The 59,213-nt window shown below is 47.3% G+C and overlaps 4 protein-coding genes across 20 annotated transcripts; 2 read left to right on the top strand and 2 right to left on the bottom strand.

The window, feature by feature from the left end:
- Nucleotides 1-1,105: 1,105 nt before the first annotated feature.
- RUFY1 (RUN and FYVE domain containing 1) lies at nt 1,106-17,349 on the top strand. Of its 2 annotated transcripts, none has more exons than XM_064458421.1 (18): nt 1,106-1,396; nt 4,518-4,691; nt 5,020-5,137; nt 5,741-5,842; nt 6,172-6,295; nt 7,434-7,492; nt 8,217-8,282; nt 8,920-8,989; nt 9,858-9,959; nt 10,380-10,496; nt 11,172-11,339; nt 12,894-12,991; nt 13,358-13,477; nt 14,239-14,368; nt 15,221-15,315; nt 15,785-15,833; nt 15,950-16,027; nt 16,660-17,349. In XM_064458421.1, exons 1-18 carry the CDS (start codon nt 1,129-1,131, stop codon nt 16,801-16,803), a joined length of 2,082 nt encoding a protein of 693 aa, XP_064314491.1. In that variant the 5' UTR covers nt 1,106-1,128; the 3' UTR covers nt 16,804-17,349. The 2 variants fall into 2 exon arrangements, with proteins under 2 accessions (XP_064314491.1, XP_064314493.1); XM_064458423.1 differs by having other exon boundaries at nt 1,212-1,347.
- Nucleotides 17,350-18,569: 1,220 nt separating this feature from the next.
- Nucleotides 18,570-36,879, bottom strand: HNRNPH1 (heterogeneous nuclear ribonucleoprotein H1). Of its 15 annotated transcripts, none has more exons than XM_064458439.1 (15): nt 36,717-36,879; nt 35,568-35,680; nt 27,665-27,724; nt 26,537-26,674; nt 25,480-25,635; nt 25,138-25,281; nt 23,514-23,652; nt 22,336-22,514; nt 22,058-22,129; nt 21,845-21,978; nt 21,541-21,676; nt 21,298-21,381; nt 21,112-21,162; nt 19,960-20,052; nt 18,570-19,359 (listed from the first exon to the last, which is right to left on the bottom strand). In XM_064458439.1, the coding sequence occupies exons 2-15, from the start codon at nt 35,614-35,616 to the stop codon at nt 19,235-19,237; spliced, it is 1,560 nt and encodes a 519-aa protein (XP_064314509.1). In that variant the 5' UTR covers nt 35,617-35,680; nt 36,717-36,879; the 3' UTR covers nt 18,570-19,234. The 15 variants fall into 15 exon arrangements, with proteins under 15 accessions (XP_064314509.1, XP_064314508.1, XP_064314498.1 ...); XM_064458438.1 differs by lacking the exon at nt 36,717-36,879 and adding an exon at nt 36,267-36,402; XM_064458428.1 differs by lacking the exons at nt 27,665-27,724; nt 36,717-36,879 and adding an exon at nt 36,267-36,402.
- Nucleotides 28,617-34,907, top strand: LOC104050706 (deoxycytidine kinase 2). Its single transcript, XM_064458440.1, has 7 exons — nt 28,617-28,783; nt 29,655-29,770; nt 30,187-30,380; nt 30,649-30,796; nt 31,344-31,459; nt 32,990-33,089; nt 34,609-34,907. The coding sequence occupies exons 1-7, from the start codon at nt 28,684-28,686 to the stop codon at nt 34,630-34,632; spliced, it is 798 nt and encodes a 265-aa protein (XP_064314510.1). The 5' UTR covers nt 28,617-28,683; the 3' UTR covers nt 34,633-34,907.
- Nucleotides 36,880-45,311: 8,432 nt separating the features above from the next.
- LOC104045217 (leukotriene C4 synthase) lies at nt 45,312-49,158 on the bottom strand. 2 transcript variants are annotated; one of them, XM_064458441.1, is made up of 5 exons: nt 48,872-49,158; nt 47,948-48,047; nt 46,801-46,871; nt 46,485-46,566; nt 45,312-46,116 (listed from the first exon to the last, which is right to left on the bottom strand). In XM_064458441.1, the coding sequence occupies exons 1-5, from the start codon at nt 48,927-48,929 to the stop codon at nt 46,077-46,079; spliced, it is 351 nt and encodes a 116-aa protein (XP_064314511.1). In that variant the 5' UTR covers nt 48,930-49,158; the 3' UTR covers nt 45,312-46,076. The 2 variants fall into 2 exon arrangements, with proteins under 2 accessions (XP_064314511.1, XP_009503455.1); XM_009505160.2 differs by having other exon boundaries at nt 45,312-46,097; nt 48,872-49,155.
- Nucleotides 49,159-59,213: the final 10,055 nt, after the last annotated feature.

Below are 59,213 nucleotides of genomic sequence, written 5' to 3' on the forward strand. Positions count from 1 at the left end.
ATAGTCAACTGCAAGATAGCAACACACAAAGCTAATAGATACTACTTCCTTATAAACACAGCCAAATACTGCTGGAGTCCACAAGATGGCGTAAAACTTACCTTTATAACCTTTTAGCAAAAGTAGCTTAAAGCCTATACTTAGCTCGCATGAATCATGGATGAATAAGAGGCTGCTGATCTCTGAATTCTGAAAAAAAAAAAAATAAAAGAACTTCCCTGTACTTTGTGCAACAGAAGTTGTTAAATTTTCGATGTCTGAGAAGCCAACAGGACAGAATCAATCTTAAAGTAGCTTATAGTAGGAGAACATAAAAGATACAGACCTGAAGATTTATTTTACTGGAAGACTACTGACATTGATCAACTCTCCTATTCCCTCCACCTTTTCACATTTCTTTACAAAAAAACCTTTTCTCTACGTAGCGAAAAAGCTAGTATCTCATCTACTATCTCTTGATTAAATGAGTGATGTATCTCAAGAACATACAGTTGCTAGATGGAAAAATGGATAATAAGCCATGCATTAGCAGGCTACATCAATATTTGAGACACCCAATAAGGTCAAATTTTCATACCACGGTAATTTCTGTTCCCCTTCATGATAAATCTTTTCTACCAAACACAGCCCAAATATATTAATGAAGTAGCCTTACTGACTACAGTTATTTTGTAATGTCAGTGATGCGAGCAAGCACCTTTTACAACAATGAACCTGTCATATCAATTCACCATTTTAATCAAGATACAATGATTTGTATAGCCAGAGTAATAAAGATCTCTTTAAGCTATCAAAACTTAACTGCAAAAATCTGGGATTTCAAGAGATACTATAAATTTTCGAATTTAAAATGATGTGTGGGAACACAGCGATAAAAACCTGGAAAGTGTATCTTTGTTACTTTGACAACTTGTTTAAAAGCGAAATCTTTTTGTCATCTTCCGCCCCGAGTCTTTAACCAAGAACATCAAGCAAACTGCTCGTTCCTGGAAAGGCTTGCCCTACAGCCCGGCTTACCCCGGCTGCCGCTCTGAGGCCGTGCAGCGGGCTCTGCAGCAGCTGCCCCCCAAAGCTGCGGGTGGGGGGCGGCTCCATTGCTCATGACTCGGGTCATATGACACATTAAAGATGGCTGAAGGGGAGAGTTGCGCCGCATCTGCCGCGGAAATAAAAGACGACTTTGAGATTATTGACAAAAAACAGATTCCTAATACGACTGATCTGAAAAACGAGGAAAAAGAGAAAACGGAAGAAGCGAGGTGGTCTGCTCCTATCTTTTCGCTGGCCAAGAAAGCCTCGGAAAACTTAGCGCTGAGCTATGGCAACGCTCTGAAGTCTGCATCCTTGGTAGGATTCATATCCAAACCAGTCAGCAATGACAGCACAGCAAAAACAAGTATGGTTATGTTTATTTAGTAAACTTGCTTTTACGGTGCACAAATAAGTTTGCTCCCGTAAGTGCTGTTGATGAGTGTCAGTGATGCGTGATTATTACTTTGAATTTATTTTTTAAAAACCTGATGCTGCAGTTTTTCATTTAAGCAAAATTATAAAAACAACACAGATGTAGAACTTAACAAAATTTAATCAGAAGAATTCTCTTAATATATTTGGGAAAACTGACTTTAGTTTAGTGCAGTAGGCTTTCATTTGATTCCTTTTCTCCCTCTCCCTTGAAGTTTGCCTCAGTAGCAGCCTGACTGCCCTCATAAGTGATGTTCGTTATCCTTCTGAGGTGTGCTGGCTCAGAGGAGGAATTATACTGTACTTCTTGTATAGCTTTCATGTCAGACAGTGGACAAGTGAACTAAGATATGGATTTGTTATACATTACTTTTTAGCTATGCTAACAATGCCTTCTATTTAACCACAGCTTGCTTTACTAAACATCTGTATTTGTGGATATAGCAACCATACAGATTTATGGAACAGGTCTCTCAGAACTGAGTTAAAAGGGCTTTAGTTGAATTCGTATGGAAATTAAATCTTAGTGGTATTCATAACACAGCAACAAAAATGTTCAAGTGTAGCAGTAATTGGGCCTGGAGTCTCGTACTCCAGGCTCTCGGACTAGCACTTAATGGTTTTGGAGCAACAGAGCTGTTTTGCTAACTGATGCTGACCTTTTTGTTTTAGATTCTGTCCTGAAAAAAACAAGGTTCTTGTCTTTCCCTGCATCTAGAAGTCTCACACCAGACTTCTCACAAATTTGTTTCCTGGATGCCCATCTTGAGCACCTGGGACCTAACCTGATGAAGGGCAGAATATCCCATTTTCTTTTGCTGTATTTGGAATAATGCTGTGAATAGGTGTAATTCAAAACAACATATAGCATTTGGCAAGAGGTGAGAAATAAAATGCTGTCTTGCCTGAAACGGAGCTTCCACGCTTTGGAATTTTTACAATAATCTTTCAGCTTATCTATAAAGTAAGGGAACGCAACACTACCTCTCCAAACTTTTCAAAGTATTTGGCTAATATATTGATGAATTTTAAGGACAATTCCGTAAGAAAAATCTGTTCATAACTTAAATATGAAATGTGCACAGGTGCTAAATTGCCTGTTTGACATATTCATTTTTACCTTTGACCAAGCACTGTAAACTCAATTTAAAGCAGGTATTTCTAAGAAACAAGCTGAGGCCTGCAAGACCACTTGTGGAAAACTAGCAACTTGCTCCCTGCTGCCATGTTGTTCCAGAGATCTTGTAAGCTCCACCTGCTACTCCAGGTCTGTTGGTGGCATGTAAACTGTGCTACACACTGTAGTCAGCTGGACGTACAGAAAGGCACATCATAAAATCCGTGTCTGCCATTGAGGAAACTATGTCCTGCCTTGCAGAGAAGGCTGAGAGCTACAAGTCTAAACGATATAAACTGAGAAAGACTTGCAGTCTTGAAGACTACAAGATGGAGAACTGTTAGCTTTTCTTCATGCTTCAGTGTTTTCTGACTTCAAAGTGCGCTGAATAATTACAGCAAACAAGGCATAGGGCTTCAAAAAGATGTTAGGATGAAGCTGTTGAATTGAATGAGATGTAAGACTGTGTGACCACATTTTTAAAGATTGCAGCATAATGTCTGTGATCTTTTGTGCTTAGGTAACCCGATTCCTAATCTTTGAGGCTTGGCTTTGTAATGTGTCTAACACCTATCTATTTTGCATGTACCAACTTGTTGTACCAACAGTTTTGCAAAAGATATACTTGACTGTGTAAATCTGCAAGTCAAAAAAAAAATTGCTCAAGTAATTATTCAACTTAATACAGAATCACAGGTTGGAAGGGACCTCAGGGACCTTATTAAGGGACCCTTATTAAGACACTGTTTCATTTAAATTTGTGTTCATTTTTTAAGTCTTGTGGGTTGAGCAAGGCTTACAGGCAAAGTATTCCTGATAAAGTAAAAATTCAAATTCAGGAAACCATCAAAATAAGATGGCGTTGCTACTGAAACACCCCAATACCCAAAGAAAGTCACTGATTTTGTTTCTGCAGTCAGCTTTTTTTCTGTTCCTGATGTGTAACCTGACAGTACTGAGATCAAAATTCAAAACATTACAGCCCTTTTAATCACCAGTCTCAAGACATTATATGCAATTTTGAGGCATCTGCTACATTGATTATAGTCATTGATACAATAGGCTGCTGAGGAGGTAGGACTTTGTGTGCTTTGTGCTTATTAAGATCAACTTAATTAGAATTGATCTCTCTTCTGATACGGGAGTTTTGCTAATTTTTAATCCTAAATTAACGTTATGTGCACAAAAAGGAAGATAATAATGGAAAATTAGTACGGTAAGATACTTTTGTATGGTGTTAGGAATAGCGTTAACAATCTTGCATGTGACTGACACCGGGGCTCTACCTGTTAGACTCAGTCTTCTGCAACTGCTGTTTCTGCAGAAGGGAGTGTGACCATGTTTGATCCACAGGTGACAGCAGGATTCTCCTCATGCAACAGCATTGGCTCAACAGATGATTTAGGTGACCACCGGTCTGCAGCTGGCAGCCCCTGTCAGGACCTGCTGTTGACCGGAGGAAGAAGCAATAGCTGGCAGCCTGTTTTCACCTCGTCCTCCTTCAGGTTTAGGGGAGGGGAGCCTGCCCCGCCTCGGCGGGAGGGGCGGCGCTGACAGGACCCGCTCGCCTCTCCGGGCAGACCCGCAGACCCGTTCTAAAATGGCGCCCGGCGCGGCCCGCCTCGCCACGCTGGGCCTCGCGAGAGGGGGCGGGAGGCGGCGGCGGTGCGTGCGCCGTCGCCGCGGTAACGCGGGCGGGTCGGGGTCGCCTCAGCCCGCGGGTGGGGTCGTCTCCCCACTCCTGCCAGGCCGGACCTGGGCGGCGGGAGGATCCACCCGTGCCTTAAACCCAGCTCGCCTCAAGCCGTTCGTCTCCGCAAGATGGAGACCGAGGCGGGGAGGCACCGCTCTTGTCAGCGCTGCGAGCGGTCCGGAGCGGTGCGTTTCTAAAAACAGCTTTTCTTTCTCCACCCGTGTCCCCCCCCTCCCCGCCCAGGTGCGCGATACCACGCCATGGAGGAGCGGGCCAACCTTATGAACATGATGAAGCTCAGTATCAAAATTCTGATCCAGTCGGCCCTGAGCCTGGGGCGGACCCTGGACTCCGACTTCCCTCCCTTGCAGCAGTTCTTCGTGGTGCTGGAGCACTGCCTCAAGCACGGGCTGAAAGGTGGGCACCCGCTGCCACGCTGAGGAGAGGCAGATAAACGAGTCCCTGTCCTGTCTCGCTGTGTCTCCGGTTCGACTTCTGTATGGTGTTAATATTAATCACATGTGCTGTATGATGCTAATTGGTATTACAGATAGCACTATGCAGTTACCTTCTGATATACCCTGTGTTTTTTGCCTCCTAAACTTGTCAAGGTGTTTTTAATGCCCCCTTTTTGTTGACATACTAGAGGCTGGTAAGACAAAGAAAAACGTAGACTAAAATTTGTAATTCTGGAGTTGGAAGCCTGACACTTTTCCTCACAAACTTATCTTTATACTCTCTTTAGTGAAGAAGACTTTTATTGGACAGAACAAGTCATTCTTTGGTCCTTTGGAGCTAGTGGAAAAACTTTGTCCTGAAGCATCAGATATAGCAACTAGTGTTAAAAATCTGCCAGAGTTGAAGTAAGTTGATTATTGGGGATGATGCATTTCTCTTATACTGCTGGGAAAAAGAATCCTTAGTGTAGTCTCTCCGCTTCCTTAATGGTATCTTGTTCCCAAAGAGAAAGAAGGGTATGCAGGAGGCATTGACTCCTTCAAGAGATAAGGAGGACATCTCAAAATACTCTGTGCTTCTGATTCAAACAGTGCTGCTAGGTTAAAAAACAGCATTTGGAAATTTCTGTAAGCTTGCTAAAAATCACTGTAGAGGCTTCACAGATATTTTCTTCCTTCTTCTTTCCCTCACTGTTATGGCTTTGTCCGATTTTGTGCACGTGCTAGTTGCTGTAGTATTTCATTTGGGTAGTTCAGGATGATGAAAAGAGACTAGTTTTAATGCTAGGATGCATCAATAGTTGGGTTATGGTGATAGTTGAAAAACATGTATGTCTTTCCAAGTTAGGAAGATTTTACAACATATCTCCTGTTCACTGAAGCAATGGGATTTACTCAAACGCTTCTGTGTTCTGGAGAGAAAGCTTTGTAAAGGGAGAGTTTTGAATTGTATAAGTCTAGTTAATAAACCATTTTATTTTTACCAAAACATGCAACTTTTCATTGTAGGACTGCTGTAGGAAGAGGAAGGGCTTGGCTTTATCTAGCACTCATGCAAAAGAAACTGGCAGACTATCTCAAAGTACTCTTGGACCATAAGCATCTATTAAGGTAACAGTACAGACATGCGTACTCACTGAATTGTGTTCACTGAGTCACTGAAACCTTTCGTTGTTGTAGTAAGAGGTCATTAATTGACCAGTTAAACTTTAAGCTTTTCCTTGCAACCTGAAGAGGACCAAGTTGTTCATTGTTTTTGCAGTGAACCTACAGAGGAAGGAGGAGAGTATTTTCTGTGAGAGTTCTGCATCTTCCACCTTGTGGAATAAATTAGCAAGGAGGGAGCTTTATGTGGACTACATTAGTATTTATATGATTTCAGTGATGGACGCATCATTATAATCGTTATGATGTGCAGTGATGCCTTATACTTCTTCTAGTGAATTTTACGAAGCTGATGCGCTGATGATGGAGGAGGAAGGAGCAGTCATTGTGGGTCTGCTAGTTGGACTGAACGTTATCGATGCAAACCTTTGCTTGAAAGGAGAAGACTTGGACTCCCAGGTGAAGATTAAAGCTTAAATGAGATTGGTCTGTGTAAGATTCCAGTAAAATTAAGCACATCCATAAATACTTGACTGAGATGAGTCCAGAAATCTTAAATGTGGTATGCAGCTAGGGTTTGCCATTGTTTTCATAAGCAGGCATTTGAATTGAATTGAAATTGGATGACCTAGCTAATTACAAGAGAGAACATTGTCAAGATCAATCTGTTAGGGACTTACGGGAGGTTTTGCTTTGAGGAGGAATGGTGGTTTCCCTTTGGCTTTGGTGTGTGAGGGGGTGACGTCACATACATCTGTTGCTTTAACAAAACAGCCCAGGAGTATAAGGAATGTTTTGAAGTATTTGTGGTCCAAACAAATAAGTGCCTTAGATGAATCTGTGCTGATCTTACTGTAAGTATCTTGTAATTTGAGACCATGTCCTCTGTCAGCCAATCTGTTTACTTTTGAGTTAGGTAAATTTTGACTAAAGGGGTCAGTAGCATTGCAGAAGTCTAATTCTCTTTCTAAACTGTAAATTAAAAACTGGTGTTGCTATAATTTTATTCTTATTAACCTTTTTGTTCTTTAAAAGATAATGTTGCAGAAGGCAATGTTGAAATTATCCTGCCCGTTCTACAAATTATTAATATGGCTAACTCTTAATTTCTTTGTAAGAATTCAAAGAACTGCTTGAATGTCATATCTCCATAAGATACTGTGTTTGTTTTCAGAAAGCATGATTTAAGTTCTTTTTTCTTTTTCTGTTTGTTTGGGTGGGTTGGTTGGTTGGGGTGGGTTTTTTTGGGGGGGCAGGGTGGTGCAGGGGGAATGTCACATGTGGCAGCTCATCATGTTTCCCATGTTGAATCAAAAAAAAAAAGTACATCAGTATCCATCTCTTTAAGTAGCAGTTTGTGGAGATGCTGTCAAAACTAATAACTGCTAGAAACTGAGAACACTGAATATGGTTATTTTGATGATTTTATGACAAACACTAGCTTGTACATTTGCTTCAGCTGGAAAGAATATAGGTATTAGCTGTCTTTCTAAGCTTAAACTTCAGATGTTTACCTTTTTCCAAATATGAGGTAATGCCTGCTGCTATGCAGAATTGCACTGTGCAGGTGTCTTAATGTCTTAAATATATTTTTCAGGTTGGAGTGATTGATTTTTCCTTGTACCTTAAGGAAACGCAGGACAGTGATGGCAAACAGTATGTATGGTGAATTATTGATTCTAAACTGGTATGGTTTTTTTGTAGAACAAACCTGTCAGGCACTCGTGGGAGCACGTGAGTGGTAGAGATCTTAAACTTTTTTAATCATCCAAAGAAAATAATCCAAACCAGATTTTGTTAGCTAAACAAAAGTATTAACATTCAGAGGTTGAGCTCATGGTAGCTTTAACAGTACAGTGTGGAAAGTTTGTGTCTTGAGCTGGGAGCAAATTGAAAGCACCCAGAATTTTAGGTTGTGTTTTTACTGGGTTTTAGGAGACACGATCTGCCAGGTCACCCACTACTAAATCACTGCGTTGTTCTTAAGCATTGTTTCAGAAATGCTCGCAATTAAGTAGTTGTCTTTGTAGGAGAGATTAGTTATGGAGGATAAAAAGTACTTTTAGATGAAATGTTAGGTGGATTAGAGGCTGCAACTGGTAGCATCACTGTATCTAGACCTGTAGCGAACGGAGAGGGCTTCATAGTTGTGTGCTTCCTGCACTTCAGAGCATTTCACTGTTCAGCTGCTGAGAAGAAGCAGCTAAAGAGCTGCTTCACCTCCCCCATGCTTCCAGTCTAGCTCAGGCACAAGTATTTTTATAAGAAAAGGAGAAAAGATTTTACCTCTGTTTGCAAGTCTGTGCTGAAAACTCTAGTACAGACTAACACTTCAGAATGAAGGAGTTTCTTCTCAATAAATTCTCCCTTCTACAACTAGAGATGGAGGGATTACAGCTGTCCTGGACCAAAAGCATTATGTGGAAGAACTTAACCGACATCTAAGGTGGGATTTTAATCTATTCTAATGTACAAACACTCATCCTGTTTAACTTTTTCAATATGGCTTTGACTGTCTCTGCTGTCAATCCTGTAGTTTTTTGTCTGATATTGAAATGCCTTTTCTGATTATTTCCCAAAGTCTTAGTTTCATTTTGTAATCCTAATCTTCTGATGACATGCGATGCAGAAAACAAGTCTGTCTAATAATAGGTGACTTTTTTGAGACTCACCTAGTGATTAACAGAAGATTTTGGACATACTTTTTCAAGAGAAAACTGTTACGAATGCATCTGGAAATTCATTCTTTAGAGGAAGAGTCTCTGTTCTTCCCCCATAGGTTGCTCAGTGGGAGGAGCAGGCCTTACTTACCCTCTTGAGCATCAGAGGGGTGTTAAGACTGCAAAAGCTAAGCCAGAACAGGGCTGCTGACTAATATGGTAGGCTGCCAACTGTAGGGAAATGAGTGGTCCTCTCAGAGCTTAAGAGGGACAATTGTCCTTCCTCTGGGTTTTTTGCCAGCTCACCAAAGTATTTCATTGTTAACAAATGTAAGACAGTAAGAGTATGGTTGAGGATAGGAATATATGTCGAACACTGGCACTTCTTTTACTGTTTTTATGCATCTGTGTTCCTTGCTGCAGTTGCACGGTTGCAGATCTTCAGAACAAAATAGACTGTTTGGAAAAGACCAATTCAAAACTCCAGGAAGAGGTTTGTGTCTGGTCCGTTAAATATTTCTCATAGCTCTTTTCCATCAGAGGCAAAACTCCCTGAAAGGTCTGTGGAAAGCTTCTACATTATGGTAGCTGTTAAAATGCTTTTGGGCATGTACTTGCTAGACGGGTTTCCTTAGTCAAGGTTTTTATCTTGCAATGGTGTCTCCGCCCAAAAGTAATCATACCACTATGATGAACATGATTTGTCCCTCTTCTTCTGCACGTGTGTGTCTGTATGTATTTGTCATGTGCGTTAAACAGAACTCAGAAAAAGAGAAGGAAAAGAATCACACTTCAATTAGCAAGTCTTTCCTAGCTGGGAACTGAAATAGAATCCAGCAGCATGCGAGACAATGGTTGTTCTGTTTTTTGTTGTGATGGTGTTGTTTTACTGTTTATGTATAGATTAACATATATATGAGTTCAGAGTCTGTGTAGTCTAATCGCAACACTTTTGGGGGTTTTTCCACTTGAAAGTGCCATAAGGTTCCCCCAGTGAATGTCAGACCTGACTTGCTCTATGGCTTTCTAGTTCATACCAGAATGAATACCACAGGTCACAGATCTGTGGTGGATTTTAGCCTTTTATACTCGGATGCATTTCTTTGCACAGTTAATATTTAAAAATAATCGATGAGGGCATGAAGCAGAAGTCAAGTGAACAAATGCTGGTGGGCTTATTAATTTAGGCTGTACAGTGAGGATGGCTGCAGAAGGGTCAGGCAGCTTCTGGGGACAGTTGGGGGGCGAAAGGGGAAGTGAGCAGCACACCTGCTACAAAGGCAGAGCAAATAAGTTTAGTATTCCTCCAGATGTGGCATGCTTGTACAGTGATTAAATATAGATATTCTCTTTGTAAACAGCTTGCGGCAGCAACTGACCGAATTGGATCACTTCAGGAAGAGCAGCAGCAGTTAAAACAACAAAACGAATTAATTCGTGAACGGAGTGAAAAAAGCGTAGAGGTGGGACACCTATTTAAAGATGATGAGGATCCTTAAAATAAGTGATCTCTTTTGATCAACTGTAGTTAGGGCTCTCAAAAGCACTTTGAACTGGAATGCTAAGCAGAGTTGAGCATACTGCTGTATAGGTCACAGGTTTTGTGTGTAGTATGCACAAGCGTTAGATTTTGCTGTTCTTTACTACACAAATATATACTTGCAGAAGAGAGAAAGCATTAAAAGTATTAGAATGGTTTCTTTTTATTTTACTAGTCTTTGAAATTTCAGCTAATTAACGTTTGCTGCCTTATTAGTTGTAAAATAGTAGGATTTTACTTGAAATTGCACATAGAAATACTGTGTTACACACAAGAAATTAAGGCATACTTTAAATGCATAGCTTTGTGATCCAAGTGGCTTTTTTGCTGATGTTTCTTTTAGGTAACAAAAGAGGATACAAAAGTAGAATTGGATACTTACAGGCAGTCACGCCAGGGTCTTGATGAAATGTACAGTGATGTTTGGAAGCAGTTGAAAGAAGAAAAAAAAATTAGGCTGGTAAGGAGACTTAACAATAGGAATTGAAATGAAAGATCCAGGATTCTGCATGCTTTAAGGCAGCATTACAAATCGAAGATGTATGCTGTGCACTTTTTGCAGCTATTCAGGATTCATAAAGGCATTGCAAGCAAGACGGTGGGTATTGGTCATTAACTGTGTCTGTAAAGTACTGGAAATTAGGACTTTGGGAATGCTGAAAATAAAACGTCTTCCCCTGTTTAAGAACCTACCGGCATTATTATTGCAGAGACTAAGATCAGAACACACAGAGTGGCAGCTGTCTTCATGGAGGAAAGCATGGTATATGCTCAGCAGTCACTTACCCAGTGACATGCTAATCAGTGAGTGGTGAAGAGGCTGCCCAAGCTTGCTGAAGCCTACGGCTCTAAGTTATCCCAACTCCAGGAGAAATGCTGCACTTGACAGGCTGCTAAGTTACACCCTGAGCTCTGCAATTCATGCCAGCAGATCTGCACCCTGATCTGGAGAGCTGGGATAGTGTTTTGGTCTTACTAACTTAATGTATTATTTGAGACCTGACTGTTCTGTAATATCATAGTTCAGTATTATCTCAGAGTAATACAGAGTTTGTGAGTGGGGTCATGTGGGTTTTGGAAATGCTTATCCCTGACGTATGGCTAGATAGCAGTAACTAGGAAATCTCTTTGTAAGGAACTAGAGAAAGAGTTGGAGCTACAAATTGGAATGAAAACAGAAATGGAAATTGCCATGAAACTTCTGGAAAAAGATACTCACGAAAAACAAGACACTTTAGTTGCACTTCGCCAACAGTTAGAAGACGTGAAGGCTATTAACCTGCAGATGTTTCACAAATCTCAGGTATGTACCTAGTGGAGAACAGAAAGAACAGCTGTAGTAGTGGTCTTTTGCACGTTACTTGTGTGCTGGGGGTGCATGTGCACTTAAATGCATCTGAAGTAATACTTAGATGCAACAATTTTCTTAAGAATATCTATTTTAGAACTGTTTAATTTTTTTATTACGCTTCATTATTGGTATTATATTGGGTACGTCTGGAAAGAAAGGGGGTTTCCTTCAGTATGCTGCGTAGTGTGCCATAGGATCATCCAGCAAATGCTGAGACAAATGAACTCTCCCAGGGGAGAAGGTGTTTGCAAGGGTCCTTTGCTCTAACCACTGAATGATTAGTCTTTTAAAAAATTACTTACTGCAGCCAAGAACTGTCTTGGTTCTCCTTCCTGTCTGTGTTGTCTTGCCTTTCACTTGCACCACATTTAACAGTGTTTACTGTAGAAACCAACAATAAGCCTCTCTAAACCAATAGAAAACTATCAGTTATTTTTGCCTGTCTCCTGTAGTCTGTACCCAGAGGGTCAGCTGAGTGCTATAGCCTGTGGAAAGGCAACACTGGATTTGGGGAGGGAGGAACTCTGTGGTTAGGCCAGCCTCTGGAGCTACCCAGAAGTTGGTGGATTGGTTTAGGTATATTGTTATACCCCCTTCAGCAGAAGACCTGGCTCTCCAGATGTAAGATGGTTTGAGAAGTAAAATGGAAATAATTTTGCTTTCTGGGCCTGTCTCCCTTCCTCAGTCTCTTCCTTACCCTGGCAGTTTTTAGAGTTTACTTTCTCCATCCTTCGTGTCATTTACATTGCAGGGACTTGGGGATGGTTTGGGTTTTCTTGTTGTTGTTTTTTGGGTGGGTTGTGGTGTTTTGTCTTTTTTTTCAATTGGAAAAAAAATACACTGATGGGTGTTTCTACAAGGAGGTGACAGAGGAGTAGTGTTCACCCAAAGTCTACAGAGCGTGTCTCCCTTAATGAGAGTTTAACTAGACTTCCCCTCCCGTACTTGGTGCCAGAAATCCTGGGGGATTCCTCTCAAGTTTTATGGACTGTTTCCTGATGCCTCTTCAGTCTTTATCCAGGCCTTTGCCTCCTTCACAGATGCACAGAAACTTGGGAGGCAATGGCTGGTGAAACCCCCGTGCTGAGGTATGCCTTTGCTTTCAGAAGAAGTATTGATTTGGGGTTTTTTTTGGCTTCCTGGTTCCATGCTCACTGAGTGCAGCTGTTACATTCAAATCATAATTGATATTCATATCCTGTTGATTTAATCTGATAATTACTTTCTTCAAGCTTGTTTCTAAAGAGAAGATTTTTGGCTTGTAGCTGATCTCAGAGGTCAAAACTTTGTAAAGTTTTTTTTCCTGAGCTCCTAACAAAACAAGTTGAGGAGTGTCTGCTCTGGTATTATCAGCATTTTGTTTGTACATTCCAGTTCAACGCAGGCATGGCCTGCAGCAAGCTAAACATTCTTTATCTAGTGGCAGACCTTTATTAAACACTAACATGTTCTGCTTTAGAAAAATAAAATGTATTACCTGGAATATTTATTCACTTATTCCTACAGAACGCGGAATGTTCATTACAACAGAAAATGGAAGCCATATCCTCTTTTGAAGGAAAAACAAATGAGATGATGTCCTCTATGAAACAAATGGAAGAGAGGTAATAATTACAAGTTCAAAAAGTCAACACTGAAATCAGTAGAAAGTTTCCAGCTGGAACCTTTACAGCATAACCTTCCATATGCCTCCTGCAGACGTGGGCATACATGCCAGCATGACGTTTGTTCTCCTTTCCCCTCCTTATCACCCTCTGCACTCACCTGTATTCTTTTCCCAGGCAAATGTGCCCATAATTGACCCATTCGAAAACCATAGCTGTTTCCATAGGCAGGCTGTTTAAAAACATGATGACTTTAGTTTAAGAATGGGTGTGACTCTCGCTTTAGAGGTTTTCTTTAGGTTTAGGGGTTTTTTTTCCCAGAAACAGTTGCTTTCAACAGTTCTGTACATGTCCCTTACTTTGTAGATTACAGCATGCAGAGAAGGCAAGGCAGGCAGCAGAAGAAAGATGCAACAAGATGAAGCAAGAGCTTGCTGGCAAGCTTGACACTTGCCGGCAACAGATGTCCCAGCTGGATAGCAAATGGTATTTAATCTGATCAGGTTTTTTTCCTTCCCTTCTGCTTTCTACTCCTTTTGTGCTCAGACCTAAAGAGGGTAGGTTTGCATTGTTATATTGGGTTCAGCAGGTATTGACAGAAGTATGCACGGTCTAGGGAAGCACAGAGCTTCTGGATAGTGCACGGAGAGCATGAGGGTTTTGAAATGCCTTTTCCAGAACATCCGGTTTGAGCAGAGAGTGCCAGTAGAAATGGCAATGGAGTTTTCCATTGCTTTTTTAGTAAATCAGGAGATAGATACGGTCATGCTTGTAGGCTGAGTGTGTAAGTGACTGTCATCCAAATGGAGTGGGGTTTTGGAAGGGTTTGGGGAGCATCCTGGTGTTCTTAGGGAGTGTTAATCCTCTAAAGGTTTCTAATAACTATAGAAAATGCTTCTTTCACTGGTCAGACTTCAGGGCAGAGCATCATTTTTAAACATGGCTGTTTAAACACGTGTAGTTAAATATGTCCATGTGGGGACTGGGTTTGGGGTTTTGGTTTTGGGGTGGTATTTGTTTCTTTTTTTCTTCTAGCCATTCATTGCTGCTTGTTTTCTGTGACCTGCGAATGCTAATATAGTTCTTGAAGTCTGCTGCCATAACAACTGTGTTCTTTCCTTTCCCAGAACACCGCCCTAGTTTTTGCCCTCTTTTGGACAAGGTTTCTTCTTCTCATACTGTTGCTATGCTTAAGTGCTGTAGGATATTCTTCTTTAGGGTTTCTTAGAATACATTTTTTTAAATAGCTCAACTCTGGAAAAGGAGTTAAAATCTGAAAAGGAACAGAGACAGACTTTGCAAAGAGAACTACACCAAGAGAAGGATGCTACCACTCTGCTTAAAACAGAACTGCAACAAATGGAAGGACTGAAACAGGTACGGACGGTGCAAACGTGCCCAGCATTCGGGAGTAAAGCTGACTTAGACCCAGTGCAATGTTGGCAGTAGAGTAATTTCTTCTGTACCGCTCTCCTCTGAGTGTTTTCAACTGCTTGGCTGACATGAATGCAAACCTGCACACGAAATGGCAAGGGAAGGAATGTGGAGCAGTACAGGGCTCAGGCAGGGAAAACAGCTTAGCTAGAGGTGGCCGAGGAGGGTTCAGTCTGACCTGCCTTAGCTGCGCAAGGCTCTGAGCCGTTCATCAGTCAGGAGCTGAAGCTGCGGCAGGACAGCTGGGGACGAGAAGCTGCTCAGCTGTCCCGTGGTGAGACACCCCTGCTCAGGGGGGAAGTGGCAAGGTCAGAGCTTTCAGTGGCTGTGTGGAGTCTTTCAGCTGTAGGTAATAAAACAGGAACCCATTTTCAGGCATTCAGAACAACTGAATGTGATTTATTTTAAGCATGAACATTCTTCTTAATCTGAAAAGAATTTGCTCCTGTCCATTAAGCAGTTTAGATTATGAAGGCATGATTGTACCCCAGTGTCTGCCTACACACCCGTGGTGGGCGTAAGGCTGCTGCATCCCAGCCGTGGTCAAGGATGTTTAAAGCCTGAAAATCTTTCTGTCTTTCTGGTAAATATGGTTAGATGACTTCAGTGTTTGTGCTCTACAAGAAGCCCTGGGTAGTTCACTCAGGTAATCCTAAAAATCAAGCCTTAATGGAAAATAGGTAGCTTTGTAAAGGAGCTGCTTCTTGTGAACAGGTTGTTCGGACAGACTGTCTGATCTAGATTATAGGTCAAACCTATCACACGAAACACTTGACTTTGTGCTTAATCTTATAGGAACTGAGAAAATTGCAAGATGAGAAGCAGAACTTGGAGAAAGTCTGTGAGGAGCAGGAACAAGCTCTTCAAGAAATGGGCCTTCATCTCAGCCAGTAAGTTCTAGGAACTGAACTCCTATAAGTGATGTGACCTGGAGGAGGGAGTATCAAACTAATACAAATAATTGTGAAACCCATCCAGTGATAAAAATTAACAAATGTGAGAATTTTAGGAGGCAATTACTATGCATGAGAAACTAAACAGCTGTGAAATAAAAGTGAGGGGAGATCCTTGCATGAGTGAACTGGCTGAGACAGGAAACAGTACAGTAAATACTTAGTTCCTGCAGTGGAACCGTGCTTTTCCCACATTCGTCTGAATACACTGAAAAGGTGACGGAGGTCGGGGCGACCTGATACCCCAGGGCGATGGAGCTTGGGGCTCCCTGGTGGCACCGAGCGGCTCAGAGCCCAGACAGGGAGCTGGCTGAGCCAGGGGGTCAGAGGCAGTGGAAGGGCAGGTAAAAAAGCCACAACTAAACATGACATCATGCAGAGGGCACTGGTTTTTTTTTTTCCCCAGATCAAAGTTGAAGATGGAAGATATTAAAGAAGTAAATAAAGCGCTGAAGGTACTCTGCATCTCATGGCTTTCGAAAAATACCAACAACGTTGGTAAACTGCCTTTGAATTCTGTTTTATACATTTATTTGTATCTACCGTGAGGTTATCGTTCCCATTCTTCTAGGGTCATACCTGGCTGAAGGACGATGAAGCAACGCACTGCAAGCAATGTGAAAAGGAATTCTCTATCTCAAGAAGGAAGGTAGTGTTGTTCAGTGGAAGTTTCTCTTCTTTTTTTTCCATGACAAAACAAAAACTGCATGGTTTGCCTGGGAAGACCGACACTGCTTCGAGCCCAGACCTCGTTGGCACGATAACTACATAGAGGAGTGATTTGGTGTTTCCCATCCTAAAAATAACATCGTTGGGCCGGGCCTTTTCGTTGGTGGGGAGCTGTTGTGGGCTGCGCTCTCCGGGATGCGCTCCTTCTCCCTGCCCAGCTGGCCCTTTGCTGTGAGGGCCGGATGCCAACAGGCTATGCTGCGCCGTCAGGCACCGGGTGCTGCTGCCGGGGTGCGGGACAGCTCGCTCTCGGGGCTTTCCTGAAAGGCCGGCCCCGGCTGTGCGGGGACCTGCCCAGGGCCTGTGGGGAGCTGTGGGACGGTGGCAGGGCTCCTCCACCCCCGGCTGGGCCCGTGGTGCCGGCGAGCCAGGGCAAGGGTCACAGTGCTTCACCTCCAGCCCTCTGCGCAGGGGATGCGCTGCTGGGAGGGCTGGGCCTGCTGGGGAGCGGAGGGCAGCAGCCGTGGGCTCTGAAAGCTTTTGTAAGCTCTGATGTCTCTCTTCTGATGGTCGATTTTTTGGCAGCTGTGCTTATTCTAACTCTCTTTGTAGCATCACTGCAGAAACTGCGGGGACATCTTCTGCAACACTTGCTCCAGCAACGAACTTGCACTGCCGTCGTATCCTAAACCCGTCCGCGTTTGCGATACTTGTCACACTTTACTACTTCAGCGGTGTTCATCCAACTCCTCCTAAGGCTTTCGTAACCTCGACAGGACCGTGCTAACATTGGAAATGTAGCCATTGTTTTTTTAATTCTGAGTTCCAGACATCTCTGTGCAGCAGGCTGGCTGGTCTCTAGGATTTTCCACTCTTAAAACAGAGCAGTGTAAAATAATTTGCAGGGATTATGCAAGCTAATATTTCGCCAACTGGAAGAATTAAGAAAATTAAATTGACTGTAATTTCCCTTAAAGTGCAAATTCCCTTTTCTGATTTTTATAGATATTTGTATTAAAATTTGTATATGGCGTTTCTACATTTATTTGATCCCTCCGGATGTTGCACATTAACTTCAGTCCCTCTGTATTGTCGCTGTAGGTGCTGTTGTGTTTCACGGGCTCGTGTACAGTTTTGTATTTGAGTGCAGAGAAGCAAAGTCGATTTATGAATTGTCAATAGAAAGAGCTTTATGATGAGCATCAATGAATGTGCCTTCAGTTCACTGCAGTCACTTGTTCTGAAAGTCGCTGTGCCCACAGAACTGTAGTTACACAATAAAGCCTTTTGCAGAAACTAAAACCAGGCTTGAAGGTCTCATGTTTAACAGCTGTCAGGCACGGAGCCTGGAAGCGTGAGCGCTTGCGTGGCTGAGTGTGTTGAGGGCTTCAGCTGGAGATACCAGACTGCACCTAACAACTGCCTGCAGCTGGTGGGCTCTGTGTTCTCCTGGAAGGGGGCAGGTGAAGCCAGTGCTCCACAGCAGCAACTGACCGCTTCCCTGCGGCCCCAGGGAACCAGCAGGCAGTGCCTCCAGCTCGCCGAGATGCAGCAGGGCAGTTGATCCTGCCGGCTGTTACGACTTCTGCATGGCTCTTGCTGATGATGTCACTTTCTCATGCCTGAGCAAGGCAGCGCGCAGGCCAAGGTACGCCACTCCCAGCAGTCTGCGATACACCAGCCACTACCCTGTGCCAAGGCAGTAGCTGCCCAGTCCCACCACTAACAGGGGAAGCGAAGGCAGCCCCATGCCCAGCAGCACCTGGGCAAGCACCACACAATGCACCACAGCTCTTTGGCTGCAGGCAGTGGCTCTCACTGGCTCAGGCTTCCTTTGGGGCAGCACAAGCCCCACCAGCCCATTCTGCCCTTCAGCAACCTGGTTCTCCCAGCCCAGGGACCCTGAGCCCTGCTCCAGCCCCAGCAATGGCTGTTGTCAGCAGCTGTCACTGGGACAGGCTTGTGCCAGGGCAGGGACAACAGCACAGCCCCAGTGCTGAGGAACAACACGATGGGCTCCTCCTCACTGCAAAGAGGGACCTCCAACTCCTAACACCAAGGGAAGAATGGGTAACTGGAAAGGGCAGTGGTGAACTGTGGCAGCCCCCAGGAAGCAGGGGCCATTCCAGCACTTAAAGCAGTGACTGAGCTGCGCGTGGAACCACACCATTAAGCAGAATGCTTTGCAGGTTGCATTTATTGAAACATTGCAGTGAACAGCCAAGTCAGCAAGGGGTTCTCCAGGTGAGTCAGCCAGTACCCAAACAGCTCCTGGCCCTGGGAGAGCTGGAGCAGCTGTGCAGGACAGCTCAGCCCCATCCCAGCCCCAGGGCACTTTGAACCACCCCACACAGGGCCCTGGTTCCCTCTTCATGAGCCCACCCCCACCTCGGTGGACACCCCATAGGGCTTTGGGGTCAGGCACATGGTGCACAGTGGAGCACCAGGAGCACCCAGGGCACAGGAGCAGCGACGCTTCCACACATACAGCTACACCACAGAGGCTGAAGGGCAAGAAGGAATGAGTTCCAGTTTTTAAAAGGAAGATTTATTTAACAAGTTTCACTTAGCGCAATACACCTAAAAAGGAAATCACGATACAATGAGAGATTAAATCAAGGCCTCAGAATTTTATACGAACACCAAGACCAAAATCCTAAAGTAGCCGTATTGCGTCTCAACATGTTTCCCCCATTAACTTAAAAAAAAAAAGCTTTAACGTGCCTTACAGGATATTAAAAGAAATAACCTAGAACTAACATGCCAAATGTTCACTTTGAATTCCAGACACAGCTCCTATATATTGTTTCTTTACAAAAAAGCATGTCTCTTCCAACATGTATTCAAAACAGTGTCGATGTAATATGGTATAAGAGCAACATTTAACGTAATTCAAACAGCTTTAACCTAAATACGCTTACTGCTTAAATACACTCCTACAACAAAACTAACTTGAGAAACGCTCAAAATTGTTTAACAGTTATAGTCTTTACTCGGTTATTACATCCTAGATGAATGTTCAATTTCTGTATGTTCAAAAATACTGAACCTGAAAGGTTTTAAAATAACAATCCTGAATTCACTTACAGTAAAGCAGAAATCACAAGCTTGTATTGCAAAACTGTTAAACTTAGTTTTTTGTTTTTTTGTTTTTTAAAAAAAGATTTGACCAAAAGTCAGCAATTGGTTACATCCCCCAGCCACCACTCATGTTGGACATGTTCGACATGCCGCCCATGCCGTTGACTCCCATGGACGCGCGGTTCCCGCTGCTGTAGTAGCTGCTGTTCATGGCGCCCTGGCTCCCGGGGTCTGAGGGGGAAAACCGACAGCAGGTTCACAGCTGCTTCAGGCCGATGCGAAGCATCACTCCCCCAACGCCTGTCCTTGCTGGGCCACCTCGTAAACACCATCTACTGTGCCCAATACTGCAAAGCGTCAGTTTACAGCTCCGGACCCAACGTTAAGTTTATTCCTTGTTCAACCAAAGAGCCAGCGCTGTCTCGGCCTCCGTTTTGAGGTCAGCATTTTCTGTCGCTGCTCTGGGGAAGCAGAGAGGACCCAGCCTCCCACCTGCCTTCCCCTGTTTGTACTCATGCATTTAAAGCAGGTTGGTCTCCAGCCTCCGTACCAGGAAGGTAAGAAGCCATCGGAGTAACAGAAGCCTGGGGAATGGCATTTCCTACCCATCCCAGAAAAATTTCCCACCTTTCCCCCCTCAGCTCCAAGTTCCTGCTTTGAATCTATTCCCCTCCAGCTCTTAGTCCCAAAATTCACAATTGCCAAGCCTTCAACTTCCAGGGCTCACATTGCCCAGCCTGTACCACAGCCCTTCAACCCGTGAACAGCCCTTAAGGCATGCCAAGCCAGTTGTGCTTGGCCCACCTAAAACCAGTGAAGAAATGCTCTTACCATATCCACTCATGCTGCTTTGACCACCATATCCTCCTCCGTAACCCCCGCTCAGCTGCTGGTTAGCTGGGCCTCCATAACTGGATTGGCTTCCTTTCAAGTTAAGGATAAAAACATTAAGAGTCTGGCTGCCAGAGCCCGCTCCTCATCAACACACCCACCCTCCATCTAACTAAGAGCCCTGTCCTCTGGCGCTAGCTCGGTCTCCCACCCAAGTGACTTCCTTCCCCAGTACAGGAGATAACAAGCTCATAGAAAACCACCAGGTTTCTAAAGACATTCCTATGATCGACTGGCAACAAGAGCTTGAAGAATTACAACAAGAGCTTGTGGTTCTCAAGCACTTGCTGTGTTTCCTTTGGCCATTTCTATGGACCACACATCACGGGCTCCATCTGCTGCGACAAGTAACACACGCCTCAGGAGGCTTCAGCCTGGCTGCAAGCGACCTCGCAGATCGCAGCCCACCAGGCGGCTCATTAACAGCATCACTCATTTGTGCAGTCCTGACAGGCTCAGCACTGACCCGGACCGGCTGCGCTCTGCAGCGGTGCTGCGGGACACCTCCGCCTAACTCCTGCTCTTCACCCCATCACTCCTCTGTGCCCCCCCACACCGTTCTGTAGTTAAAGCACCAGCATCAGACTTCAAACATTTTGCAATCAGAATACCATAAAAGCAGCAGTGCATCACACACACACCCCCCACCCCCGAGGAAGAGACAGACCCCCAAAAGCCAACCACCACCTTCATCTAAGAAACCAGACGAGTCCGGTATCAGGAGGGGTATCTGCTCTACACACACAACAGTGGCTTTAGACTGATGTTGCCAGCACAGCTTTCAGATTTTCAAGCAATTCTGAGGTTTGCTAGAGCAATTCAGAGGGCTCTCCAAATTCCAGATAGGCCTTTCCCTCACCACCAAGCCCAGACTTGGATGGCAGGTCACACCCAACAGATACATCCTCCATCGCCAGACCACGTTCTGGTCTCCAAAAAAAAGGGAGGGGGAAGGAGAACAGAAGGACAGGCATCTCCCACTTCACCACCACACCCCCAGGAGCCTCTCATCCCACCAGGCACACCACACTCAGCACCACAGCTTATTCAACCTATTAATTGCTCAAATGTATTCCCAAAAGGTTTATATACCTGGCAATGTGCTAGTGTTCCAATCTTGGACTACCCCTTCCGATTCCTTGACTGTGTGATTAAGACAGAATGTTGAATTTCAGTTTTTATGCCAGGCATAGAATAAGCAGGAGCTGTATAAAATTAGCCAGCTTCGTTAAATATCAAGTGCTTGCTTAAAAGTGCAGTTAGACCGTTTACACATACCCATTGCTCCCATCATCTGACTGCCATAGGCACCACCACTTCCTCCTGCTGTAGAATTCAGGAAGAGCTCTACATATCTGTGTTCTGGAAGAAGAAAATTTTGCCGTGAGAGCACTTCACACCAAATGCACGCACACTTTGCCTCGCTGCAAGAGCAAGGCTGCGATCAACCAACCCCTCGGCATTCCAGCTACAGCAGATGCTCTTTCCCTGAAGCCACGTACACAGAATAGTCACACTTACGCATATTTGCTTTGTCTTTGGACATAGCGGCCACTGCATCCTCATGAGTAGCGAACTCAACGTCTGCCTCTCCAGTTACTCGGCCATCAGGTCCAATTTCGATGTGTACTCTTACAGGGTTCAGAGGTGAGAAGAACTACATACGAAATAGTCACACAGATTAAAACGCACCAATGCAACAGTTGGGTTTTACAGCGAGCTGCTTCCTCTAAAGGAACCCCCGTTAACCACAGCGCAGCTGACGCATCCGAAACCGATCGTGGAATCTCAGAGCCATGCACTTAGTGGCAGATTTGGAACTCACGTTATAGATGTCGTTCTCCGTAGCTCTGTAAGGCAGACCTCTCATGTGGACGCAGTGGCCGGTCGTGCTCTGGAAGGTGGATCCCCCGTCGCCGTATCTGTGGTCCGACATTCCTGCAGAGAAAAGAGTCCATTCTAGGTCTTTCAGATGTATTTTAGTTTCTTTTGGAATGTATTGAAAGTTCAGTTACTATTCCTATTAGAGAGATCTTACCTCTTCCAAATCTATCAGAACCAAAACCATAGCCATCATTATACCCATTGTAGTCATCATAACCTCCATAACCTATAAACAGATCGGACAACATGTTCATTTCAACTACACATACATGACCACGCCGCAGACAACTACTATTAGAAAGTTCTGCTTCTTCTAGAAGTAAAGCTGAGGACACATACAAACCAGTAGTTACAAAGCAGGGGAGACACTACCAGGTCCAAGTGTTGCTGCTTCTCAGATGAAGAGCTCCCTCTTGGACATCGCATACTTACCTCCTCCGTAAGCTCCACGCCTCATTCTTTCCAAGCTACTTCCTCTACCAAGACTGTTATATCCCCGCGTAAGACCGGGTCTGTCGTAAGGACCAGGTCTCTGCATTGCCAGCAGCTTGCGTGGAGGGTCGTAGTGAGTGCGCACTTCCGCTCGACTACTCTTGAAGATCTCAATGTACCTAGAAGCGTTTCCACAGGAAGAAGTCAGTCTTTAATTCCTCTCACAAACACCTCACAACTTTACATTAAAACAATCCATTTAGTCATAGCCTCGAAACTGGCAGTAGATTTTAAGCCAGGTTTCTTTACATTAGGTAGGCAATGACATACTATCATAAGCACTATGTTACTTTCAGATCAGTGTATTTTCAAGAAATTACAATTACGGAAGGGTTTAAGTGCTCCTCATACTTCGCAGTATCCCAGCCTTAAGGGTGGGGGAGCAATATTGATTCCCCACCCTCCTCCCCCCAATTTAAAGTGTTAGTCAAAAAACATAGGAGGGACTGACGTCCACTCAACTCAGCACGGTTTTGCTCATGTGGCAATGGGAACAGAGGGTTAAAAACCCAGTCTCCACCAGGATTCCAACCCATCAGGGTGCTACAAGAAGCTCTGCATGTGCTAGTGAACCCAGCCTATGCTTCAGTGATTCAGCATAGGCAAAAAAGTGCATGCTTCAATGAAAAATAGTCACAAGTAAGAGAGAATAAAAACCCTTTGTGACAATTTCTTGAAAGCTATGCTTATTACATTGAAGATTAATACAGTAAGAAAATTTGTTACATTTCAACTTATAAAACAAGTTTAGAAAGCATCACATTTTCTTATGGTAATAAGAATACTGTGCATGTCTTTAGAGCTAAAGGCATAATCGGTGCTATTTGAGAAGTTAAAGCCATAGTCTCTCAACTTTGCTGCTTTCAAGCTATCAGTTTTGCACTCTTCCAGCATTACTGAGTTTCCAAAGCACACAAGCTCAGCCCAATTTTATGCTTTGTTTTGGGTAGATCCAAACAGCCTGTGCCACACGCACATCAGTGATACCTTTACTTATCACCGAGTTAGAGACCAAAGTACTATTTCTGTTGGGATGTTAACACTTTCAGAAGAGAGAATATGGATTTAATTGTTTACCATAAGAAAAGTGACAGAGCCAACCAACCATCCATCCCCACCTGTGCCCTATTCTTTCCTTGTGTTTCTTTAGAGCCTTTTCAGCTATTTCCTGTGAAGCAAACTGCACGAAGGCCTCCCCCGTACTCCTCCCCTGGAAGTCCACCGGCAATGTTATCCCATTTGGCACGATTTCCAACCCTTCAACCCAAGGACAAATAACCCCAGTAGGGGGGCAATATTAACATCACAAGCCCAGTCATGAGTTTTTCTTATAGCTTTAAATACACCAGAATTTTAACACTTGTAAGTGAATGGTATGTTGGTTCTAGAACACTAGAAAAAAAAGCATAACAAGGAGCGATCCACCATCACATACCATTCAAGTTTACATTCTTAACCCACCCTGCAGAGCACAAACGTTCCGAGTGTCACAAACAACTCCTCAGATAAAGCATCTCATGCAGGGTGCATTAAGAAGTGCACATATTATTACAAACCTCTTCAATTCTGTGAAAGTATTTAAGATGAACTTTAAGATAAACACAGCAAGTTAAACAGCTTTATATACATCAAGTATTTTTACTAGAAGTCACTCAGGTAAAATAATTAGTCTTATGCAAACATCAAGTTTCAGTATTAATTCTTTTATCTCTAGGAGTGCTTAATTAAGAAAAAAATCACGATGTAATTTCAAATATATTAGTTTCTGAACAGAAGAGGCACATTTGTATATTAAGCACATTAACAGTTTTTAAAGTTTGAATCACTTAACCACGTAAGAAACAAACAACTTAAAATGCACATGCTTAGGAATTGCTCTTGTTCAGTCTATTACTGATTCAGAAAACAAAAAACAAGTTCTGAAGTTGCAAAATTGGAAATTTCTACTGTGTTTTAAAGCAAAACAGTAAGTTCAATCATTATCTTGCTACAGCAAAACATTCCAGCTAATTTTAACACTCACATTTAGAAATCTACTACTTTGAAAATACTACCAAGTTAAATCCTAGATAAATCAACAGATTTCATTCTTAGGCATTTATAATATTCCAGTTGCTAAAACATACAACAGCTGCAAAAAAGTGAGAAGGAGTCAGTACAAGACATTATCTCTTCAGCCATAAAAAACTTTAAGCTAGGGGTTTTTCCCCTGCCTTGGAAGGGAAGCAGGGAAGGGGGAAGTCTCTATTTGGGTAGAGGTCAGCAGGCTGTTTTTTTTCCTGGCATCTAACTGAATCTACATTTGTAAGAAGTCACGGGCACGATGCACACCCTTCCTCAGATCCTGCTCCTTGTACCAGCAGTAAGGGTTTTCTACATCCTTCACCGAACAGCGTGAACCGGCTAAGACCGTGGGTGGAAATATCCTCCCATCCTAATCGTTCACATTTCATTTAGAAAACAAGACACTTGTGTTGTGCTATCCTTACTTGCAACAGTATGGCCCATTAAGTATAAAAATTAGAGCACCTTTTTGGAGTCCCCTTTTTGGGGTTCCCTCAATTATTTAATGAACAAGTACTTTAGGAATTTATCCCTCAAGCCCAGGTAATTAACAAAGAATTGCTTATTTACTTTTAACACCCATCAGTTCACTGTTGGAAGTACTACTGGGCAATCCGTGGCGTTTTGGTTTTTAGCATAGACCAACAGTGCTACAGCTACTACTTTTATCCCACATACCTGAAAAAAACTGTACAATTTCTTCTTTACTACAGCCAAATGGGAGTCCTCTAAGACGTACAAAACCATCATTAGCCGTATCAGGGCTGTTGGGACCAGTATGCTTCAGAACCCAATCCATTTCAACGTTGTTTGACTTGAAAACTGTAAAAGGCACTTAGAATTAATGCATTCTGGAATACACAACAGTTTTAAAAGCCATTTGCCTTGAAGCTAGTCAACTTATGATATACAAGTCCATTTGTCCTTTCACATGCATTTTAAAGACACAAAAAAGCAATTAACCAAAAACCCATCAAGCACAAACACATGTAGTCAGTTACTAGACCAACTGAGTCAAACCTTCAACATATCTGTGTCCCATTGTTTCTCTGTCTTTTTTGAGAGCCAATTTCACATCCTCCTCTGACTCAAGTTCAGCAAATGCTTCTCCGCTTGGTCTGCCCTCCCTGGTGTAGATGAAACGGATACCCAAAGCCCCGTTCAGAATTTTGCAATCTGAAAATGAAACAGGAAAGCCAGAATTACTTAATTACAGGAATAGTGCAACTTTAAGAGTTTCAGATATTCTAAAATGAAAAAACTAACAGTAACTATCCAGTTACATCATGAAGACAAAGCCAACAGTGTTCTTGTTATAACTTTTATAGTGACTAATAAACTAAGGGACTAAGACCAGATTATCCTTCTTGTCAAGTCTGACAATTAGCAAAACATGAAGGATAAATGCAAATTAGCTACCTATTTTCAATTCTTTGCTGCCTCAAGTTGAATGCGCTACCTGCCTTTGATCATAACTGCTTAGACTTTCTCATCAGCATGAAGTGAAATAAGAAGTAGTAACAAACAGTGTAAGTGTAATGAACTAAATCAGAACCAAGTCCAATATGCTGAACTCCTCAAGCAGCTTTAAAGTCTCCAGTCACTAAGGAAAGCATGTATTTATCATTACTTTATTACTGCAGGATGCTAATAATTTATGAGATGGACATGACACACTAAACCCTTAACACCAGAGAGCTTATTAGGACAGCATTAAGAACTAAACTGACTTGGTTCGACCTGAAGCAAGAATTTAAGTTTCATTTAAAATGAAAGCTTACCTCTTCTGGTTGCTCAAGAAGCTAAGGCAGTTGTGGCTATCCCAGCAACTCCTAGACTTAGCTCCTTTGTGTCTAGCTGCCACTAGCAAAAGCATGTCTTTGCACACTGCATCCTAGCTGAGGCACTTGTTGCATTACAAACTTCACTAGCTACTGAAGCACCCTGATCGCTTTCCAGAACTGCTCACGGCAACATTCCCACTGCTACCATGTCCCCAGGAGGAACCCAGAGCTGACAACACAACACAGCCCAGCCCCGCTCCCAGACCCCTACCCACACACAGAGTTCTGCTTACCGGAGAAAAACCTCTGCACCTCCTCAGTGGAGCAGGACCAAGGGAGCCCCCTGACTTTCACCACATATCCCTCACTGCTCTCCGTGTTGAGCATCACATTGGGGGTGAGGTTTGGCTCCGCCTCAGTTTCTGTGGTTGCTGGAGAAAACCAAAGCAGGCCCTTTGAGTAGCTGCACAGTACGGCCGCCACCCGCACCCCCTCAGAGCGTCCGGCGGCCCCCTCGACCCATTCCCGCCCACCCCCGAGCCTCCTCTACCTCGGACCGCTGCCCGCCTCACACACACACAGAGCCGCTCCCGCCCGGCGCAGGCCTGGCCCGCCCCCCGGCCCGCGCCCAGCCCCCGTCCCCGCACGCACACATGGTGGGGCTCCGCGGTGGTTCTAGGGCTCCGAGCCTGATCCGCTGTCCGGAGAGCGCCTAGTCCCAGTCAGGCGGCAGCGAGCGGGCGAGCCTGTGGCGAGAGCGCGCTAGGAAATGGCGGCGGGTATTCCCGCTTCCGCTGGGCCGGGCCTTCCGCCGCACAAAGAACCCCGGCCCCCAACACCGCCCTGGTGGCCCCGACGATAGCAGTCCCCACCACGGCCGGCAGGAGCGCGGCATGTGGCGAGCGGCGGCCGAGGAGAGCGGGATCCCGCGGCGGGGCTCGGGGGGGGGGAGGCGCGGGGCGCATGCGCGTACGCACCCGGAGGGCTCCTGCCCCGCCCCGCAGGACCCTCCTGCGCATGCTCACTACTACCACTGCGCTCCACCGCCCCCGGACACGCGGCCGCTCCCCGCGCCGCTCCCGCCAGGTTGCGCATGCGTCCTCGCTACTCTATGGTATTCCGCGCCCTTACCCCTTGCACCCCGCCCCCGTAGCTTATGCGCATGCGTCGCCTGCCTCACCCTCCCCAACAAAGCCACGGCGCTGACTCCCGCGCAGAACGCGGGCCGGGCCTCCGCGCATGCGCTTCAGCGCCGCTCTCCGCACTGCGCATGCCCCGTAGGCCGCCCCCTCCCCCCGTCCTCCCTCCGGCGCCCTGCCCGGGTCAGAGGGGGGCCGGTCCCCGCCGTCCCCCGCACCGGCACGCCTTGCGGGGAGAGCGAGCCTGGCTTAACAGAGAGGTGTGTGGGAACTAGCACTTACCAGCTTCAAATGCTGACGCTACCCCACGTGAAACAATCTGCTCGCTTCGGTCACTGAAGCCTGGTGTGTTTGTAGGAGATGGGGAAAGAAGAGACATGGGTCACAATTATCATAAAAGAAAGGAAAATATTACTCCCTCCCATCTCCTCCAAACACACCGGACCTAGCTAGGTTTCACCCTGAGTCTCATTATTAAGGAGTCAACAGGAAGTTACAGGAGTAACTACAACAGCACAACCTCTGAGAGTTGCAGCCCTAAAGCATTTAACTATCACCTATAGATACTACACCCCTTTTCTTTACCCTGGGAAGAACAGGCAGTTTGTGTTTCAACCAGCAGCTGCCCAGAGGTGGTGGACAACCCGTGTCAGGAGACAGACTCCACAGAGCCCCAGGTGTGCCAGCACTGACTCGGGGGTTTTGGAGCCAAGCAGCAAAGCTGCTCAGCACAGCACCAAACCCTTCATCCACGCAGACTTCCTTTCCAGTCAATGCCAGAATTGACCAACAGCCCCAGGCTGAGCTGCTGCACTGCCTGCAAGGCCTCATATCTCATGGAAGTATGTAAAACGTTTAGCAGATACGAATCCAGACCACTAACAACCACCTCCCCCACCCCCCAAGCTGGAAGGGGAGGGGGGGGGAAGGGAATAGATAAAAGAATGCTTTAAAAGTTTATGTCTGTAAATCAATCAGCATGGGGAACTCGTTTGCGTTAATGCAAATCGAATCAGTAAGTGCAACCGTTTCACTTGAACAAAGCAGCTCGGCTCCATTGCACTCGCTGAGCACCGATTTTAAAAGAAAACCCCGCCGGCAGCAACTCAGCAGCAACGCTGCGCTCCCCGCCCGGGCCCGGAAGGGTCGGCAGCCCGCCGCGGCAGGATAGGGGCAGCGCCCCCGCCTCCTCCCGGGGAGTGGCGGCGGCAGGAGGCGGCCATCCCGCCCACCGGCTGGCGGGAGGTTTAAAGTGGGCTGGAGCAGGCGGGCAGCTCCGTGCGCTCCCGCTCGGCGCCGCCATGTCCACCCCCGCCAAGCGGCGCTGCCGCAGCCCCGCCGACTCCCTCGACTCCAGCTTCCAGAAGCGCCTCAGGAAGATTTCCATCGAGGGAAACATCGGTAAGCGCGGGGGCGGCGGCGGGATGCCGCGGCTCAGGGCAAGAGCGCCTGAGGTGGGGGGCGAGAAGGGACGCTTCGGGAGCAGGGCCCCCTTTTCCATCCACCTCCGGGGAAGGCGGGGGGGTACTGCTGAAGGAGAAGCGCGGCCGGCATTCGGCCGCTGCCGCCGGGCCAAGACCCCTCCCGACAATACCGAAAGTGTGGCGCCATTTCCCCGGGGGGGGGGGGGGGGGGGGGGGGGACGGATGGACACCGCCGCCTCCTTCGCGGCTAACCGCCTCGCGGTTGGGCTTTAAGAGAATTAACACCTCCGTCCCTTCCCGGGCTCGGGAGAAACCCCCGTTCCCCTCTACGCACTCCCCGCCTGCCCCAGGGCCGAGCCTCAGCACCGCGGCCTATGCCGCTGCCTCCCGCGCTGCAGCCCGCAACGGCGCCATCCGCCCGCTCACTGCGCATGAGCGGCGGCATACCCGCGCGCTTTCCCCCCACGGGGCCGCGCATGCGCGGCAGCCGCTCTCCCCCAGTGCCGCCGGCTCCACAAACAATGCCGCACTGAGCCCCGCCCCTGCTCAGCCCGCTCCTAAAATGGAGGCGCAGCGCGGCCCCGCCGCCTCCTTATCGGCGCCGGCACGGCCCTTCTGGCGGTGCCGATTAGAGCCCGCTCCTCGGAAGGTGCGCTAGCACCGCGCAGGCGGCCCCGGCGGCCCTTCCCCAGAGCGTGGCCCCGCTCCCAGCGGCCCAGATCCTGCCCCGGATGTCTGGCGCTGCACCCCAAACACTGCCCATAGCCGGCTCAAGAAGTCTTACACCTACCACTGGATCTTTACCAGCCTCATCTACATACTCAGTGAACTTTTCCAATCTTCCCCAGCTGCAGGGAAGTCAACATTTGTCCGGCTACTGGAGAAACACAGCGATGAGTGGGAGATTATCCCCGAGCCCATAGCCAAGTGGTGCAACATCCAGACAGCTGAAGATGAATGCGAGGTGGGTGTGCTGGGTTTGGGAGGCTTGGGGCACAGAGAAACTGCAGCAACTGGCCAGGGAGGCATGCCAAAATTCAGCTATACTTAAGTCTGGAGCATCCAGGGTCATCCCCACTATTACACCAGTTGGTCAAACACTCAGGCATTATAAAGAGCTACTTAGGAAGGTACAACTGAATGTGTATTCCAAATAACCACCCCTACTCTCCAGGAATCACATTGAAGTCTGAAACTCAGTGATCAGCCAATTCTAAAGCAGCTGTCATAAAGACTACCAGCAGCTGAGAAACAAATCTCTTTATTCCTATGCTTAAGCATTTTCCACCATTAATTCTTACTTCAATTTACTGGAATTCTGGATTAAGACATAAAATCCTGCAAATATGCTGGTATTAACTTTTCTCTCTCATCCCCTAGGAACTTTCAACATCTCAGAAGAGTGGAGGAAATCTACTTCAAATGCTATATGATAAGCCCTCAAGATGGTCTTATACATTTCAGACTTACGCTTGCTTGAGCCGAGTCAGAGCACAATTAAAGCCTGTCTCAGTCAAGCTACATGAAGCAGAACATCCAGTGCAATTTTTTGAGAGATCTGTGTACAGTGACAGGTAATTACTCTCACAGCACACCAAGAGTTCAGATCAAAAGCTCTGGGTCTTTATGCTGAGAGACATGGAGCTGGGGAAACACTTCATATTAAACTAGTATCTGCAAGGAGCAGGTTTGATTCAACAGGTGAGAGTTGGATGGTATTAAGAGTACTTTATGGATGCAAGAGTAGTTATTTTTCAGTACCATGATTCTGATTCTAATGAGAAATGTTTCAGTAGTTCACTTGAGTCATTCCTGGCATGAGACTAATGTCTTTCATTGCAGATATGTATTTGCTTCTAACCTGTTCGAGTCTGGAAGCATTAATGAAACAGAGTGGGCTATCTATCAGGACTGGCACACATGGCTTTTGAATCAGTTTGAGTCAGATATAGAACTGGATGGCATGATCTACCTAAGAACTACACCTCAGGTATGTTCACTAAAGATATTTCGGCTCTCAACTTCAGTTTCCAGGACTTTAAGAGGGTACAAAAGCCTAAGTATTCATGACCTAATACTGCAGTGACTAACACTGAATTAGCTCCCCCACCCCAAAAAGTAATGGGAAGCTAATCACAAATTCAGATTTCAGGGACCAAATTAAGAACCCTCCCTTCTGAGCTATTATTCTGATGTCAGCAAATGCTACAGTTGCTAGCATCCACTGCTCTCAGTAAGGATCTCAAGCTGAAATTGAACTTCTGCATCAAGTTTTACTTCCCTTCCCATACAGTCCTGAACTGAACCAAAGAATCTTTTAATAAGAACCACTGGCATTTAGCTAAAGGGGCTCAAGTTTGTTTCTTCTTTTAAATGTATAGTAACTTTTAACTCATTTATGTTCAGCCAATCATTTAAAGTTAATGCTCACTAATGTCTAGCAATAGTTCCGATTTAAAGACCACTTGATACATTTAGCTGATTCAGCCTTCAACACAATTAATGTCCAGGCTTGTGCTTGTTCCCCACCCACCCAGAAATGCATGGAAAGGCTACAGACAAGGGGAAGAGAAGAGGAGCAAGCAATTGAGCTTGAGTATTTGGAAAACCTCCACTATAAACATGAGACCTGGCTTCATGAAAGGACTATGAGGTATGAACCCATTTTCTGCATCCAAGTTTCAACTTAGAGGCAAGGCTCTTTCCTACCTTATGCTAAAGTTGATTACAGCTAAAACTAAGGTTTAAGTCTGCCTTCACTCAGGCACAGTTGGAAGGACTTATCTGTAGACCCACTCCAGGTTTCTTGGCAGAGATGATTATGTTATATGCAGAGGGGTTGTATGTCATCTATTGGCAGGGAAGTAAAAACTGCTCAGAGATGGAACTTCATGTAATTTAAAGCCTTTTGTTAAGCATTAACTTCAACTAGAAAGCTGTGTAGCTCTTAGCTCTGGTAAGGATATTAATTTTGTTAACTGAAAGTACACAGGAACAGGAGAGAGTTGACATTGCATTTGGGTAGCTGATCACATAAGTCATCTACTAAGCAGCTTCCAGTTCCAGCACAAGGGAGGGCAAGGTCCCAACTACCTTTAAACTCAGCTGACTGTATTTCAAACAAGGTTTAAATATTAACCCTAGCTTCAAAATAAACAATGATCAGAAAGGCTTTTGGCAGGTACTATTACACATAAGAAAGCCAGTCAGCAGCTAAGTGATCTCTGCATACCTTCACCCCCCAGGTTCCTTTCCATCTAAGGAACCTCTACATATGAAAGCAGACTTTCTATTTCAGGCTACTCTAAGGGAAAATCTACTACCAAATGGGAAGCTCACAATTCCAGGAAAAGTACCTTACCAGTCATATCTACTTTCCTAAGCTTCATGTAGGCTGACCCAAATGCTTAGGAGACAAGAAGGCACTGCATATTGTGGAATTTTGGGAACACTTACATTGTGTACTCATTCCAGACTTGTGAGCAAGCACTTCCTGTTTGGTTTTATAGGAACACTTAAGTCTGCAAACACAAGCTAAGAATGTTGTTCAGCACACTTACTACATTTCAGAAATGCTTTTCAAGCAGGAAGAGAATAACTACTGCTTTAAGAGAACAGTATGTCCAGTTGCACTACTGCTCCTAACCTGTAGCAAAAATGGTCTTGCTTATCTCTGAGCCATTTTAAATACCAGCCTTATACCCGTTAAAGAGGTCATCCCCACCAAAGGAAGCTTTACAACTACATCTTAGTAAATGGATTAGCAGTTAACTGGAAAGGGGTGGGGAAGACAGAGCAAATGATATTAAAAAAATACTAAAAAAATTATTCCTGATAATTGATTCCACAACAAAAAGAATGAGGTAAAGGAAACTAAGCTAGGGAGCATATGTTATCTCCCTCCCACACACACTCTTGTACAGTAAATATCAAAAGGCCAGATTTGTGAAATACATTAAAGTTACAGTGATACAATATCGACTGGGTCATACAAGAGCAATCGAGGACATATTTGACATGTGCTTTATACTTAAGACATGGGCACCAGCATTAACATCTCAGGAGCATGTGGTAATATGAGTAATGCTGCAGCCTTAGGATGACTTGGCAAGCCACTGGAAGAACTAGATTGTTTCATATACAGTACTTTGTACCATTTTTACTAGCATTATCTTCCTTTCAGAGTTGATTTTGAGAACCTTAAAGAGATACCCATTCTAGTTTTGGATGTTAATGAAGATTTTAAGAACGATAACATTAAACAGCAGTACCTGATTGATAAGGTATGTATTACATGTTTCCTCATCTGCTTTTCTTCTTCTGCAGTAATAAGTTATCAATTTACATTCTTAAAATTTGTGATAAGCACTTGTTCAGGGCTCAGCCACTCTCCTTCATAGACTTACAAAGCTCCACAGCTGCAGAAAAGGCTTTTTGCTTTCCTTCAAAAAAAACCGTTTAAACCAACCTCATTATCCTCACAGTTCAAGGGAAAACCGGTTGTTTTTAAAGAGGGGCTTTTGTGGGGGATGCAAGCACGCAGCAGCTGGAGTAGTCAGACTACTCTCTGCCAGGTCTGCACCACCATACTGTCCATTAAATAGTTCAAAGAATGATACAGTCATGCCAGCCACAATACCTTTAGAATAAGCTGTAAGCTGACTTTAGGATACTTACGCCCCCCCCCACATTCTAGGCTCTTCTTGGACAGAACACAATAAATTTGACAAATGTTGAGATAACTGAACTTTGTTCATAGTTCTAAACGCACAAAGTGACATTTCTAAGTGGAGTTGGGAGGGAAAGTCAACAGCCATTTGAGGAAACAAGGTGGTAATAAGTAGGTCAGTTGAGTCAAAATGGTGTTTGCTAATTGAAAGGGGAGGCAAGACTAAGGAAGTAAATACCCAAAGGAATTCTTCTGTTGGAGCCACATGCTGCCTGCCCAGTCCACAGCAAGAGAGATGAAAAACCAAAACAGCCCTCCTAATACTTAAGGCTCATCCCCAACCCTCCAAGTAGAGCTATAAGATTACTTATCCCACTCACTGGGACACTTTAAGCCCCACTGCCCCAATAAGACTATTCTCTTGTAAGACAAAGACATGCCCTCCTATCAAACCATATAAACCATTTTCTCAATCTTGCTCATCAACTTGAGATTACTGAAAAATGACTCCATCAAGCCAAGCCTAATTCTCCCGATTAATTAGCTCTATATAAACTGGGGAGGGGAGCACAACATTACATTGTTGAGGCATTTGTTGTTAAGTTATATCCTCATGGAAACCAGCAATTAACAGCTTAGGGATTTATGACCCAAACTACACTCATACATGCTATCTTTCTTCTACCTTGCCCCACTGAAAGGCCACCAGTGTTGCCTCCCCCAAACCCCCTTCACCACCCAAGGTGGTCAGCTCTGCTTTTATTCTGGGGTGGGGGGTACTGCACCATGCTGACAGTGCCACAACTTTGGCTTAGTTTTCAGGCAATCCCTTTCTTCCCTGGAAAGCACTACTCAATGAAGGAAAAATAATTTTTCTTTCATGAAGTAACATTCTGTAAAACATCCTGAAGCTACCTTTCATAAGTACCTGCTACTCTTGAGTAATTAAGTTACTCAATTCTACTTATTACTAACTTAGAAATCTTGGGTTCACAGCCATCTGTTACACTGAAAAGCATTTCAGCTCATGAAGTCTATCAGCAACAAACCATTTCTTCCACAGGGAAGGGAAAAGCCAAACGATTTAGCTTCTCTTTTAATGCATGGAATATACATTCTTTTTGTTTTCACAGGTCAAGTCTTTCCTGGCTTCTTAAGAAGAAAATTGATTTGCATGGCAACTCTCTGAAGTTCAAGAGTTAAACCTAACCACCAGTGTTTTCTTAGTTTACCCTAACTGAATGTGTTACTTTTATAGCTTGTTTCAGGGCAAGATTGAAGTGCAAAATATGGTTTGTTTGGGTTTTTTTGCTTGTCTGACCTGTGTGGATCCCGATAGTATTTTCTGTATAGTTAAAACAAACAAATACCGGGTGCTTTTATAATTTACTTTGTGTATATTCTCTGATGTTTAATAAAAATATAAAAACTAGACCGACTAAAAAGGAGTTAACTGGTTATCAAGGGCTGACAACCCAGCCAACAGAGATAGCAGGCGCTGAGGCAGGGTTGTTTTGCAATAACTGGCACAGTTCACCATTTTAAGACGAGACTGTTATGGCGTCCAGAAACCTTTACTTTCAACTTCTGCTTTACCGAGCGGCTGTTTTCACGGGATTTACACTACTTAGGGATGGCCGTTACCGCAGTCGCAAGCCTTACACCTGGAATAAACTGCAATTTAAGCGGGTCTTGTTTGCGACCCCGCTCCGGACCGGTGCGGGGGGGGGGGGGGGGGGGCCGGACAGCACCCCCGCAGCTGCTCCCGCCCCGCGGCCGCCACGACGCACGCGACGTGGGGTGGGGGAGGGGAGGGAGCGGCGCACGCGGCCGCGCCGACAGGCCGCCGCCACCCGCCCGGGCCCGCCAAAGCCCCCCTCCCCGCTCGCCCGGGGCCGCCTCGGCAACGCGGTGCGCGGCCCTCCCCCCGACGCCAAGGCGGAGGCTCGGCGGCGCTGGGGTCCCGGATCTAGCGGGACCGAGCGGCCGCCCCTCCCCCACCCGCAGCGGCCCGGCCGCCCCACCCCCACCCCGCTTTCCCCCCGCCGCCGCGCCACCCCCACCCCGCCCGCCCGCCCCCGCTGGGTCTTACCCAAACCGGGGATCTCGCCCTCGGTCTCCTCGGTGTGACAGGGGTCCATCTTGGCCGCGCCTTCCCCACAAGAGCCGGGAGAAGACAAAAGCTGGGCGGTGGGCGCTCGGGCGCTGCGCGAACGGAAACAAAAGCTCAGCGGGCGCCGAAAGCACGCTCCAACGGAGGCGGATCACGGCTTTTCGGCGGCTTTTTCCCCTACTCCAGCGGGGATGGGGCGCGATGAAGCCTCCGGCCTTCCCGGGCCCGACCCGCCTGCTCGCTCCCTCTACGCAGCGCCCCTCCGCCCCTATAAATACCCGCCGGCCGCGCTGCGCAGCGCCCTGACGTCACGAGCCCCTCGCCCCGCCCCCTTCGCCGGCCTCCGGCCAATCGCAGCGTGACAAATTAAACTGGCCAGTCACGTCCGGCGGCACCTCGCGGAGGGGGGAGGGGAACCGGGGGGGGGGCAAATCGCGGGGGGGGGGGCACCGGGGGGAGCGCGGCTGCCCCCGGGGGGTCCCGCAACGTCCGTGAGGGGCGGCGACACCTCCCCGCACCCCGCCGCAGCCCACCGGCACGGACTCGGCCCGCCCGCTCTAGATCCCGCCTCGGTTGTTTTTCTACCCAAACATGGCGGCGGCTTTGTCCCTCCCCGCCCGCCGCGCCGATCGCTTCCCGTCCCCACCCCCACTCTCAGCCGCCCTCCCCGGGGCTCACGGCGGGGCTGCGGCCGCGGGGCTCCGGCGGCTCCGCGGGGATCGGCGGCTCCGTGCAGTCGCTGCGGCAGCGCCCGCCGCCGCCGTCAGGTGGGCCGGGCTCCGCCTCCCGCCGCGGCGGTGCGGTGCGGGACGGGCGGGGGGAGAGGGACACACGGACGGACACACGGCGGGACGCGGGCGCCGAGGGGCCCGTCCCGCGGGGAGCAGGAGCAGACCGCGGGCCGCCCCCCCTCAGGCGGCGGGGCGGGGGCGAGCCCCGGAGGCGGTGGGGAAGGAGCGAGGGGCCACCCGGCGGAGGCCCCCGCGCCGAGATGGCGGCCGGGCGGTGAGGAGAGGCCCGCGGCTGGCCGCCTTCCCACCCCGCACGACGCCGTTCTGCAAGTGTTGGCGCGGAAGCGCCAACAATGGGGACGGTAACGGCAGCGGCTGAAACCTCGCCAAGCCTGACCTTTCCAGATCGTGCTTTCCCAGTGACCCTTTGTTTGGGCTTAGGCGCGGGCAAGTTGGTTCCTGGATCTCCCGACTGGGAACCAGAGAGCGCCCTGGCGAGGCGAGAGGACTGGCCCCTGCACCCCCGCCTTCACCCTCCGCCCCAATCCCCTCTGCAAAACGGTGTCACAAAGAATGATTAGCTAAAACAACTTTAGATTACAATAGCTGTAAGGCAGCCTGTGCGATGGAAGAGATATGGGGTGACCTTAGGACTGCGGAGGTGTGGCAGCTATTCACAGCTTTGTTTCTCACTGGTTAGCGCAAAGTGAATCCCTTCGCTGATCCCTGTGGAAGCCTTTGCATTTCTAACAGGAACTTAATGGTAATTTTAGTCGTTTTAGAATGAATATTAATAACCGTACAGTGGGGTACATTTAATATGTGTCATTTTATTAGTCTGGTCTTTTTAGTCCCCAGTACTGCATTTGAATAATGAGGAGAAATGGGTTCCCTGGTGTTTACGCATCATGATCCACGTGACTTCATGACTTTGAAGCAGGCTGATTTCCTGCTATCTAATTTCCAGTGATAAATAAAGCCTGGTTTGCCCAAATTTTTCTTGATCATACGTTTATTGTAGTCAAACAGCATTCTGACATCAGTTTTCTCTTTCGAGGTCTCTTAGGAAATTAAAACCTTCCTGTGTTCACACCAGGAAAAAGTTCTGCGGCATGCATATTCTTCCAAAGTTAGAAGAAAGGTCATATGACCTTTTTGCAAATATGTAATTGCTATTAAACGTAGGCAAAATACCTGCCTGCCTTGAAACTTGACACAACACATCCAACGGGAAGTTGGGTACGGCCACTTCTAGGGGAAGGATGTGACTGTGAACGGCAGAGGCAAACAAAGACATAAATAGTTATCAGAAGAGCTATAATTAGCCAACGTAGATATGGTGTTTGAAAGATTAAAATAATTAACAATTCAAGGGGGGTTATTGTTAACAGCAGCAGCCGTTTTCCTGAGAGGCCGTCTCTGGTAAGTGCTTTTGCAAGTAAGGGTGGTCCCACGGTGTGTGAGCACTTGCAAAGAATGAGATAGGGGATAAAAATCTTGCTGGAAACATCTGATGCAAGATTTTATTAGGTTTCTTGAAGCAAGGAAACAGCTGTGTATGTATTTTACACATGCAAACATCCCGGTCTTGCTTCCATGATTTCTCTAGAGCTCAAGCATCATCGGTTTACCTGGCTTTTTAGTTGAATGGTGCCAGTGTGACACCTGTACCTTCCTCTCCAGCAGACACCACTGAACTGTAGTGCGTCTGTCAGCATTCTGTCAGCAACTCAAGCTACAGCTTTAGGTAATTGTTTTTTTCTAAAATGGCTTTGTTCTCCTTCAGAATTTCACTGGCCCATTCCTACAAAGGGGAAAGGCACAGCTGCAGCTCAGACTGCTGGGGAGAGGAGCTGCTTTCATTTTCCCACTTGCATTCCCAGAAGATAAATTTCACCTTGTTCAAGTCAGCCTGGGGAGGGCTGTAATCTAAGCTGAGCTCAGCCTGTTGGGTTTTGTAGGCCACCTGGTAGAAAATGGGCAAAGAGGTGGCCTTTTAGGTAGAAATCCACTGGAGAAATGACCTGCCAGATAGTCACACAGCTCATGTGCAGCATCCCGAATTCCCTCAAAGTCCATGGTGAGCAGGGCTGGGAGCAGAGACTCGCACCAGGATAGCGTAAGCACTGGTCCAGTCTGCAGAGAGATGCATAAAGCTGAGTAGATGTGTTGAGTGTTAAGCTGGATCAAAGTAAACCTCTTCCTTGAAGCCTGCTGCCTTCTCAGGACATTTCTGTTTGGTACCAGTCACAAATACCTGTTTGTTAGCTTGCTTAAGTTTCTTTCCTGGGCAGGAAAATAATGGAGAAACTGCAGCTCTGGTTCCAGGGTTTTATAGTCATTTAAGCCTATATGGAGACACTTTGCCTGTCTGGAAGTGAGGCAGATGCTGATGTCTGAGTAGGTTTTGGAGATATTATTGCAGTGCAAAAAATAATTACAAATAATTCTTTTATGGGTCGGCGTTTGCTATTCCAGGGAGAAGAGAGCAGTGATCGGAGTTTAAATACCTGCTCTGAAAAGATTACAGAACTCATTATCCATCATCCCAACGCCATCGTTCTATGTGCCTTCCCTTTCTCTCCTAGCTAGATGTTATCCATTTGTTCTGCTTCCCTTATAATCTTGATTCTTCATGTTTCAGCTATGTGTGTTGCATGTTCCTTGCGTTTGCATAGAAACATGTATAATTCAGGACCTTACAGTTAATCTGCAAACCTGATTAACTCCCCAAGAATACTGCTAGCAGCTGGCATGCTTTATCATCTAAGGTCTGAAAACGGGGAATGCATGGAAGCCTCATATTGCCGATGCTTTGTAGATTTCTCTCTACATGTGGCCTCCAGTCAAAAGCCCTAGAATTCAATTATAACCTTTCTGTCCCTACCCATGGCTTTAGAAACAGCCTCTAGCTGTGGTGCTGTGACAAATACAAGCTAAACAATGCTATTAAATATGCATGACGTGTGCTCTACCGTATTAGATAACATGGCCACGTTCATGATCTGCTAATGCTGCCGATTCACAGCTTTGCTAATGCAGCCTCCCTCTTGCTTTTGCTTTGGGCAATTTAAGAGGCTTTTTGATTATACTTCATCTTTATTCTTCCTTTTTGCCTGTCTTGTCTTTATTCATTACTCTGACCATGGTGGTCTGCAGCAGAGGCTGGGCAGGAGCTCATGTCTCCCAGCTTTCCTGATCTGTAGCTCACTAAGAAGCCAAGCCATGGAAACCAGCTGGAGGGGTTGACAGACACTGCTGTAGTCAAAAGGAGATACCCAAGTCCCTCCTTCTCTCTGAGGCTACTGCTGTACTGTTTGAATCTCTCACCCTTCCCTTTATACCACCGGCTTATCCACAGTTTTATGCTCAGCATCCTTTGTCAAAAGGAAACAGAAGAGCCGCCTCTCTTCTGCTCCCCCAATGATTGCATCATCTCGGGGCTCAGTTGGGAGTTCACCTGTCTGATGCTTTTCTGTTCATTAGTGTAGCTCAGGCCTGTTACCATTTTGGTTTTGTAACATTATAATTATGGCAGTTGGCAGAATGCCTTTTGCTTTTTACTGATACAGTTAGCCACCCCGCTGTGAATGCAGTTCCAGCAGTAGAAAAGGAGTCTTCTCCCAGCATACTTTAGGTATCTGCATGTTTTCCTGACTCCCAGCTAGGTGGGCATGAGTCAGCTCTGATCCAGAAGCCATCTGGCCGTGCAGTGCTGTACTGAGCTCATCAGACTACTCTCGGAGAAGGTTTGTTCACTCAGGCAGAACATTTACAGCTCTTTGACAGTTCAGCCGTGTAGGCGCCAGGAGAGAGGTGGGCAAGTGTCCATTTGCATCCGTTGCAACAAGCCTCGTCTGCATTTCCTTACGCCCTCCCAGAAGAACGAACTGTAAAGCTGTAAATACTTTATAGCGGGGTGACCAGAGTCCAGTCATCAGAGAGCGTCCTGCAGTATCTGTATCAGGACAGATAACACAGTGCCTGAGCTCTTGTTATTCTAGCCAGCGTGTTCATGAAATGGAGCCTGTTCTAGCCATTCACTGACTGCAGACTCGGGAGCAGCAACCACAGCAGCTCACTGGTTTCATCCTTGCTGACATGATGAACCCGGTTTTCCACCCCTTGCAGGTAACGTTGCCTTAGCTCTTTGGGGTCACCCAGCTTTCTCTTGTCAAGTAGTGCAATGTCAAAGCAACTCAGCTGATGCACATGCTGCTGGCACAGATCCTCTTTTATTCTCTCCCTCCAGGAGTGCTCTGTGAGTCCTTCTGAGTGCTGACCCTACTTTTGTTCTTCCTACCTAACTTTTACCTTTAGCTCTTGGACCCTGGAAATCACTGAACACAGAGTCGGGCACAGCATCGTTGAGGACTGCAGCAAGGCACGCTCCTTCCTAAGCAAACACAACAAATGTCCAAGTTTTCCCTTGGAGGGAGGGCATTCACAAAAGGGCACGTTAAGCCCTGTCCACCTTGTGTGTACTGTGGCTCTGCCCTCACCAGAGGAAAGATGAATTTTTGGTGCTCTCTTATAACTTAGAAGTGATAATTACTGGGAGGTGTAAAACTGAGAAAGACGAGGCAACTTGTAACTTTAGAGTGTAGATTTTCCTGGCCTCCCTCTCTTGACCTGCTAACATACAAAATGGCAGATAGCTTAGTGTTTGGTTTGGTTTTGTTTTTTTTACCTCACTATCTAACGCAGGAATGTTTTTTTACTGCATAAGGCTGTGGCCCATGGTAATGTAAAGGGATTATTTGCCTGCGGGCGAGGAGCCTGCTCTCACAGCCCTGTCTGAAACACCCTGCGCCTCATCCACGGCTGCATCTCTTCTGCGACAGTGTGGCGTTCAAGCCAAACACGGTGGGCTCAAACGGCAGGTATGACACATGTCAGCCACCGTCACGCTCTTCACCCCAGCCCGTCTCAGTCTCTCCAGTGAGGGCTGTGCTTTTGCACCTACACCCTCCTATTCCCCCTGAGCAAAGCATTCCTCCTTCCTCTGATCTTGCTGTTTTGCACCCCACGGATCTGTGTGTCGGTACGTTTACTTGGATCAAGAGGGTTCTGGGTCTTAATGCCAGTAATGTTCCCCTCCGTCTTGGCACTGATGGATACATCATTCAAAACGACCGTGCTGCACACAGGCAAGCACCAAAACGCTGTTATGTTGACAGCGAGGCCTCTGCAGAGTCAGCACATAAAATGGGTCACTAACGCAGTTATTTCAGTTACACAACTACAGTGTGACTGCCTTTCTTTTTCCTTGCCCTTGAAGTCACTTGAATGTAAACAAGTAAAACTAAGACAAGGGGGTAACAAAATCAGGGTAAGGAATGGAGATGGGAAAGGACAGCGTCCCACAGTACCGGTCTGGAGACTAGCATCCTCACAGCTTTGCGAGCTGCTTCCCCAGAGCTCTGATCCTGGAGCTGCTGCAGAAATAAAGACCCATTGAGAAGTCTGGCTCCAAATTAGCATTTGAATTCCCTTGTAGTCTGTTGTCAGATGGGCAGGAGGTGGGTGCTAGTCTCAATCTCTCAGTACCGATACACAAAGGTGGCTTTAAAAGGTCCTTATTTTTCTGACGGGAAGAAATGAGTTGCTCAAACTATGGACGCTTTGTGTTTTCCTTTTTTTTTTTCCCGCTTTTCCCTCTCCCTGTCTCCTCTGTTTCACTCCCTTTCCCAGATCAGGCTGAGCAGTAGATAGACACGTCTGGGTATTGTTAGTCCAGTCTGACCTACTTCTTTCCCTCCCCTTGGCCCCGTGTTATGGATGCTGGTGCTATGGAAACCTGGGTGACATGCCAGTGCCACAAAGCCAGGGCCACCAGCTGCACCCTCCTCTCCCAGCCCCACAGGCCCTTCCCCTCCCAAACACACCCCCAAAGAAAGTTAGCAGTGCTGCTTCTTGTGGAAATTCAAGGGTGTGCTCTGTGTGCTTTGTCCGTCCCGCCCCGCCATGCTTTGGAGGGGTCTCGGGAGAAGGGGGCATTTTTCCCCGATCCCAGGGCACAGTGTTTCAGTGCTGGGGGCCACATGTAAACCCGGTGATGCTGGTGCACCAGACCTGCCTGTGCACGTATCCTGCACAGGCCGTCACATGATGGGTAGGAAAGTACCCGTGGGCACCCGTGAAGTTTTCAAGATAAAAATAAGCTATGAACTTCTGCGACATGGTACAAAAGACTTACAGAAACCTGTCTCGGTTCCTGTGAACAGAGACATGGGAACACATGTGCACTGGCTGTCCCTGCAGCGGATGGCAGTTGCTTCATCAGGGGGACAGAACTGTGCACTTTTGTCACTCGTTTGCTTGTGTGGGAACAAGCCCCATCGGGGAATGGAGGCTTGTTTACAAGTTCAGCCCGGTAGTTTCTTGCAATCAAAATGTTCTTGCTGGTTCTGCAAGTTTCCTTTCCTCTCTGCTGGCCTCCCGTCTGGCTGGCTGCTTCGCCAGGGAGGCTGTGGCAGTATCAGAGTGGATTTGCTTCCAAATATCTCACACCAAACCTTTTCCTCCTCTTGCTGACACTGAGCTGGCAGCCATGAGGGGAGGAAGCAGGAAGGAGCCCAGGAATCCACAAAGCTCTTGCAGGGGGCTCTTACGTCTGTTATAAGGCGCCTCCAGGAGATTTCTGCGAGGCCCCAGGACTCACCCACCCCAATAACCTTAACATCAGGGCTGGGCCCAGCACCGATGAAACTCGAGGCAGGAGGGTTTGGGCGAGAGTGCCGCCACGGCCGCGGCTCTGGGCGCGGGCAGCCCGCCTGACGGCTGCCCTGGGCGCCTCTCGGGCTGCAGCCGGGATGCCCTGGGCACCTCTCGGGGTGCAGCGACCGACCCCTTTGCCGCAGGCTGCCGGTCCCCCCCCGCCCAGACACCCCCCGCCCGGTTCCCCCCGTCCCCCGGCCGCAGCCGCGTAGCACCAGCGCCCTCTCCCGAGCTCTTCCCTCAGCCGGCGCAGCTCACCGGCCCAAAACAAAATTCAGCCAGGACACAAATCCCCAGGTGGCGGGAGCTGAGCTGGCTTCCAGGGTCAGACCCCCCTCCCCGGCTCCCAGGAGGCCGGGCAGGAGCAGGAGGTGGGGAGCCCGCAGCTGCCCCAGCAGCACCCGGGAACCCCCTCGCCCTCCCAGCGGTGGGAGCTGCGGTTCTGCAATCGGCCGGGCAGCAGGACCGCCGCTGCCCAACGGCTGGATTGCCCTTAAACTGGAGCTCACGGGGACGGTCTTTACGCCAACTGGGTCGTGACCCCGGAGCTGCGTAACCTTGGGGTGGCAGGGGCAGACCCTGTCCCGCCCAGCGCCCACGCTGCCAGTCCAAACCTGGCTCCTCAGCATCTCTGCAGTGGATGCAAGCAGGCAAAGGGGTTTCATACAGCACCGGTGCAACACGCTGTGCAGTGGCAGCGTTTTGAATTGGGTAAATCTATCGACCATGTCATCGAACCACGGTCCCATGCAAAGTGATTTTCTTTGATGACAGTTATGAAGTAGCAGAGTAATGACAGCATCCCTGGGCGGAGGGGAGGAGCTCTCCTTCTGCTAGAGGCGCCTGAAACGACCCTCTGACAATTGTTTGAAGGGGATGATGTGTTGGGCAGTTTTTGCCGTGGCGGAGCTAGCGACAGCAGGCAACCGGGGCCAGAGCCTAGCGGTGCTGCACCAAGATTTTTAATGATCTGTGCATCCAGGGGGAGAAGCCGGCTTGCCACAGCCTCGCTGCTGAATCATTAACTTCTCTGAGTCATTCTGCAGCCTTGTCACACACAGAGCCGAGACAAGCGGGGCTGAGGTGGGTAATGGCTTCAGACCGATACAGCGGGGTTAGAAAACTGGTTGCAGGGTAAAAGATGGAGCTTGTGTCTGCAGAACTGGGGAGCACCAGCTTGGACTAACCCAAGACAGCAGGGTTTTGACACGGAGCCAGGACTTGCACCAGCAGCTGCGGCTGGTCCTTCTGTATTAACCCTCTGGGAGGTGACTGGTTATGCTGGTAAAAAGGTGAGGACTGAGAATTAACTTCAGGAGACGGTGGGACATGTTAGTGTAAAGGATAAGTAAAATCTCACTGGGGGCAGGTGGCATGTCTCTTCCTCCCTGGCCTTGCTAAGGCACAGCCACGGTTAAATGATGCTTAGCCTTTTCTGAAGTGTATTACCAAAGCTGCTAGAAAAAAAGTTATTTTGTTGTTTATCTTGCTTTAACACCCAGGGGTTCCTGTGAGGATGGGGCCCCACCGCACTGAAAACTTTGCAGTGGCATGTGCTGTACAGTTATTTTTGTTTGGATTTAAGCCTTCCCCTGCAGTGTTTGCCAACTTCAACATGGCAGCATGACTCCAAGGCAGGAGAGCCCAGAAGGGGAATGGACTGGGGGCTTTTCTGGATAAGCCAACATAAAATGCAGGGAAGGAAATTAAACAATGTGAAAAATTAATCACTTCTTCCAAAAAACCCCTGCCTTTTGTTCTTACAGTCTAGATGTGCAAACTGCTGGGAAAGGGAGGGGAGGATGGCAGGCTTTAAAATGTGGTTAGACTGGCAGCATGTTAATGCAGTTTTCACCCTTGGGTTTGGCGTGGAATCCCCCCATGAGGATGGCACGGAGCACTGCTGGTGTTTTCTGAGCTGTGTCACTAACGTGAGCGGACCAATGGTCAAAAGCATCAGTGCTGTGAACACTGAGCTCCCATGGGAATCCAGTCCTTCCTGCCACAGCGGGGCCAAGCCCAGAGAGGGAACTGAGCACTGGCCAAACCACCCAGTGGGGACCACTGTTTGGTGCTGAGAGGCTCAGCCCCCAATCTGGGAGCTCAGCACCTCTGAAAATCAACGTCTCCCTCCTCAGAGCTCTCCTCCTTCAGGACATAGGGTTGCTGGCTGTGTTGTGCTGCACAGCAGGGAAACCAAGGCAGCCGCCTTGTATTCAAACACTCGTCGTTTTGTTCTCTGTTAATTGCAGATCCACAAGGAGACACCTGGCACAGCAAGCTCAGTGCCTTTTTATTTGTGTACGTTGTCGCTCAGCAGCTCTCAAAGTTATACATGCAGTAGTGATTATAAGTTTTGCACAGTCTGATTTACTGTATCACCCATGGGCAATGGCTAATAACCATTACGAGGACACTAACAGACTTTTGCACAACACGTTGGTGGCTGTTTATCCCTTGCCTCAGCCCACATCTGGTTTCAAACAAATGCCTTTCTTAGGTGTGGGCCTTGGAAAACTGGCATGAACCTGCATTCGGTGCCTGGGCTGAAGGCAGAGCTGCTGGAGGAAGTGTAACACATGGCAGTTCCCTGGGGCAGCTCACTGGGAAGCTCAGGCTGAGATGAGTTTGCTTTTATGTGTCCAGTTTTCCTAAAATTCTCCTTGTTTTGGAGCATTGTTGTTTCCACAACAGGCATGATGGAGCTGCCAGATATGGAGCACTTGGCACAAAGAGTGCCGTGGGGGGAAAATACCTCCTGAAGAGCTCAGCAATTCATGCCAGTGCTTGGCAGCAGGGAGGGAGGTGTTAAAAGCTCAGGTAAGGGTGGATTTGTTGCATGTGCTGTATTAGGTACAGCCAGTCTGTTTCCATGGGCAGGAGGGAGCAGGACTCGATGGCGAGGACACCGATGAGGGACAGAGGAGCAGCTCACACTGTGAGAAGCTGAAGGATGTTCAGCCCCATGTAGTGAGAGAGGAAGAAATGCAGGATGCCCAGGGCTGATGCAGCAATGAGAATCCAGAGAACTCCAGTGCTAAAGTATATCGGGGCAAGCCTGGTGGGAAAGCAGGAGCCTGCTGAGACTGAGCATCGCTGCTCTCACCTGGGAACAGTCCCTTCCTCCCTGGAGAAGTGGGGTGGAAAGGTAGCCCCCGGCTGTCCCCTGTCCCCTGCATGGTGCCCCATGCCCAGCTCCTGCCTCAAAGGAGCACACACCCCTGCAAGGGGTCGGGGCAGCTCCAGCCTTGCCCCGTATCTATGCCTCCGGCCCCAGCCCTGTACCCATGCCCACATTATGCCCCGGGGAGAGCTTGGCAAGGCTGAGTCACAGCAGGACCCCAAAGCAGCCAGAGGGAGTCCTGAGGTTCCCCGAAGCACATTATGTTCCCAAATGCAAATCCCCAGGGGTTACCACATACTCCAGGATGGCAGAGGCGTTTACCTTTCTGAGGACGATGCCCTGTATCCCATAAAGTAGCAGTAGCGGGCATAGAGATAGAGCAGACCCAAGGCTGCAGCCAGACCTGCAGTTGAGAGAGATTGCAGTGACCATCTCCAAAGGCTTTTTAGAGCTACTCTGAGCCAAGCAGGCAGCCCAAAGTGAAGAAATAGAGGCTCTATGTCCTCTGGCTCTACCCTCCCAACAGAGATAGAATTACTGCTTAATTCATTGTTTGGAAGGTGAGCAGGACATGAGGACTGAGCCAGCACTCCAGGGAATGGACCCAGTGACAAACCAGGTAACGGGCTGTTCTCACCTTGATGGAAGAAGAGTCCAGCCTGCCACAGAAGTGCCAGGAAAATGGGAAAATATTCGGAGGAGTTCACCCTGGCAGGAAAGAGGAGGGCCATAAAAAAGGGAAAGGAGGAAGTTCTTCCTTTTTTACTTCCCCTAGCAGTTTCCAGAGGCTGGAGGCTGTTGCTTTTTAGAGCTGATGTCACCATAAAAACCTCCAGGCTTGCACCTTTCCCCACAGTTCCTGTCCCACCTTTATTCACAGGAACTAAACAGTGGAAGGAACTGGGTCTCCACAGCACAGGAAATTAAGTAAAAGATGCCCAGGTCAGACCATGCACAGAAAGGCTTCGTGAACCACCCCCACTGCCCCTTCCCAAGTGCTGTAGCTTAAACCCTGCTGTAAAAGCCCCAAAGCCACAAGGAAGGTCTGCCCCATCAGGCTGCAGACACGTGGAAGATGAAGTGCATCTTAAGCAGATAAGGCCAGAGCAGCCTGGGCTTTGTGCAGGAGTGGGAGGGAGCACTGAGCTCTTTGGATTGTTTGTACGCCCTGCCCTGTCCCCGCAAAGACAAAATAGTAGGACCAAGAGGTGCTGGATGAGGCTGAGTCTAGGCTGGCAAAGGAGCAGAGAAAGTGATGGCTGAGGGGATCCCACTCCTGCTGCTTGGTTGCTTTTTTTTCAGTACTCAGCTACAGCAAAAGTGGAAGCTTCCTCCCTCTCTCCTCCCTCCTCACTGCAGCCCTAGCACAGAAGTCATGGTAGAGATGCTGGATTGCGGCTATACCCATCCCAGCCACAGCTGAGACCTCTCCGGGAGCTTGTCCTTCCCAGCGAGTGAATCTCAGAGCAGGGCTGAAGCTGCCTGAGGCTTTGATACCACTTGGCTAAAACCAGCCTAAGTCTAAGGCACCAACAGCTATGTCTTTAGCAGCCCTTCACTCTACAGAGAGATTCCTGTGTGATTGCTATCAGCAATGGCTGGTGAGTTTAGGCCTCATGAGCCAACCCAGTCCTGATGCTGACTCTTAAGTCCATTAACTTAACCCCGCCGGAGGTGAGTAACTGCTGAATTGCAGTCTGAATTACAAAGAAATGAATGGCAAAGCAGGCGAGGGGCCATTAGATGTGAGATTTGGCAAGCATCTTATAAGAGGAGTTTCTTACTGTGCTCGAAAGATCCTCTCAAATTCAGGTGGGCCTGAGATCTTCGGAGGAGAAATGCCAAACACCCTCCTAGCATAGATCACCTGGAGGAAGAAGTAGGCTGCAGCAAAAGAGAGAAAAGTAGCAGTGGTCAGTCCCCTGGCTGGGCACAGTGGGGCCAGGAGACTGCTGAGCTAGGGCCAAAAGGTGTGCGGTCTCCTCCTAACTTTGCACCCCCACATAGCTGAGAAAGCTGGATGAAAATCCCAGATACGTTTCAGACAAGGAAAAAGAATGACCCAGCGCAACAATGAAGCGAGAAGTACGCAGTCACGTACCACCAGCAGCTATTTGCTTTCTCTCTTGCGTAATTAACAGATCATCTGTGGAGATTGTTACTCAGTTCAGATGCACTTTGTTACTGCCAATTTTAAGGTTTTTTAAATCTTTAATTCTTTTCCCTTCTAAATCCTGATAGCTGAGCAGGGAGGGAACTGATGCCACAGATAAGCCACTCAGACACTGAATTAAATTGTCATGCAATGTGGAACCATGGCTGGGAGATGATCCCCGTGACCCAGTGCAGCCTGTTCTTCTACCTTTATGCACCGCAGTGCTCTCTTTGTATGCTAACATCTACATGAACCTCAGGAACTGCTATTAACCCATTTTTCAAAGAAAGAAATTCTACATGTTTGCAGAGGAGGAGATCTACCAAGAAATTTCTGAACTGAGGAGGTAGGTCGGTTCAGGGGAAGGACTTCCCAGCCACTCATTTTATTGAATATGTTTCAAAACCCAGATGAGATATTAGTCCACTGTCTGGAAAAGCAGGGAAGTGCCAGTGCAACAACAGAAGTGAAATGTGGAAGTGAAAGGAAATCAGTGGAGGTACAGTAGATTGACCCACCAATTGTTTGGGCATGTGCATCTGATGGTCCCTACCTTGCTCCAGGACTCCCAGGACTGTCACGGCAGCCAGCAGATGAATCTGATCCAACATATTGACTCTTCCAGACCCTAGAAACTCTGATTTCCTGATCAGAAGCTCCTCCGGCCAGGTTTAGTCCTTGCTGATGTGGCAGTTGGTGGTAGTAGCTGGCAGCATAGGTTTGCTCTAATTGAACAGGGAAGATTTGTATGTGGTGCTTAAAACCAGGAGGAGTCTGGCCCACTACCACATGCACCATGGAAATTTAAATCAGCAGAGAGAGGTCTAATTGAGTGTTTCCGTTCCTACCCTCCCTTTTCCTGGAATGAGTTATGAGGAAGTGCAAAAGCCAGCAGAGAATATGTGAGAGATAAGAGAGGGGAACCGGGAGCTGAATGGGGGGACTAATCTCAACAGCCCAGCAAACCGCTCCTAACAAAGGCCAAGGCACATCCCTCTTGCTGATGTTACATGAGGGACTGCAGCCCCACCTGAGCTGCTCTGCACCCCTCGAGCATCAGGACAGGCAGCATTTCATGGTACATATCATCACATGCACAGACTCTGGAAAGCGTGTGTTGGGCATGGAGAACAACTTAAAGCCACAACACTGAGACGGCATCAGATAAAGCCTGCAAGTGAAAACCCCACTGCAACAGTAAGAGAGGATGTGATAAAGTATAAAAGGTACAGGTATATCTTGCACAATGATACTTTATTTGGGGATGGGTCCTGCAGAATGACTGTCAGACACTGGGAGGATTTCAGAGCTGGCCCTCATACTGGAAAGGCTGGGAGCTGTGCGTTTTAAGGCTTCTGATCAATCCTCAGCCAAATGAACTCTCATTGTAAACACCGGAGAGACTTCTTTGTAGATAAAAGCCTGCAGAATTCATCAGGATATAGCAAAAGGAAAATGATGTTTTCACATGTCAGGAGAGACCTGCTCAGCTAATTCCTGTCTAACAGCACAAAGCTGGCACGGCTGTGAGCTGCTGAGGCTGCCAGATTTGTTTCCTTCCTCTCCCTTCATTCAAAGAATTTTCCCTTCAGACAAGGGAAAAAGGAAAGCAGGTTAAGACAGAGTGATCATTAAATGTCACTATTACAGAAAGTAAGATCAGATTAAAGCGGTTTACAGGAACTACACTGTATACCTGACATCCTTAACAGACTTTCTAAGAAGCAATAAGCTGGTTCCAGTTTTCTGCCTCTCTAAAAAAGTTAAAGGGACCTGAAGAGGCTATAACAATGTCCCAACTTAGTATTTCTCCAAATATCAAACACAGACACCACCATTTTTCAAGCATCAGCTGTAAGATTAATTCTTCCATCTCAGAATTTATGCTTTTTCATTCCAGCAACTGTTTAGAAATACAAGGAACATTGTGTTTCGTTTTCTCCCATTTAGCTGCCAAAGAAATGAAGGACTCTCCTGTGTCAGCTCAAAAAGGGCAGAGGCCTCACAGTGCTTAATGATGTTTGATTTCCCTCTGCTCCTGCCCGATTACAGCCCACTAGCAAAAGAAAATATGAAGCAAAACAACTGAACAAAAAAGATCCAAGCTTACACCCCCATTGGATGACAGCGCAGCGTGACCTGCATCAAGTGTCAAATACGTGTAAGGAAACCTGGGCCAGGAGGAGCTCTAAAGTCTGCCACAGAGCACTCCTGCTCCCCAGATCATCATTAGATGCAAAATACTTCTAGTATCATCCAGCATAGTCTAAATATAATAAAGGCTAGTAGAAACATGAATGAATAAACAAGCACAGATGTCTCTCCCCTCCTCCTCCCTCCCCCATAAGCATAATTTTTCAAGCTGTCTTTACCTCCTGAAGGGCACAATGTTTTTCTTGTCCTCATTTGTCACCATCAGAGCTTGCATTATTTTCTGTCCTCACTCGGTGTTTGCAAGGGGCAGACAGAAGCATCCTCCTCCCAGAACCAAACGCCCTTTGATGATGGGACTGTCACCGGTGGACAGCCTCAGCATCCTGCAGACCACGGTGGCCACCAGCATTCCTGTGTAGGGGATGCCATGGCAGGCTCCGGCCGGCAGACATGGTCCCCCCTCACTGCCCTGGGCTCCACCACCTTCCTGCCGTTTGCATCCGACCTAACGACTACGCAACCGCATGATGACTCGGATCATGCTGCTGATGGAACGGAAAATTCTCCAGTCCGCAAGCAAAGGCAGAGGGAGGGGCAGGAGGGAGGAGAGGGAGGGGGAGAGGGGCAAGAGGGGCAGCCAGTGTGGGGAGATGGGGACAAGGCGTCACCGCTGTCATCATCTGCCTGCAATGACATGGGAATAAGCACATTGCAAAACCTCACCCTCCGAGGCTGACATGGCCTAATTTCCTCCTAAGCAAAGACAAACTCTGTGGTCCAAGACTTGCCTCGGGATGGATTTGCTGAGTGGGAGCTAATGAAACACTGTCGCCTCTCCCACTCTCCAGCATGTACTCTGCTCTCCAGGTTACACTGTGTGAGCGTAGCCCTGCAACATGGGGCAGCTGGACCCGCAGGGACCAAACTCCTCGCACCTCTCACTGAGTCATCGCTAGAGGCATTTCTCTGTGCCCTCGGTTGCTTCTGCCACCTCTTCCTGCATCCATTAATCCTTTCTGCCTCCTAATTACCACTGTAGGACCACACCGTGACCTGGATTGCAACACCAATCATGATTAAAAATAATATTGGGAAGAAAAATAAGCAACACAAAAGGCTTGGAGGAGTTTTTAGGATCTGCAGGGTTTGCAGTACATATTACTCCCCAGGAGCAGCAGGGCAAGGAGAAGCCAGAAGCACTGAGGCCAGCAGCGCTACATGCAATAACATCCCCCTGGAAATGTATTTCATGAGAATACAACAGGCCAAGAGCTTTCTGATAGTGGGAGAGGGAATGTTTTGCAGCAGAGCAACTTACCCTTCAGCTGTGAAGCATGGAGGCGCCTTGTCCTTCCAATTGGATGTAAAAATATGGAATTATTTTCTAATATAGTTGGTGCTTGTGCTTCCTTTCCCTTCAGATTCTTTTGCAGCCACGTAGCACATCCAAACCTGTGACTGTGGCACTGCTTGTGAGAACAGCTGATGCTTTTCTGACAGCCACAAAGGAAAAAAGGGAGGGGTTTTCGTTCAAAAGAATTAAAAGCCACACGGAGAAAAAAGAGTTTTTCTAGTTCAAGAGAATGAAAGAGAGCTGAGCTCTGAGCACCTCAGCCAGTTCAACTAACAGCCCCTCAGGCTGGGACGGTGGGGCTGGCTACATGCCTTCCTGACCTCCCACGCCTGCGGAGACTTCTGTTAACTCAGACCGGTGTGTGTTGAGATTTTCCTGGAATTCTCGGATTTTGCAGCTATAAGAGAAAGGATGGGTTAAAAACACGGCAAGAAAAGGCTAGTTCATGATTTCATCCCTTAAGAAGATGCAGTTGGCCATGTGTGGCTGTTCCTAGGAAGTGGGGACAGCTGCAGACAGATTTTGCCCTGGATTCCCACCAGGGCTCCCAGCAAGGCAGAAGCGGGCTCACATCTCAGCATTTTGAAATGTGCTCTGGGTTCTGCATTTTGCAATAACCTTAAAAACTTTGCATGACAAGAAGTACCGTGTCTTCCTAAAATGTGCATCTATAGAGAGGGTCCCCCTTTCAGGAAGTAAAATAGCAGGTGGTTGGTTTTGCCAGCAACATCCAGGCTGGGATTATGTGAAGCATCCCTTGGAGTACGAACTCAGCATATATCAGAGATGTGCATTAGCCTGTTGATCTAGAAGATTTCAGGCAGATATTCCTGAGATTTCCATACCTGTGGCATATCAAAGAGGTCACATGAATGTTCTCAAGTTACTAGTTAGAGCAAAATTTCTAAATGCCAAACCAATTTCTGGGTTGCTTTAACTCTCTGCTCTGCATGGAGCAGGACCATGGCCAAGTGGTCCTATTGACAGTGCTTCGCGTCTCAGTAGAGGTGAAGGGCTTCACTTTAGAGATGAACAGGGAAAACATTCAAAGCCATTTTCTAAAAAGCAACATGGAAAGCCAAGTCTTTGGGAAAGTATATAAATGTGTATGTATACTCATTTATTTAGGGATGAATTGGAGAAATTTTTTCAAGCTTTCTTCTAAAGGAGATTGGTGAGCTTTATCTGTATGTATATTAAATCTGACCATGGGGCGCATCAGTATAAGAGCCAATGCCACAATTCTCCCCTTAACCCATCATCAGAACGCACTGATGTGTGCAAATGAGTAATACCTTTCTTTTACAGTCAACATCTGTTAAAAATATTAAACCAGGCAAATTAAACCCCTCTCTTGTCCTGCCTTCTGTTATTCTCACGAGGCAACTCCTTTCCATGTGTTTTGCCAATTTTCCTACTCCCTTTTCAGCAGAATGTCTGAAATAGCATAAGAAAAAAAACACTAGAAAGGGAACTGTACTTCGGACTAGCTTGAAGAAGAATGAATCTCTGGAGCAATAAATGCATAAGGCAGGGAGGGGGAGGATTTCCCTTTGCGGAGGGACAAACAAACCTTTCAAACATCTTTGGCAGCTCTTATGTTAACACACACTTAGTATTATCCTATAATGATGTGGGGGGAAAAATTGCAAGGCTACAGGGCACATCGAAATACATCAAAGGCTGAAGAGTGGTCACGGAATGCAGCTTCCCTTTCCCTAAATTATAGGAGTGAAGCAATAGAGCTATTTAGCTTTTCCATCTTGCCGGCCAGTCCTGCCTGGTTAAGAGATAGAGCTGGGGAGGGCATCGGTGAGGGGCTGGGTGAGGGCAGCTCTAAGGAGACAATTTTTAGGGAGGAGATTGTCATTCCTGATAGGTCTCCTGCAAAGGAGAGACCCTTGGCTTGCCAGGCATGGGGGAAGAGTCAGGGGAATTTGCCTGAACTGGGGAGATGTTGCTGTGTAGGGTCACGTGTGCAGAGATAGGGCAGTCAGGAGGGCAGTGGTCCTTCTGCCCTTACAGTGACTTTTCATGCCAAAGTCCTCTCGTACATGGGGTTCGGGGAAAGGAGGAGTTTCAGGGAACAAAAGTTGGGGGGAGATCTGCAGGAGGTGGAGTGTGATGTGAAGAGATGCAGGCTGGGCTGCCTGCACGCAAGGCCAGCTCTGTAAGCGGGGACGACACTGCTGGGAAGACATGTGAGCTGCAAAAATCTTCTGTGGGTGCTCCCTGGTTTGGTTGGGAGACGCATTTAACCTCAAGCCTTTGTGCTTGTATTTTGCCATGGCCACCTGTGTCTGGTCATATGCCTTGACCCCGAGCTCGGCTTCCTTGGATGTCACTCTTCACGATGGGCTGGCATGGCCGTCTCTGGGCTGTGTCTGTCCCTGTCACCCTCACTGGAGCTGTTCTGCTCTCCTTGCTTGGCACTGCGGGACGGCACCTGATGAGACCCACGTCCTGCTGAGCATCCTGCCTCGTGTCACCCCATCTATTGCCCCGGGCCATGGCTGAGCTGGACAAACGCGAAGGGTGAGCCCACAGAGTCTCCAGCCATTGGCATGGGACAAAGGCCGATGTCCGCAGAGGAGCTCATGAGAGGGGAGAAGGTGCTGGGGCCGCATAGCCGGATGCATTAGGAGACAGACGGATGTTTATGTAAAACTTCTCTGACATCAGTGGTGTTAAAAGGTTTTGAAATACATCCTTGGAAGGAACCTGTCGTGGTTAAACCCCAGCCAGCAACTAAGCACCACCCAGCCGCTCACTCACACCCCCACAGTCAGATGGGGGAGAGAATTGGAAGAGTAAAAGTGAGAAAACTCATGGGTTGAAATAAGAACAGTTTAATAACTGAAATAAAATAAAGTAAAATAGTAGTAGTAATAATAACAATAATATTAATAATAATATACAAAGCAACTGATGGATGATACAATTGCTCACCACCCGCCATAATGCCCAGCCAGTCCCCGAGCTGCAATCGCTGCCCCCCAGCCAACCCCCCCCACTTTATATACTGGGCATGATGTTACATGGTATGGAATATTCCTTTTGCCAGTTTGGGTATCTGTCCTGGCTGTGCCCCCTCCCCTCCCAGCTTCTTGTGCACCTCCTCACTGGCAGAGCATGGGAAGCTGAAAAGTCCTTGAGTAGTGTAAGCACTGCTTAGCAACAACTAAACATTGGTGTGTTATCAACATTATTCTCATCCTGCATCTGAACCAGAGCATTATACCAGCTACTAGGAAGAAAATTAACTTCATCCCAGCTGAAACTGTCACAGTATCTACACCTTATTCTATACTATCTATGTCATGCCCAGGTCTTACACTTTCCAATACATTCCAATTAATCACCACCACTTTTTCTTTCTTTTGATATACACACAGATATCATTCCTTTGGCCTATGGGCCATCCCCCTAAAATGTCTGTTGAGTTAATTTAGTCCATGACTTTGGGTTCCATCTGTCATAACAGTCTTTCAGGGTAGGAGAGAGAGTCTGTGGTGTTGGACGGTTGCATGCAGAAGTCAGTTCTGGGTGATTCTTACTGTAATACCGTTGACTGTAATGTAGCATGTAGCAACCACAGAAGTGATGACATACAGTATTATATAGCAATTAACATCACACAATTCACTTCATTGGCTATTTTCACCCAAAATCAAATCCCCTTGGAGTACACATCAGAATTCCCCATCCTCCCACATCACCCACCAAGTGCACTCAGGTCCTTGAGCAAAAGCAGTCCCATGCTTGGGTTTGCTTTTGCCCAAGGCAGGAGTAATCCAGACTGTCTTCCCCAGCATATTTTTTACGAGCACTAAGGGACTTTATCCCCCTCTACAGTACATAAAATTTTGATGGGGCAGGGCCAGCTCTGCCCCTGTATGGCTTGATGGCATTAGGGTGCACTGTGCACCAGTGTCCACTAAAGCCTTACACTCCTGTGGGTTGGATGTGCCAGGCCATCGGATCCACACAGTCCAGTAAACCTGTTTGTCCCTTTCCTCCACCTGGCTGGAGGCAGGGCCCCTCTAGTCCCAATCATAACATTCACAACTCACTTCTTGTAAATGCAAATCAAAAGTCCCTTTTTTAAGATTGCAAGTAAAATCAGCCCTCCTATTCTGACTGGGGAATGGCTCACTGGAAACTGGAGCAGCAATTTTCCTGGAAGAACCCCCTTTTGTGATTGGTTTTCCATGCAGCTCTTGTACCCGTGCCTCCAGGGTCAAGGTAGATTTTCCATCCCAGTTCCTCATGTCCTGTAAAACACAGGGTGGCCCGAGGTGTGTATCCACTATATCCTCTCTCTTCAGCAGAGGGACGTTTACTCCAATGGCTGAGACACTGGTCTGTACAGGTGGGGAGTAGGACTTATCCTCTTTGAGTTGCTGGAACTCCCAGGACAATTTTTCAGACAGTTTTTCCACAGCCAAGACACAGGCCTGTAGGAAGACAGACTTTCCTTGTATTGCTGGAGTTGGCCAGCCAATTCATCCACCATTGGCTCCTCTCCATCTCTCCAGGTCGTTACTGCCAATGACTTGACATGCAATGATGGTGCGCCCCATACAAACTTCCGCCACATGGGTCGTATCCACTTGAGTTCATCTGGATCTTTGGATAACTGCTCGTTGTCCAGGTCATCATAAACTACCTCCAGCACGGTTAATTCCCTCAGCTACTGGATACCTCTCTCATGATGGTCCACTTGCCTGGGTGACATAACATCTTCCTTGAAGGGATACCTTTTGTTCACACCTGAGAGCAGTCACCTCCAGGGGCTGAGGGCTTGTGCCCCTTTTCCAATTGCTTTGTCAGTGCACCCTTCCCTAGAAAGGGATCTCAGCTGCTTGGCTTCCCTACCCTCTAATTGCAGGCTCCTGGCCCCATTATCCCAGCATTGGAGCAGCCAGGTGGCAACGTGCTCACCTGGACAATGGCTGAAATCTTTTTGTATATCCCACAGTTCACTCAGGGATAGGGATCGGGTGGTTACCACCTCATCTATGGGTTCTACCTCTTCCTCCTCCTGTTCTCATGATGGCCCTGTTTCATCTTCATCCCTTACTAAATTAGCTGATTTTCTTGCGTATTTCTTCTTGTGTATAGGGGTGACTGATACTGGCATGGGTTGGTCCTCTGGTTTAGCTGCAGTACCTGTTGCAGGGGTTGGAGTAGTTGCAGTGCCTGTCGTGGGAGTTGGAGTAGCGGATGCGTTAGGAGACAGACGGATGTTTTCGTAAAGCTTCTCTGACATCAGTGGTGCTAAAAGTTTTGAAATACATCTTGCAGATGAGAGCGGATCATCATTTGGACTGTTCTTTGAACTCTTTCACTCTAGTGCACCCAGAAGATACCCTGAGCGATGTGCCCAAGGGGATGGGGCAGCCAGGCAGGGAATGGAGCCCAGGTACCAGGTGGGCTGCACAGGAAGGGGTACACACAGCATGCTGCAGCTGCGAGGATGCAAGTGCAGCATAAGCAGTGTGAAGAGGCTGCCTGGGTCACATAAACAGCTGAGCCCAGAGGAATGTGAATGGGCTCTGTCCCTTCTCCCGCCTCCAGAGGAAAAGTTAAACAGAGCCGGTCTCTGCGTCTCCTGCTGGCACAGGACCAGCGGGCTGGTGGCAACCACGGGTCAAAGGGGCAAGACGTGAGTTTGGGAGTGCACAGGTTTCTGGTTACTGGCTGTTACTTCTTGTAGCCTTTGTGTATCGGAGCCTGGCTGAGGTTGAGCTGACCTGGGTGTACTCAACAGAGGTGGCAGCCGCAGGGAGAGGGGGGCTGGGGGCAGTCCCTGGGGAGAGGTGCCATGGGAGCCTCATGAGGAGCCCAGACATAGCTTGAAGGCTGACCCAGCTCTGCTGCCCACTGGCACGGGCAGATAACTCCAACCCCCAGCCTCTCAAGTTGGAGGCACCATGTAAGGTACCAGCAGTGGAGGCTCCTTCTCTCCTTCTGAGCCTTTTCCTTTCTGTCCCCACTCCTGGCTTGCAAAGCTGGGCCAAGAGCAGTCCCAGAGGTACCACTGAGACCAGGCACTCACCCTGGCATCCATCTTCTTCCAGAACCTTCTGAGCAACTTCAGCCTCTCCAGGCAGGTAGGGCTATGTTATGGGAAGCCAGGACAGACAAACAGACAGACATACAGGGACTCTAAGTTAGAAAATCTTGCTTTTCCCAGAGGCCTTTGAGAAGCAGCTGATGAGCTCATCAAGGACAGGGGGCTTTTACAAAACATGAGAAACTTTCTCTCAGCAGTCATGGAGCAGTGTGCAATCCCACACTAGGACAAAGGAAGTGCTTTAAAACCAGCTGGATTTATTTTTAGGGTGTGAAATGGTTGCATGATGCAATTGTGTAAAGGAATAGAATGACCAGAAACAGTGCTAAATACCAAACTTGCCTGCACACCCTTGCTTTTAACTACTGAGAGGCTGAAATGGCAATTAAGTGATGTTTGTCTGCAGACTATCTGCCTCCCAAAATCCAGAGGCCAGGTGGATGTTGTCTGTAAGTGCTCTGAGAAGAAGAGGATTCATCGAATGGTACCAGGCAGCTATGGACCTCCTGGCTAGAGCTGTACTAGCTGTACCCTGGAGCTCTGCTGAGGAAAAAGGCAGAGAGAACCTCCCATAATTTGAGGATTTCTTGTAGCCCTTACACAGGAATTACTTCACCACTTTCAGTTTCTTGACATAATTCCACTGCCCTCTTCCAGCAGGGTGCATTCAATGTTAGTTTTAAGGAAAACTTGCTTTCTTAGTGATACAAATCCCTCACAAGCCATCAGGCTTTCAATACACTGCCTGCAAACATAGAGACATACTCTTTTTGATTTGTGACTGTGATGGCAATAAGCAAGGTGGACACTACTGGGACATGGATCCTGCTGCATCACACTTAAGGAAACCTATTTTCCAGCATCTGTTGAACTGCTCCACACTGCACAGGACTGTGATGCCGCCTAATAACTTTACATGGTAGCCACTTCCATTAAGAAAATTCTCAATGCTCAAGTCAGTGCTCGATGCCTCCTGGGTGCGCAGGCTTCTGTCTGCAGGACAGCATTCATCTCCTACCTCTGCATGGTCAAAGTAGCTCTTATCTGGGTGTGGCATGGCAAAACAGAGTTGAAGAGAGCACACAGGAGCTTGGTCTTTGGTATTTGAAAGCCCTGACATTAGCGCTGGTCATTGCAGTTTTACATTGCACGCAATTTAGGCCTTCCGTTTAGCACCTGCAGAGACCCCAAACTGATGCTACACCCTGTACAGTTTCAGTGATTACATGTAGAAGTTCGTGCACTTTACTCACTGTCTTGGTCTTCTCATCCTGAATACCCCTCTTAAATTTTTGGCCGTTGCTATAG

This window comes from Phalacrocorax carbo, chromosome 8 (assembly GCF_963921805.1).
Source record: "Phalacrocorax carbo chromosome 8, bPhaCar2.1, whole genome shotgun sequence".
Classification (NCBI taxonomy): Eukaryota; Metazoa; Chordata; class Aves; order Suliformes; family Phalacrocoracidae; genus Phalacrocorax; species Phalacrocorax carbo.

Bases quoted from the DNA above. Each gene is read 5' to 3' on its own strand.
- RUFY1 (XM_064458421.1), top strand. From the start codon at position 1,129: ATGGCTGAAGGGGAGAGTTGCGCCGCATCTGCCGCGGAAATAAAAGAC. The intron at 5,843-6,171 runs GTAACAGTACAG...TACTTCTTCTAG, and splicing joins GACCATAAGCATCTATTAAG to TGAATTTTACGAAGCTGATG. The intron at 10,497-11,171 runs GTAAGGAGACTT...TCTCTTTGTAAG, and splicing joins AAGAAAAAAAAATTAGGCTG to GAACTAGAGAAAGAGTTGGA.
- LOC104050706 (XM_064458440.1), top strand. From the start codon at position 28,684: ATGTCCACCCCCGCCAAGCGGCGCTGCCGCAGCCCCGCCGACTCCCTC. The intron at 30,797-31,343 runs GTATGTTCACTA...CCACCCACCCAG, and splicing joins ACCTAAGAACTACACCTCAG to AAATGCATGGAAAGGCTACA. The intron at 31,460-32,989 runs GTATGAACCCAT...TCTTCCTTTCAG, and splicing joins CTTCATGAAAGGACTATGAG to AGTTGATTTTGAGAACCTTA.
- HNRNPH1 (XM_064458439.1), bottom strand. From the start codon at position 35,616: ATGGACCCCTGTCACACCGAGGAGACCGAGGGCGAGATCCCCGGTTTG. The intron at 21,677-21,844 runs GTGAGTTCCAAA...TTTCGTATGTAG, and splicing joins CGGAGAACGACATCTATAAC to TTCTTCTCACCTCTGAACCC. The intron at 19,360-19,959 runs GTAAGAGCATTT...TTTCCCCCTCAG, and splicing joins AAGCAGCATGAGTGGATATG to ACCCCGGGAGCCAGGGCGCC.
- LOC104045217 (XM_009505160.2), bottom strand. From the start codon at position 48,929: ATGTTGGATCAGATTCATCTGCTGGCTGCCGTGACAGTCCTGGGAGTC. The intron at 46,872-47,947 runs GTAAGAAACTCC...CTTTCCTGCCAG, and splicing joins GAGAGGATCTTTCGAGCACA to GGTGAACTCCTCCGAATATT. The intron at 46,567-46,800 runs GTGAGAACAGCC...TCTCAACTGCAG, and splicing joins TGGACTCTTCTTCCATCAAG to GTCTGGCTGCAGCCTTGGGT.